General features: G+C 42.0%; 2 protein-coding genes across 5 annotated transcripts; one reads left to right on the plus strand and one right to left on the minus strand.

Moving 5' to 3' along the window:
* Positions 1–4,337: 4,337 nt before the first annotated feature.
* Positions 4,338–26,050, plus strand: LOC126067690 (defensin-5-like). 4 transcript variants are annotated; one of them, XM_049869806.1, is made up of 4 exons: positions 4,338–4,377; positions 5,158–5,235; positions 24,945–25,144; positions 25,923–26,050. In XM_049869806.1, exons 3-4 carry the CDS (start codon positions 24,973–24,975, stop codon positions 26,033–26,035), a joined length of 285 nt encoding a protein of 94 aa, XP_049725763.1. In that variant the 5' UTR covers positions 4,338–4,377; positions 5,158–5,235; positions 24,945–24,972; the 3' UTR covers positions 26,036–26,050. The 4 variants fall into 4 exon arrangements, with proteins under 4 accessions (XP_049725763.1, XP_049725764.1, XP_049725765.1 ...); XM_049869807.1 differs by lacking the exon at positions 4,338–4,377 and adding an exon at positions 4,533–4,572; XM_049869808.1 differs by lacking the exon at positions 4,338–4,377 and adding an exon at positions 4,572–4,611.
* A 24,431-nt stretch (positions 26,051–50,481) lies between these two features.
* On the minus strand, positions 50,482–51,580 carry LOC126067128 (defensin-5-like). Its single transcript, XM_049868704.1, has 2 exons — positions 51,385–51,580; positions 50,482–50,594 (listed from the first exon to the last, which is right to left on the minus strand). Exons 1-2 carry the CDS (start codon positions 51,554–51,556, stop codon positions 50,482–50,484), a joined length of 285 nt encoding a protein of 94 aa, XP_049724661.1. The 5' UTR covers positions 51,557–51,580.
* Positions 51,581–67,087: the final 15,507 nt, after the last annotated feature.

Raw genomic sequence — 67,087 nt, forward strand, 5'->3', positions numbered from 1 at the left:
GAAAAAAAAAACCAGTGCCGCAGAGTCAATTCCGACTCATAGCGACCCTATAGTGACCCTATAGGACAGAGTAGAACTGCCCATAGAGTTTCCAAGGAGCACCTGGCGGATTCGAACTACTGACCCTTTGGTTAGTTAGCAGCCATAGCACTTAACCACTACTCCACCAGGGTTTCCATACGATCTAGCAATCCCACTCCTTGGAATACATCCTAAAGAAATAAAAGCCTGCACACAAATAGATATATGCATACCCATGTTCATTGCAGCACTGTTCACAACAGCAAAAAGATGGAAACAAGCCAGGTGCCCATGAACGGAAGAATGGATAAACGAATTATGGTATATCCATACACTGGAATGTTAGGCAATGATAAAGAACAACAATGAATCCGTGAAGCATCTCATAACATGGGTGAATCTGGAAGGCATTATACTGAGTGAAATTAGTTGCAAAAGGAGAAATATTGTGTGAAACCACTATTATGAGAACTCAAGAAAAGGTTTAAACACAGAATAAACTTTCTTTTATGTTTACGAGGGTGGGGAGGGAGGGAGAGGGTATTCACGACTAGATAATACACAAGAATTATGTTATGTAAAGGGAAAGACAACACAGCACTGGGGAAATCTGCACAACTGGACTAAACCAAAGGCTAAGAAATCCTCTGAACACAAGCAAACAATTTGAGGGGCAGAGGAGCAGGGACGGGGGACTGAGGACTGAGGACTGAGGACTGAAGACTGTGTTCTTGTTATTTCTAGGTCAATTAGCATAACAAAAGTTTATTAAAATTTTCTGCATCGCACTTTGGTGAGGGGCATCTGGATTAGGGTTAGGGTTAGGAATCCGGTAAGGGTTCCAGTTACGATTAGGGCTCGGGTTCGGGTTAGGGTTTAAGGATAGGGTTAGGGTTAGAGGATAGAGGTTAGGGGTTAGGGTTAGAGTTAGGCATTAGGAGTTAGGGTTAGGGTTTAGGGTTAGGGTTTAGTGGTTAGGGTTGTTAGGAGTTAGGGTTATTAGGGGTTAGTTAAGGGTTCAGGGTTAGGGTTAGGGGTTAGGGTTTAGGGTGAGGGTTTAGGGTGAGGGTGAGGATGAGGGTGAGCGTTTTAGGGTTAGGGTGAGGGGTTAGGGTTAGGGGTTAGGGTCAAGGGTCAGGGTCAGAGTTAGCGTTTATCTTTATTTTCCAATAGACCTCATTGTCTGTGTAACTTTAGGCCTTAGGAACAATAAAATGGTAGTACCATCTACTTAGGATAGTTATGAGGGTGACATTAGAAATTAATGTTTTGTATCTTGCCCAGCATTTGCTGGCACATGCATACACAGTAATCGTTTTATATTATTATATTTCTTGTATTTATCCGATATTAACGTTCGAAAATGGATTCTGGACACAAGCTGTGAATTTAACGGAAACGGAGAGAAAAGTCACAGATAAAAATCCCACAGCTCTAAGAAGAGGGAGTCGGGGCTTTTGAACAGCCATTTCTTAGTCCCAAGGTTTCTTTCAGCGCCAACCACCTTGAGCTTCAGGCCACACACTTAACACAAACTGGGGTTTCACTTACACAAAAAAGCTTTTGGCGAAGTAACCACCTCTGAACAGGCTGAGGAATGCGAAAGACAGAGCTGTCCGTGACTGGAAGGGACGGAGAGGGTAGATATCCTTTGACACGCACCTGGGATGGGGGCCGATGACTCTGAGGATCTCGTATTGTCATAGCCCTTCCCAACCCGGGTGCTATATCGGGAGAGCTTTTTTCAACTAATACCAGCTCCTCCTCCTCCTGAGCCGGTAACGCCGAGCACCGCCTTCCTTGTCCTTGAAAAAGCGCGGCGGGGAGTTGGAGGGGGCAGTCATGTAAACAAGGAACACAGTTGACCCCGGCGCCGGGACTTGCTCCAAGGAGCCCCGCCGGGGTCCTCAAGGGCGTGTGTGTTAGAGACGGGGCACAGAGCCCTGGGGGTCTTGATGCTGGAGCTTTATGAAAGTAACCCCCTCAGCTCCCCCGGCCTAGGGTTAACCCTGCCGCGGAAGATGAGTTTGCAGGGAGCCTGGCGGAAGTGGGCGGAGGCGCCCCTTTCGGGTACTGAAAGAAACAAGTTGAAGGGCGCTAAAAAAGCGTTGCCATCTTGCTTTCTGGGAATGGTCCCCGCGCGAGACAGGGGTGTCTCCCAGCAAAGCGCTTCCTGCCCTATTTCAAACCCCGAAGCGCGAGTCATCTCCTTCAGAGCCACGGCTGATCAGTAACCTCCGTTCTACCCGTCCCCCGCCCCCAAAGCGGCAGGTCTGGAAGGACTACCACGGCCCCTCCAAGGCTGAGACCCGCCGGTTGGGAAGGAGAGGATAGCCAGAGGGGCACCCCAGTCCCGTGTCCAGCAAGTCCTGCACCCGCAGCCCTTTGCTGAGCTCAGGAAGGCTTTCTGGAGGGCAGATCTCGAATAACCTTCCTCAGTCGCGGGGGGCGGGGAGCCGGCACCGCGTGAGGACCCTGCATTCGTGGGGATCCACCAAGTAGTTGGTGGGCGTGCTTGGCAAGCGGTTCCGGGTGCTGTCGTTCATGCACAGGATTGCATGAACGACATTTGCGCCTTAGGGCGCCGGAGCGTGGGGTGTTAGTGTCGGAGAGGAGCAAGGCTGGCGCCCCAGGCCGCGAGCTGTGCCCGGACTCATGCGCGCTCTGCTCGGCCGCCAGCAGCAGGGCAGAGAAGCTCGGGAAGCCCGCGCGCATCCTCCGCGCTCTGCAGCGTCGCCAGCAGGGCGGAGAAGCCCGGGAAGCCCGCGCGCATCCTCCGCGCTCTGCAGCGTCGCCAGCAGGGCGGAGAAGCCCGGGAAGCCCGCGCGCATCCTCCGCGCTCTGCAGCGTCGCCAGCAGGGCGGAGAAGCCCGGGAAGCCCGCGCGCATCCTCCGCGCTCTGCAGCGCCGCCAGCAGGGCGGAGAAGCCCGGGAAGCCCGCGCGCATCCTCCGCACTCTGCAGCGTCGCCCGCGCCCGGTCCCTTCCCTGCGGACTGAAGGCGGCAGGTTTCTGGCCAGGGGACCTGATGATGCAGGACGAATTTCGGTCTGAGCCGCGCTGTGCGGGGTATCTGGTTCAGATTCTGCCAAATGGTCGGCAGGGGGAGGGAGGGATGGCCGCAGCGGATTTTTGTGGTGTGGAGGGAGGAAGTACAGGGCAGATTGGGCCTCAGTATGGGTGGAAGCCTTTTTCTGTGCGTTCTGTACCGTCAGTAACCGTCCCTGGGAAAGTACTAGGGTTAGGAGACAGGTTAGTCACGTGGTGGTTAAACTTCAGTGCTTCTGGGCCGTCTGGAAGGAACTCTGGTTAGCCACTGCCCCTGTGTTTCTGTGTATGGAGCTGAATTAGAATACAGGCATAGTTTGTTTTACTGTGCTTCTCTTTATTGTGCTTTGCAGGTAGTGCGTTTTTTATAAATTGAAGGTTTGTGGCAACCCAGCATCAAGCAAGTCTATTGATGCCGTTTTTCCAACAGCATGTGCTCACTTGTTCTTTGTGTCACGTTTTGGTAATTCTCGAAATATTTTGAGCTTTTTTTTTTTTTAATTATTGTAATATCTCTTTGCCAATCTGTGCCCAGTGATTCTGATGTTACTATTGTAGTTGTGTTGGGGCACCAGGAACCACACCCGCATACGACGGTGAACTTAACTGATAAATGTGTCTTCTGACTGCTCTGTTCCCTGCCTCTCTCCTTCTTCTCTGGCCTTCCTATTCCCTGAGACATGACAATGTTGAAATTAGGCCAGTTTAATAACCCTAGGATGGCCTCTAAGCGGTCAAGTGAGAGGAAGTGTTGTAGGCCTCTCACTTTAAATCGAAAGCTGGAAATGCATGATAGGAAAGGGAAACAGCGGCACTGCTGCTGAGGAGAAAGCTTCAGTGGTCTGGGGAGAGGACCAGACCAGCCACGACACTCCCTGACCCGGAAGCCTAATCCGAGGAAGGCGCTAACTCTCTTCACTTCTGCAGAGGCTGAGAGAGGTGAGGAAGCTGCTGAAAAGTCTGAAGCTGGCAAAGGTGGGTGCGTGAGGTTTAAGGAAAGAAGCCGCTTATGTAACAGAAGTGCGAGGTGAAACAGCAGGTGCTGATGTAGAGGCTGCAGCGACATCTAGCTCAGGTGACTGAGGAGGGGGCTGCGCTCAACAGCAGAGCTCAGGTGACTGAGGAGGGGCCTGCGCTGAACAGCAGAGCTCAGGTGACTGATGAGGGGGCTGCGCTCAACAGCAGAGCTCAGGTGACTGAGGAGGGGCCTGCGCTGAACAGCAGAGCTCAGGTGACTGATGAGGGGGCTGCGCTCAACAGCAGAGCTCAGGTGACTGAAGAGGCGGCTGCGCTCAACAGCAGAGCTCAGGTGACTGATGAGGGGGCTGCGCTCAACAGCAGAGCTCAGGTGACTGAGGAGGGGGCTGCGCTCAACAGCAGAGCTCAGGTGACTGAGGAGGGGGCTGCGCTGAACAGCAGAGCTCAGGTGACTGAGGAGGGGGCTGCGCTCAACAGCAGAGCTCAGGTGACTGAAGAGGCGGCTGCGCTCAACAGCAGAGCTCAGGTGACTGAAGAGGCGGCTGCGCTCAACAGCAGAGCTCAGGTGACTGAGGAGGGGGCTGCGCTCAACAGCAGAGCTCAGGTGACTGATGAGGGGGCTGCGCTCAACAGCAGAGCTCAGGTGACTGATGAGGGGGCTGCGCTCAACAGCAGAGCTCAGGTGACTGAGGAGGGGGCTGCGCTGAACAGCAGAGCTCAGGTGACTGAGGAGGGGGCTGCGCTCAACAGCAGAGCTCAGGTGACTGAAGAGGCGGCTGCGCTCAACAGCAGAGCTCAGGTGACTGAAGAGGCGGCTGCGCTCAACAGCAGAGCTCAGGTGACTGAGGAGGGGGCTGCGCTCAACAGCAGAGCTCAGGTGACTGAAGAGGGGGCTGCGCTCAACAGCAGAGCTCAGGTGACTGATGAGGGGGCTGCGCTCAACAGCAGAGCTCAGGTGACTGATGAGGGGGCTGCGCTCAACAGCAGAGCTCAGGTGACTGAGGAGGGGGCTGCGCTCAACAGCAGAGCTCAGGTGACTGAGGAGGGGGCTGCGCTCAACAGCAGAGCTCAGGTGACTGAGGAGGGGGCTGCGCTCAACAGCAGAGCTCAGGTGACTGAGGAGGGGGCTGCGCTCAACAGCAGAGCTCAGGTGACTGAGGAGGCGGCTGCGCTCAACAGCAGAGCTCAGGTGACTGAAGAGGCGGCTGCGCTCAACAGCAGAGCTCAGGTGACTGAAGAGGCGGCTGCGCTCAACAGCAGAGCTCAGGTGACTGAGGAGGGGGCTGCGCTCAACAGCAGAGCTCAGGTGACTGAGGAGGGGGCTGCGCTCAACAGCAGAGCTCAGGTGACTGAGGAGGGGGCTGCGCTCAACAGCAGAGCTCAGGTGACTGAAGAGGCGGCTGCGCTCAACAGCAGAGCTCAGGTGACTGAGGAGGGGGCTGCGCTGAACAGCAGAGCTCAGGTGACTGAGGAGGGGGCTGCGCTCAACAGCAGAGCTCAGGTGACTGAAGAGGCGGCTGCGCTCAACAGCAGAGCTCAGGTGACTGAGGAGGGGGCTGCGCTCAACAGCAGAGCTCAGGTGACTGAGGAGGGGGCTGCGCTGAACAGCAGAGCTCAGGTGACTGAGGAGGGGGCTGCGCTCAACAGCAGAGCTCAGGTGACTGAGGAGGCGGCTGCGCTCAACAGCAGAGCTCAGGTGACTGAAGAGGCGGCTGCGCTCAACAGCAGAGCTCAGGTGACTGATGAGGGGGCTGCGCTCAACAGCAGATTTCCGGTGCAAGTGAAGCGGCCTCCTGCTGGAGGAAGGTGCCTTCCGGGACTTGCAGGTTTCCGGTGCAAGTGAAGCGGCCTCCTGCTGGAGGAAGGTACCTTCCGGGACTTGCAGGTTTCCGGTGCAAGTGAAGCGGCCTCCTGCTGGAGGAAGGTGCCTTCCGGGACTTGCAGGTTTCCGGTGCAAGTGAAGCGGCCTCCTGCTGGAGGAAGGTGCCTTCCGGGACTTGCAGGTTTCCGGTGCAAGTGAAGCGGCCTCCTGCTGGAGGAAGGTGCCTTCCGGGACTTGCAGGTTTCCGGTGCAAGTGAAGCGGCCTCCTGCTGGAAGAAGATGCCTTCTAGGACTTCCACAGCTAGAGAGAAGTCAGGGCCCGGCTTCCCAGCTTTAAAGGACAGGCTGACTCTCTTGACAGGGGCTAACGCAGCTGGTGGCTTTCAACTGAAGCCAGTGCTCATTTACCGGTCTGCCGCTGAATCTACTCTGCCTGTGCTCTATAAATGGAACTACAAAGCCTGGATGACAGCACATCTGTTTATAACATGGTTCACTTAATATTTTAAACCCACTTTTGAAATCTACTTCTTAGATAAAAGATTCATTTCGGAATATTACTGCTCATTGACAATGCACCTGGTTACCCAAGAGCTCTGATGGAGATGTACAAGGAGTTTAATGTTGTTTTCATGTCTGCTAACACAGCATTCATTCTGAATCCCATAGATCAAGGGGTAATTTCGACTGTCAAGTCTTATTATTTAATAAAATACATTTTGTAAGGCTAGAGCTGTCATAGATAGTGATTCCTCTGACAGATCTAGGCAAAGTAAATTGAAAACCTTCTAGAAAGGATTCACCATTCTAGATGCCATTACAAACATTCGCGATTCATGGGAGGAGGTCAAAAAACCAACATTAACAGGAGTTTGGAAGAAGTTGATTCCAACCCTTATCGATGACTTTGAAAGGTTCAAGACTTCCGTGGAGGAAGTAACTGCGGATGTGTGGAAATAGCAAGAGAACTAGAATTACAAGTGGAGCCTGAAAATATGAATTACTACAGTCTCATGATAAAACTTGAATGGGTGAAGAGTTGCTTCTTATGGATGAACAAAGGAAGTGGTTTCTTGAGATGCAATCTACTCCTAGTGAAGATGCTGTGAACATTGTTGAAATGACAACATTTAGAATATTACATAAAATTAGTTTATAAAGCAGTGACAGGATTTGAGAGGATTGACTCCAATTTTGAAAGAAATTCTGTTGTGGGTAAAATGCTACCAAACAGCATCGCATGCTACAGAGAAACAAGTATTTTTTAATTAAGGTATTGTCATGGATTGAATTGTGTCCCCCCAAAATATCTGTCAACTTGGCTAGTATTGTGTGAATCCCAGTATTGTATGATTGTCTATCATTTTGTCATCTGATGTGATTTCCCTATGTGTTGTAAATCCTATCACTATGATGTAATGAGATGAATTAGTGGAAGTTATACTGATTTTTTTTTATACTGATATCATCTACATTAGATGGCGTCTTAAGCCAATCTCTTTTGAGATGTAAAAGAGAGAAACGAGAGCGAAGAGATAGGGGAACCTCATACTACCATGAAAGCAGCGGTGGGAGCAGAGCACATCTTTTGGACCTGAGATCCCTGCGCTGAGATGCTCCCAGACCAAGAGAAGACTGATGACAAGGACCCTCCTCCAGAGCCAACAGGGAGAGAAAGCCTTCCCCTGGAGCCAGCACCCTGAATTCAGACTTCTAGCCTATTAGACTGTGAGAGAATAAATTTCTCTTTGTTAAAACCATCTGCTTGTGGTATTGAGACAGGGAAGAGATTGGGCTGGCTGAATTAAAAAAGGGCTACGTTTCAAGGCCCTGTGTGCTCGACCAGCTGTAATTAAATCTAAACCTAAGTGCAGACCACCGTATAACTTTTACTGCTGGCACCCAAGAACTACTTGTAATTAACAAACTAGGTGCTTAGACAAGATAAGGGGCTACATTTCAAGGCCCTGTGTGCTCGACCAGCTATAAATTACTGATAATTCTCCCGAACGGTTTTTCAAGGCCTCACCAGGTGCAGAGTGTGCACAGTAAAGATCAACGTGGCCTATGAATGACCTTCCCCATGAGACAAACATGAACAGGGACCCCTCCTTGAACCAAGATCCAGAGGCATCACCTGTGTACAACATCCCAGAATAAGTCATGTTCGACGTCCCAGCAGCCTTTGTGACAGACTTTGTCTTGGTTCCAGCATCCTCTGCGAGGAAGTCCATCTTGAATTCTAACTGCTTGCGCATTTGATTTTCATAATCCCTCCCCTTCTCCTAGAAATCTCCACCCATCTAATGAATAAAGATAATGCCTTTTTCCTGCCTAAGAACTTTTATAAGCCCTGGGGAATCCTTTGTTCAGAAAGAGACTGAGGGCTAGTGTAGGTGGAAACCCCTCTGCCTCTCTCCCTGGCAAGCCTTTTACTTTCTCTCCCTTATAAACCTTTGTTTGTGTGGAACCTCTGAGCCTCTCCCGGTCGTTCTTGGTCAGAAGGAGGTAAGAACCTAGGCAGGGCTTAGTTCTGAGCTGAGAAGCCTTGCCCTGTAACACTATTTCTGTTATAGCAGCACTAGATAACTAAGACAGACGTGTATTGTTTTTTTAGATGTAATGCTATTGCACACTTCATAGACTATAGTGTAAACATAAATTTTGTATGCACTGGGAAACCTAAAAATTAGTGTGACTCACTTTATTGCAGTGGTTTGGAACTGAACTCAAAACATCTCCAAGGTATGCCTGTAGTTAATTGGCCTTTTCTAAATCTTACAATTATGTATCCAGAGAAATGAATGTCAACTGACATCTTAGTCTGCCTCTAACCCACAAATCCATCCTGGTCATTGCCCTCCCAAAATCTTTCTTCCCATGTGCTTGAGAGTTACACAAGACCCCAATGTGCACTAAGTGTAAAACCGTGCTCCTGCAGACCTTCTCTCAGAATTTTTGTTTGTTTGTTTAAGAATAAATGATATTTACACAAGTAACAACAACAAAAGTCCAGGAGCAAGTGAACCTATAAAATTCTTACTATTAGATTTATGTTTACTAAAATAAAACTATGAAGTCAGAACATATTTGATTCTTCCCTGCAGTTTTTTGTTTTTAGTAATATTTTATTGAGTTTTTGGTGAAAGCTTACATAGCAAGTTAGGTTCCCATTTGACAGTTTCCACACAAATTGTTCAGTGACGTTCATTACACCTATCACAGTGTGTCGACATTCTCTATAATTGTGTTCAGTTTGTTCCCTTTCCAGTACTCTAGCTTCCCTGCCCCATTATCTTCTCATCTTTGCTTTTGAGTAATTGTTGACTTTTGTTCTCAAACTGATGGTTTTTAACTAGGGCACAGATCTTATGGGTAGTATCTTTTGTTTTATGTGTCACTCTGCTATTTCTCTAAAAGGTGATCTCAGGGAATAGGCTTAGTTCTAGGTTTAAAGAGCGTCCCAGGAAGTCCTGTGTTCCCTACTGTTCTGGTTTGCCTGGCTTTTTTTTTTTTTTTTTTTTTTTTAAGTAAGAATTTGAGCTCTGCTCCATATTTTTCTCTCGTTCTGTCTGGGACTAACGTTGTGACGCAGGTCAAAATGATCAGTGGTGGTGGCTGGGCATCATCTAGTTTTTCTGGGCTCAGGATAGATAAGGTCGTGGCTTTGTACACTTGTTTCTTTTATACAGTTTTGGCTACCTTCTTACTATTTTGCTCTTGAAAAGTAGAAACCTGTAATTGTGTCTTAGATGGCTGCTCAAAAACTTTTAAGGCCCCAGATGCTACTCACTTCACTAGGGTGCAGAGCGTGATTTTTATGAACCGTGTTATGCCAAATGATTGAGTTGTCCCATGAGACTATGGTCCTAAGCCTTCAAACTCAGAAAACAAATATTGGAAGGTGTTTGGTTATGCCTGAGTATCCGTATTTGTGTCTTCAATGGAATGTATGTGCCTTCACCCACATATTTTTATTTACACATACCTATAGATGCTTTTTTTATATGCTTCTGGAAACCCTGCTGGCATAGTGGTTAAGTGCTATGGCTGCTAACCATAAGGGTCAGCAGTTTGAATCCACCAGGCGCTCCTTGGAAACTCTATGGGGCAATTCTACTCTATCCTATAGGGTCGCTATGAGTCGGAATCGACTCGACGACACTGAGTTTGGTTTTTTGGTTTATAGATACTTCTATCTGTTCTCACCTATATACATACCTATACCTACCCATATACCTATTTGCCTGTATCCACCTGCATGTGCTCAAACACTTGTTTTTACTTTGGTGTGCTGTGCTTACTACATCTACATTCAGTGTCAGTTTTCCCATCACCAAAAATAACAAGTCTGTACGATCTAAAGCATACTCCCCCTGCCCCACCCCATCCCCCTGGTAACCGCTAATGAGAATTGGTCTCTCTGTATACATCTGTAATTATCTCCCTATTAAAGAGGAATAATGTACTATTTGTCCTTATATGCTTGACTTATTTCACTTAGCATTATGCCCCCCAGGTCCATCCGTGTTGTAATATGTTTCACAGACTTATCATAGTTCTATATGGTTGCATAGTATTCCATTGTATGTATGTACTACAATTTGCTTATCCATTCTTCCATTGATGGGCACTTTGGTTGTTTCGATTTATTTGCTATTGGGAATAAAGCAGCCATGAACACAGTTGTGCATGTGTCTGTTCGTATCATTATTTTTAGGTCTCTAGGGTATTTCTGGGTAGAGTATATACCTAGGAGTGGGATTGCTGAATCATACCCGTTACCACTGGATCATGAGGTAATTCTATTTCTAGTTTTTTGAGAAAGCACCATACCATCTTCTATAGTGATTGTACCATTTTTACAGTCCCACCAGCAGTAGATAAGGATTCCAGTCTCCCCACATCCGCACCAACATTTAATGTTCTCTCTCTCTCTTCTTTTTTTTTTTTATTAACTTTTATTAAGCTTCAAGTGAACGTTTACAAATCCAATCAGTCTGTCACATATAAGTTTACATACATCTTACTCCGTACTCCCACCTGCTCTTCCCCTATTGAGTCAGCCCTTTCAGTCTCTCCTTTCGTGACAATTTTGCCAGCTTCCCTCTCTCTTTATCCTCCCATCCCCGCCCCCCAGGCAAGAGCTGCCAACACACTCTCAAGTGTCCACCGGATATAATTAGCTCACTCTTCATCAGCATCTCTCTCCCACCCGCTGACCAGTCCCTTTCATGTCTGATGAGTTGTCTTCGGGGATGGTTCCTGTCCTGTGCCGACAGAAGGTCTGGGGAGCATGGCCGCCGGGATTCCTCTAGTCTCAGTCACACCAGTAAGTATGGTCTTTTTATGAGAATTTGGGGTCTGCATCCCACTGATCTCCTGTTCCCTCAGGAGTTCTCTGTTGTGCTCCCTGTCAGGGCAGTCATCGATTGTGGCCGGGCACCAACTAGTTCTTCTGGTCTCAGGATGATGTAGGTCTCTGGTTCATGTGGCCCTTTCTGTCTCTTGGGCTCCTAGTTGTCGTGTGACCTTGGTGTTCTTCATTTTCCTTTGCTCCAGGTGGGTTGAGACCAATTGATGCATCTTAGATGGCCGCTTGTTAGCATTTAAGACCCCAGACGCCACATTTCAAAGTGGGATGCAGAATGTTTTCATAATAGAATTATTTTGCCAGTTGACATAGAAGTCCCCTCAAACCATTTTCCCCAGACCCCCGCCCCTGCTCCGCTGACCTTTGAAGCATTCATTTTATCCCGGAAACTTCTTTGCTTTTGGTCCAGTCCAATTGAGCTGACCTTCCATGTACTGAGTGTTGTCTTTCCCTTCACCCAAAGCAGTTCTTATCTACTGATTAATCAATAAAAAACCCTCTCCCTCCCTCCCTCCCTCCCTCCCCCCTCCTTCGTAACCACAAAAGTATGTGTTCTCAGTTTTTACTATTTCTCAAGATCTTATAATAGTGGTCTTATACAATATTTGTCCTTTTGCCTCTGACTCATTTCGCTCAGCATAATGCCTTCCAGGTTCCTCCATGTTATGAAATGTTTCAGAGATTCGTCACTGTTCTTTATCGATGCGTAGTATTCCATTGTGTGAATATACCACAATTTATTTACCCATTCATCCGTTGACGGACACCTTGGTTGCTTCCAGCTTTTTGCTATTGTAAACAGAGCTGCAATAAACATGGGTGTGCATATATCTGTTTGTGTGAAGGCTCTTGTATCTCTAGGGTATATTCCGAGGAGTGGGATTTCTGGGTTGTATGGTAGTTCTATTTCTAACTGTTTAAGATAACGCCAGATAGATTTCCAAAGTGGTTGTACCATTTTACATTCCCACCAGCAGTGTATGAGAGTTCCAATCTCTCCGCAGCCTCTCCAACATTTATTATTTTGTGTTTTTTGGATTAATGCCAGCCTTGTTGGTGTGAGATGGAATCTCATCGTAGTTTTAATTTGCATTTCTCTATTGGCTAATGATCGAGAGCATTTTCTCATGTATCTGTTGGCTGCCTGAATATCTTCTTTAGTGAAATGTGTGTTCATATCCTTTGCCCACTTCTTGATTGGATTGTTTGTCTTTTTGTGGTTGAGTTTTGACAGAATCATGTAGATTTTAGAGATCAGGCGCTGGTCTGAGATGTCATAGCTGAAAATTCTTTCCCAGTCTGTAGGTGGTCTTTTTACTCTTTTGGTGAAGTCTTTAGATGAGCATAGATGTTTGATTTTTAGGAGCTCCCAGTTATCGGGTTTCTCTTCATCATTTTTGGTAATGTTTTGTATTCTGTTTATGCCCTGTATTAGGGCTCCTAGGGTTGTCCCTATTTTTTCTTCCATGATCTTTATCGTTTTAGTCTTTATGTTTAGGTCTTTGATCCACTTGGAGTTAGTTTTTCTGCATGGTGTGAGGTATGGGTCCTGTTTCATTCTTTTGCAAATGGATATCCAGTTATGCCAGCACCATTTGTTAAAAAGACTATCTTTTCCCCAATTTACTGACACTGGTCCTTTGTCAAATATCAGCTGCTCATACGTGGATGGATTTATATCTGGGTTCTCAATTCTGTTCCACTGGTCTATGTGTCTGTTGTTGTACCAGTACCAGGCTGTTTTGACTACTGTGGCTGTATAATAGGTTCTGAAATCAGGTAGAGTGAGGCCTCCCACTTTCTTCTTCTTTTTCAGTAATGCTTTGCTTATCCGGGGGTTCTTTCCCTTCCATATGAAATTGGTGATTTGTTTCTCTATCCCCTTAAAATATGACATTGGAATTTGGATCGGAAGTGCGTTATATGTATAGATGGCTTTTGGTAGAATAGACATTTTTACTATGTTAAGTCTTCCTATCCATGAGCAAGGTATGTTTTTCCACTTAAGTATGTCCTTTTGAATTTCTCGTAGTAGAGCTTTGTAGTTTTCTTTGTATAGGTCTTTTACATCCTTGGTAAGATTTATTCCTAAGTATTTTCTCTTCTTGGGGGCTACTGTGAATGGTATTGATTTGGTTATTTCCTCTTCGGTGTTCTTTTTGTTGATGTAGAGGAATCCAAGTGATTTTTGTATGTTTATCTTATAACCTGAGACTCTTCCAAACTCTTCTATTAGTTTCAGTAGTTTTCTGGAGGATTCCTTAGAGTTTTCCGTGTATACGATCATGTCATCTGCAAATAGTGATAGCTTTACTTCCTCCTTGCCAATCCGGGTACCCTTTATTTCTTTGTCTAGCCTAATTGTCCTGGCTAGGACTTCAAGTACGATGTTGAATAAGAGCGGTGATAAAGGGCATCCTTGTCTGGTTCCTGTTCTCAAGGGAAATGCTTTCAGGTTCTCTCCATTTAGAGTGATATTGGCTGTTGGCTTTGCATAGATGCCCTTTATTATGTTGAGGAATTTTCCTTCAATTCCTATTTTGGTAAGAGTTTTTATCATAAATGCATGTTGGACTTTGTCAAATGCCTTTTCTGCATCAATTGATAAGATCATGTGGTTTTTATCTTTTTTTTTATTTATGTGATGGATTACATTAATGGTTTTTCTGATATTAAACCAGCCTTGCATACCTTGTATAAATCCCACTTGATCATGGTGAATTATTTTTTTGATGTGTTGTTGGATTCTATTGGCTAGAATTTTGTTGAGGATTTTTGCATCTATGTTCATGAGGGATATAGATCTGTAATTTTCTTTTTTTGTAATGTCTTTACCTGGTTTTGGTATCAGGGAGATGGTGGCTTCATAGAATGAGTTGGGTAGTATTCCGTCCTTTTCTATGCTTTGAAATACCTTCAGTAGTAGTGGTGTTAACTCTTCTCTGAAAGTTTGGTAGAACTCTGCAGTGAAGCCGTCCGGGCCAGGGCTTTTTTTTGTTGGCAGTTTTTTGATTACCGTTTCAATCTCTTTTTTTGTTATGGGTCTATTTAGTTGTTCTACTTCTGAATGTGTTAGTTTAGGTAGGTAGTATTTTTCCAAGAATTCATTCATTTCTTCTAGGTTTTCAAATTTGTTAGAGGACAATTTTTCGTAGTAATCTGAAATGATTCTTTTAATTTCATTTGGTTCTGTTGTGATGTGGTCCTTCTCGTTTCTTATTCGGGTTATTTGTTTCCTTTCCTGTATTTCTTTAGTCAGTCTAGCCAATGGTTTATCAATGTTGTTAATTTTTTCAAAGAACCAGCTTTTGGCTTTGTTAATTCTTTCAATTGTTTTTCTGTTCTCTAATTCATTTAGTTCAGCTCTAATTTTTATTATTTGTTTTCTTCTGGTGCCTGATGGGTTCTTTTGTTGCTCACTTTCTATTTGTTCAAGTTGTAGGGACAGTTCTCTGATTTTGGCTCTTTCTTCTTTTTGTATATGTGCATTTATCGATATAAATTGGCCTCTGAGCACTGCTTTTGCTGTGTCCCAGAGGTTTTGATAGGAAGTATTTTCATTCTCGTTGCATTCTATGAATTTCCTTATTCCCTCCTTGATGTCTTCTATAACCCAGTCTTTTTTCAGGAGGGTATTGTTCATTTTCCAAGTATTTGATTTCTTTTCCCTAGTTTTTCTGTTATTGATTTCTAGTTTTATTGCCTTGTGGTCTGAGAAGATGCTTTGTAATATTTCAATGTTTTGGACTCTGCAGAGGTTTGTTTTATGACCTAATATGTGGTCTATTCTAGAGAATGTTCCATGTGCGCTAGAAAAAAAAAAGTATACTTTGCAGCAGTTGGGTGGAGAGTTCTGTATAAGTCAATGAGGTCAAGTTCGTTGATTGTTGTAAGTAGGTCTTCCGTGTCTCTATTGAGCTTCTTACTGGATGTCCTGTCCTTCTCCAAAAGTGGTGTGTTGAAGTTTCCTACTATAATTGTGGAGGTGTCTATCTCACTTTTCAGTTCTGTTAAAATTTGATTTATGTATCTTGCAGCCCTGTCATTGGGTGCATAAATATTTAATATGGTTATGTCTTCCTGATCAATTGTCCCTTTTCTCATTATATAGTGTCCTTCTTTATCCTTTGTGGCGGATTTAAGTCTAAAGTCTATTTTGTCAGAAATTAATATTGCTACTCCTCTTCTTTTTTGCTTATTGTTTGATATACTTTTTTCCATCGTTTGAGTTTTAGTTTGTTTGTGTCTCTAAGTCTAAGGTGTGTCTCTTGTAGGCAGCATATAGATGGATGGTGTTTCTTTATCCAATCCGTGACTCTCTGTCTCTTTATTGGTGCATTTAGTCCATTTACATTCAGCGTAATTATGGATAAATAAGTTTTTAGTGTTGTCATTTTGATGCCTTTTCATGTGTGTTGTTGGCAATTTCATTTTTCCACATACTTTTTTGTGCTGAGACGTTTTTCTTAGTAAATTGTGAGATCCTCATTTTCATAGTGTTTGACTTTATGTTAGTTGAGTCGTTACGTTTTTCTTGGCTTTTATCTTGAGTTCTGGAGTTGTTATACCTTTTTGTGGTTACCTTATTATTTACCCCTATTTTTCTAAGTAAAAACCTAACTTGTATCCTTCTATATCGCCTTGTATCACTCTCCATCTGGCAGTTCAATGCCTCCTGTATTTAGTCCCTCTTTTTGATTATTGTGATCTTTTACCTATTGACTTCCATGATTCCCTGTTATGTGTATTGTTATTTTTTTTTAATTAATCTTAATTTGTTTGTTTTTGTGATTTCCCTATTTGAGTTGATATCAGGACGTTCTGTTTCGTGACCTTGTATTGTGCTGGTATCTGATATTATTGGTTTTCTGACCAAACAATATCCTTTAGTATTTCTTGTAGCTTTGGTTTGGTTTTTGCAAATTCTCTAAACTTGTGTTTATCTGTAAATATCTTAATTTCGCCTTCATATTTCAGAGAGAGTTTTGCTGGATATATGATCCTTGGCTGGCAGTTTTTCTGCTTCAGTGCTCTGTATACATCGTCCCATTCCCTTCTTGCCTGCATGGTTTCTGCTGAGTAGTCTGAACTTATTCTTATTGATTCTCCCTTGAAGGAAACTTTTCTTTTCTCCCTGGCTGCTTTTAAAATTTTCTGTTTATCTTTGGTTTTGGCGAGTTTGATGATAATATGTCTTGGTGTTTTTCTTTTTGGATCAATCTTAAATGGGGTTCGATGAGCATCTTGGATAGATATCCTTTCGTCTTTCATGATGTCAGGGAAGTTTTCTGTCAGGAGTTCTTCAACTATTTTCTCTGTGTTTTCTGTCCTCCCTCACTGTTCTGGGACTGCAATCACCCGCAAGTTATCCTTCTTGATAGAGTCCCACATGATTCTTAGGGTTTCTTCATTTTTTTAAATTCTTTTATCTGATTGTTTTTCAGCTATGTTGGTGTTGATTCCCTGGTCCTCCAGATGTCCCAGTCTGCATTCTAATTGCTCGAGTCTGCTCCTCTGACTTCCTATTGCGTTGTCTAATTCTGTAATTTTATTGTTAATCTTTTGGATTTCTACATGCTGTCTCTCTATGGATTCTTGCAACTTATTAATTTTTCCACTATGTTCTTGAATAATCTTTTTGAGTTCTTCATCAGTTTTATTGGTGTGTTCTTTGGCTCTTTCTGCAGTTTGCCTTATTTCGTTTGTGATGTCTTGAAGCATTCTGTAAATTAGTTTTTTATATTCTGTATCTGATAATTCCAGGATTGTATCTTCATTTGGGAAAGATTTTGATTGTTTTGTTTGGGGGGTTGGAGAAACTGTCATGGTCTGCTTCTTTATGTGGTTTGATATGGACTGCTGTCTCTGAGCCATCACTGGGAAACTAGTTTTTCCAGAAAATCCGCTGACTGGTACGCTGGCTCCAGGCTCTGAAAACAATTGCTGCCTCCCTGTATTTGTTCGTTCTCTGTCTCTAAATCTGTGTTTGTTGTTCAGGGTTCGTAGATTGTTATGTATGTGATCGATTCACTTGTTTTTCCGAGTCTTTGTTGCAAGAGGGATCCACGGTAGCGTCCACCTAGTCCGCCATCTTGGCCCCGCCTCTCTCTCTTCTTTTTTTATCAATACCATTTTAGCTGGGATAAGATAGTATCTTATAGTAGCTTTGATTTGCATCTCTCTTATGGCTAATAATGGTGAACATCTTTACATATGTTTGTTGGCTGCTGCGATGTCCTCTTTGGTGAAGGTTCTGTTCATGTCTTTTGCCAATTTTGTGATTGGGTTGTTTGTATTTTTGTTGTTGAGTTGTTGCAGTTTTTTATAGATTTTAGAGATTATACCCTAATTGGATAAGCCATTTCCAAAGATTATTTCCCAGTCTGTAGGCTGTTTGTTTACTCTTTTAATAAAGTCTTTTGATGAGCATAAGTTTTTAATTTTTCTGAGGTCCCATTTAAATTGTGTTTTTCTCTTGCAGCTTTCAAAATTCTCTACTTGTCTTTAGATTTCAAGAATTTTATTAGGATATGGCATGGAGTTTATCTTTTTGTGTCTCTTTTGATGGGGGTTCGTGTAGCTTCCTCTATTTGCAGGCTTGGCTCTCTGCTCAGGCCTGGGAAATTCTCTCTGATTACCTCTTGGAAAATTGTTTCCATGGTTTTATTACGGTTGTGGTGCTCAGGGATTCCATTAATTCTGTTAGATTTCTTAATTCAATCCCACATTTCTTTTTGGGTGTGTTTGTTTTTCTTTGTTCTTTTCTCTTGAGACTCGACGAGTTCCGATATTTTGTATTTTAATTCAGATATCCTGCCTTTTGCTTGTTGAACTCTATTGTTGAGTGTTTCTCTTGCTTTTTCTAACTCAGATGTTTTTTTCTTGTTGAACTCTATTGTTGAGTGTTTCTCTTGCTTTTTCTAACTCAGATGTTTTTTTCTTCAGTTCAAGTAGTTTGTTTTCTTTTTCTTTTTTATGTTTTCACAGTCCTTGTTGAATCTCTCTTTTCGTTCCTCCATTTGCTTCCTGAACTCTGCTAGCTTGTTTCTGCTTTCTTTAAACATATTTACAACCATAGTGTGAAAATCATCAGTTCCTTGCGATATTCTGGCCTCCATAGGAAAGATTTCTTCTTCATGTTTTGCTTTCAAGTTTTCCTTCTTCTCTTGAGCTTTTCTGTTTTTTACTAGTTTTTGTTGACCTTGAGCCATTTTGTAATCTTTTCTTTGATTTTTTTACCCTGTTTATTGTGAGAAAATTCAAGAGATCTGTACGGTTGATCTCAATACACATGTGTAGGAGAGGGGGTTTTCTCTGGGCAACTCTGTTGGTGTGTGTGGTGAGAATCACCTTTACTGTGGCGATGATGAGGAGTTTTTTTTAGTCTTTCCCTCATGGACACCCCTGCACTGGCACACTCGCTACCCACGGTGTCCTGCTGGAGCTGCCTCCTGCTTGCCTGTTAGTCTGGATTGTTCTCCTCACCCTATTGCCCATGCAGCTCTCCCTAGTCCTAGTTTCTGTTAGTTGTGGACTCAGCAAGCCTCAGCAGTATTCTCATGCAGTGTTAAGGTCTTCCTTTACGCCCACTCCTTGCGGGCCTGTGAACTCCCACTGCCAATTTTTGCCACCTTAAAACAAATCCAGGTACAGCTTCCTCAGATAAGCTCCCTTTGTGTTTTCCCTGCTTGGGGTGTTTGTTACCTAGTCCCATCCCAAAATGGCTGTGATGAGCTCACACTCGATGTTAGCGATGTTAGCACACGGGATCTCTCAGTTTCTGTGCTCACCCCACTCCTCCTCTTCCCCACTTCTGGTCTCCCTCCGATTTTCCAATTCCTCAGTTGCTGTCTGGAGTTCCAAGATCTCAGTTTGTGCTTGTTTTTATTCACTGTTCAGTGTGTTAGTATCTTGGGGAGTAGATGGGAGCATCCACTCACTTTGCCATCTTGGTCCACCCCCAGGATTTTTAGGTAGTTTTTAAATGCCTGTTATGATTCTGATTTTTGTGTCTTTCCTAATTAAATTTGTAAAACTATGTCTTACATGTGTTGGTGCCTTATGGCATGAAAGTAACTCCTATCTGTTTCTTCTTCACTGAGTCAGAGTTGTCCATCCCACTGGCTGCCACCCTCTCAGAGAAGGCAACACTTTCCTTGTGACTTAGAAACCCAACCCTACAAAGAGGACCTGGCTACAAAGATGTGGTTCTACCCTACTTTAGTAGCATTAAAAGATTGACACTTTTACTCTCAGAAGTAACTCCCTGTTTTTGGAAAAAGGAAAAAAAAAGTTCTGGTTCAATGAAACAGCAGATAGATGCCTTAGACAAAACTGCATTGTGGATGTCAAATATTCAGGCAGATGTAGAGCAGGGAGGGTTATCAGAATCCCTATCAGTTTGACATACGAATGGTACATACAGATGATCATCAAATAGATAGGAAACATGGCCATGGTTGGAACTGCTGGATCAGAGGAATATCATAGGCATTTGGGGGTAACAAGGAAACTCTGTGTGGTTTATCCTCTCCCCTCACCCACTCCTCTGTGCCACCATCTTTCCCCAAATATAAGCACATACACAAACATTGCAATGTAAACACAGAAGTCCATTTTTAGTGAATCGCCCCTTATCTCTGGTCTTGCACCCAACTAATTTGTACATAATAAAAAAAAATTGTACATACACAGGGATATTTCTTTTCCTTCCTCAGAGGTGTTGAGGACCCTGCTGCACTACAAGAGGTGCTGAACCCCAAGATGGGTCTCAGTTTTGAAGACTTCTTTCTTCTCACAAGACCATACATCCTGGAGACTTTGATCAACCAATCCTGTTGGCCATTGTATAATTTGATAGACCAGTCTGTGAACAGGATGATAATAGTCTCAGCTACCATTTCCTAATAATAATGATATCTATTCACCAAGAATGACTGCAAATGAGAATTTTGGATGGTGATGCCTTTTCCTCACCTACTTGAAAGGTGAAAGAAAAGAAAAAATCAGGTCCTAGGGGTTTCACATAAAATCCTAAGGCAGGGATCCAGTCAGCAAGTATCCACTAAACAATAGCAACTGAATGATTCTGAGCTCAGAATACAAATAACCCCAATCCCTTACATAGGTTCAGCACTTTAGAATTCAGAAAAATTGAGAGAGCATATGATAGTGGTTAAGTATATGGGATTTGTCATCAACTGTGTTGCTTAATCTTTTGTGACTTTGAGTAAGGTACTTAACCTCTCAATGGCTTATTTTTCCATCTGTATAAAAATGGTTAATGTCAATATCTACTTAATAGGGTCTTTCTGATAATTAATTACAATGCTAGATGAAAAGCACTTAGTAATCAATAGATGTTAACTGTTATTAGTACAGTAAATGTTTCTATCCTGAGAACACTAACTAACCTATAGTAGTTATTCAATCAATAACACTTCTCATCACACTGGGCTATATATTCATCCTAAAATAAGTTGAAATAATACATTAGTACTATTATTTTACATAAGAGAATATTGAAGATCGTAGGATTTAAATGTTGCCTCCAAGGATAAACGGCAAGCATTTATTAGAGTTAGACTTGTAACCTAGGTCTTCTGTTTTCAAATGCCACAAGTATTTGAAAATTATTTATTCTTTGTTTTACTGTGGCCTCCATAGGAGAAATTTCCTCTTCTTCATGTTTTGCTTTTGACTGGACCTTCTTCTCTCGTGATTTTTTTGTATTTTACTATTTTTTCTAGAATGTGGACCATTTTGTTATCTTTGTTTTTTTATATTAAATTTTGTATTCTAGTTTTTGTGGGAAAATTCTATGATTGGGTGCCCTGGTAGTGCAGGGGTCAAGCACGCGGCTGCCAACCAAAAGGACAGGGCTGGCACCCACTAGCGGCTTCACAGGACAAAAATGTGGCAGCCCAACTCCACAAAGACTCACAGCTCTGGGAACCCCGTGGCGCAGCTCCACTCAGGCCCACAGGATCACTGTGAGTCAGAATCGACCCAGTGGAGTGGGCTTGGTATCTTCTCCTGAAAACCACTAGACGGTACTTAAGTCCTTAGGTTTTTTTTGAGTGCTGACTCAGGAGTTCTGGATGCTTGATCTCTGGAATTCAATACACAGGCATGGAAGGGGTGGTTCAGCTGGTCACAGACACTGATGTAGGCAGTAGGGCTTGACTTCACAGTGGTGAAGGTGGGCACTTTCTATGTCTTTCCACCATGGGCACCCCTGCACAGACTGTCCCACAGTGTCCCACTGTGGATGTCCCTATGTGATACCTGCCAGTCTGAAGTATTCCCTCACCCTGCTGCCCTTGAACTTCTTATCCCACCGCCCCGTCTGTCTCAGACCTCAGCAAGATTCAATAGCACTCACTTGCAGCACCACGGTATCCCTTCGCCCCCTCATATTATGAAGCCTACGAACTCCCACAGCCAGTTTGCACAATCTTAAAAAAAAGGGGCTAAAGCTTCATCAGATTAGCTCCCTTTCTGTTCCCTGTTTGGGGTGTTGCCCAACCTAGTCCCAAAATGGCTATGATGAGCAAGTGCCCTCGGTGTGAGTGGGAAGGTTCTCCCAGCTTTTGAGACGTTCCCTTACCTCCTCTCCCCCACTTCTCTGTTTGGATACATAGATATATAAGTTTGCATAAATATGTACAGGAAGGCATATATGAATAAATGCAAGCATATGCATATACACGTTTATGTGTGTTATGTGTATTTTGAAGTATAAAATAAAGCACATGGGGTGCACAGTTATGGATACTTCCTAGGTATAGCCAAACATCTCATGGAATTGGTCTACTGGGTTTGAGACCTTCGGACCATGGTCTCATGGAGAAACTGAGTCATTTGGCATAATATAGTCCATAAAGACAATGTTCTACATCCTAGTTTAGTGAGTAGGATCTAGGGATGTAAAAGTGAGCGGCCATCTAAGATACAACCATTGATCTCTATTCCTCCAGAGTTAAAGAGAAAGAAGGAAGCCAAAGACTCAAAGAAGAAACTAGTCTACAAAACCAATAGTTTATATGAACAACGACATCCGCTACTTTGAGACCAGAACAAAATGGTGCCCAGCTACCACTACCAACGATTCTGACCAGGGACTCAATACTTGGGCCCTGGTAGAATGGAAGGAAAAAAGGGCAGACTTCCCAGATCGGCTGAGACTAGATACACCCCCGAGACTACCGCCTTGAGATACTCTTTAAAACTGGCACTCAAACACTCCCAGAGGTCACCATTCAGCCAAATGATATATCGACCCATAAAATAAATAATATCACCTGTGAGTGCTGCGCTCCTCCAAATAATCACTGTGTGAGACCAAATGGTTAACGTTCACCCTAGACCAAAGATGAGAGGGCAAGGGGGGACAGGGAAGCTAGGTTAATGGAAACAGAACAACCAAAACAGAAATAACGAAGAGTGCTGATATATTGTGAAGAACGTAACCGATGTCACTGAACAGTATGTATAGAAATTGTTAAAGGAGAATCTAATTTCCTGTGTACACTTTCACCAAAGGCAACACTATAAAATATTGTTTAAAATAAATAAATAAAAACTATGTAAAAGTCTGAAGTTTCTGAATGGCAAAAGCAGAAAAGTCAAAAGAGAGATGACAAACTGAAAAGTATTTGTGGTGCATATGACAAACAGCTAATTTCTTGAATTTATAAAAAGCTCCTACAAATCAATTAAAGCAACAACCCACAATGCCCTCTCAAAAAAGGGGGGGCGAAAAAGGAAAGGAAATTTCTGAGAAAATAAATACAAATGCGTTTTAGACATTAAAACACGAGGAACCTCTTTCATAAGACTATGCAGTCATAACTACACTGGGATACCAATGTTTACCTTTCAGACTGGCAAAGCGCAAAAATCTTCCTAAAACGTGTCAGATTGCTTTCAGCCACAAACACCATAAAACCCAACAAACAACAGCTTAAAAAAGTAAGGAGCTTGTTTTTCTCAGGGCAAAAAAATCCAGATGTGGGCAACCCAGGGCTGGGTGAAGTGTTTCAGCAGTGGCCTCAGGTAGCCAGGTAACTAGCCTCACCATCCATGTTTAGCAACTGTCTTCCTCATGGACAAAAGAGAGCTGCTGAAAATCCAACTACTTCCGTGATCTGAGCAGAAACAAGGAGGAAAAAAGAAAGCAATAACAACAAAAATTTATGTTGTTGTCATTTAAAAGGGATGCTCTCTATAAGCATTACATTTTAGTGGTCAGAGAGCTCTGTTTATTGGTCACACTGAGCTGCACGCAAGAGACTGTGCGATATCGAGTACTTTCAGTGATGCACACTGCTGACCTGAACATAGGCAGGAAGAAGGCAGGGTGGAAACTGGTTAATAACAGGACCTTTTGAAACACATGCCATTGGCAGGGGTTGAGGGGAGAGCAAGCAGGCTTCTATATTTTTGTGACTGTTATTGTACAACCTCTATGGAGGGCAATGTGGCAATATCTATAAACTGTACGTGACATGTTCTTTGACCCAGTTCACGTTCTTCTAAGAATTTATCTCAAATCTATGTATAATCACTTGTGGGTAAAATGATATATGTGAAAAACGATTCATTTCAGTCTTGCTTGTAACTACAAAAGTTTAGAAATAACCAAATTGTATTAATTTAATGGTATTTTAATAATAAGAAATATAGTTAATAAAGTCTATAGAAAATAGTTAAATTATGGCATATGCAAGCACTGGAATACTACAAAGCTCTTTTTTAAAAAATGAGACAGATCTATGTGCGTCGATATACAGTGGTATATCCAAGCTTTAGCATTAGGTGAATAAAGTAAGGTGCGAAATGATGTGTGTGATTGTTAATAGTGGTGGCTTTCTGGCGCAAAGCTGAAGAGCTGGGCACAGGTATAGAAGACAATGTTAATTTTTTTACACATTACTATTTCTACCTTTTGCATTTCATTCTATGTGCATGAATTAATTTTCATAAAAATTTCACAGGCTCAGAATGAAGCTGTGTATACATCAGTCAGGCTGATATTTCTCAAAGTGGGGAGTTGTAACTCGTAAACATTTAATGTGTGTCCATCTTTTGGCTTTAGTCTGACCATTGCATTACCTAATATCCTACTGGCCCTGAATCTGAAGTTCATTTTACCAGAAGCCTGATAGGGTCATTGTCCTTTCCACACTAGTACTGACAGAAGCCTACTCTCCTTATAACCTTGAGATCCTCCATGGCAGGATTAGTGACCCTTGAATCCTGCAGTGAATTAGCACTACTCCACTGGGGCCTGGTCTGGCCCAAGGGTCTAGAGCTCCAGCAAGGCCCACCTTCACAAAAAAATTTTTTCCCTGAGCTTATCGAATGAAAGCATTGTTTCTCTTCTTTTTTTGAATATTAAGAGGTAAAGATTCAAGCAGATGGGCAACAGGAAAATACATCAGGCCCTTATCAGCGTTGTCAACATACACTAAGTGCAGACACTAGACATACAGACCTTTGGTGCAATTACAGCAGCCAGAACAGAGTAACATCAAAGCACCTTGAGGGCAACAGGCAGCCCTCAAACACCATCCCCGGAACAAATACACACCTTCTCTAACTGGATCGCTCATCTCTGAGCCTTCTCCTAACAGACGTATAAATACTGGCTGACTCTCTTCACTCGCCAACACGCTCAGGCTCCTGCTCTGCCATACAGGACGCTGACCTCCAGGTGACTCACAGCCATGAGGACCCTCGCCCTCCTCGCTGCCATTCTCCTGCTGGCCCTCCAGGCCCAGGCTGACCCACTCAGACAAGCGGATGATGAGGCTCCAGCCCAGGACGAGCCTGAAACAGGGGACCAGGACATGGCAGTCTCCTTTGCAGGAGATGAGCGCTCAGTCCAAGAGGCTTCAGGTGAGACCCATGTGCTGTAGGGGGTTCAGCTCCAGTTGTGTCTCAAACTAACCATAAAATCATTGGAAAACAAAAGCATTGGTGTTAGAGGCTCTTCCGGGGCACCTCAGCACCAAAGGATTTGGTTCCATAACATGTATGAGTAAAACTCAGACACGTCAGCTAGAGAGGTGACCCAAGGCCTATTAGAGGAACTTGTCATACATGGAGGCTGTGCTTGAAATGAGAGGTTACCAGCCCTGAGTTTGAGATGCCTATTCTAGGGCGTGGGGGCCACATATAAATGAGAGACTGGGACTGAGGAAGCTGTGATTCTGCACGACAAACACATAGCCAGTAAGATTTCTTTTGATTTGTGACAAAAATGTAAATTCTCACCATCCTAAGAGGACCAGTATTATGTCTACTGTAAGTGGACACGTGGCTTCTGAGCGTATCTCTATTAGTCTGGCTCTGCTTCTCCTTTCCTCCTTGCCCACTCTGCCTGACACTCCTCTTCTTTCCCCAGACCTTCAGACAAGAGCCATCTTCTATTGAAGAATCAGAAGTTGTCTTTACCCTGAGCACAGCATTGCTACCTGTGATATCAGAGAAGGCCTCTAATCCTGTGTAGCCAACATTTGCTGTTTACCCTGTTGAGGTTGATCACTGCTTCGAGTCCTAATTTAGTCAACATGGCAGAACCGCTCAACCCAGTGCATAACTTCTCCAGGATTCTCTGCTTACTACCCAACCCTGACCTAGTACTCAATGCCTAATGCTTCCTCTGTTTCTCCAGGCCTAAAGAAGCCCACTACCTGCTACTGCAGAAGTGTACGGTGTTTTAGCTTTGAACGTCCTTTTGGGAGATGCACCATCCAGGGAGTTGTCTACTTATTTTGCTGCCGTTGAGCTTCAAAAACAGAGACAAAGGAGTTCATGATTTGCTTTGAAGATCTGTAAAAGGATTATTATTATTCCTTGTACCTTATCCTCAATTTCCTTTCCTTATCTCAAATAAAGTCCTTGCAGCAAGTTCTCTACCTGTGTGCTTTTTTGATATTTGATATGTATATTAATCTGAACTCGTTAGACTTCTACTTCTCAGGGAAAGATACCACCGTCTTTCCAGAGCATTGGAGTATTCCCGTTGAACAGGCCCAGGTCTACCCTTTAAGGCCTGGAGTTTTATCAGCTCCACTGAAACAACTTTAATTAAGATTGCGATGGGTTGTTAACAAAGACATAACAAGCGGAAGAACAATCATAAGGCAACCACACTATGATACACTCATTATTTTTTATATAGCCACATATAGTAAAAGTTGGATTTTATGCATAAAAAGTTGGCTTCATACAGACCAATGCACACCCACAACTTCTCAAATGCACTTTCTGCCATGCACTCTCCTGGGTTGCCCTAAAGTTGCAGAGAATCCCACATTTCCTATATAGCACAGCCTCGGATGGACAATCAGGCAAAATAAGGTGAGAGAATGTAGTTCTCCAAGCAATCTGGATGTTCTTGTTGGTGCTGCAGAGTGCCAGGGTCCTATCATACAAAGCATTATTCCCACCAATGACTAAAGGCAGGATAACTGGGTCTGGAAAAAAGGATAGCAACGGTAGTGCCCTCTTAGAATAAAGAGAGTGTGACTTGGTTGGGCATAGCTCCTCTTCTTCACCCTTGTCTCCGATTACTTTCCACCTCAACGAACACAGTGTTTGAGGACGGCATCCTTTACAAACTTGTCTTCCTCTTTCCTTCCAAGGCCCTGTACACAGAGATCATGCTGACAGCCTAAACACAGTATCTCTGTAGAGAACCGTGTCTGACACCAAGATCTCTGTCCTGTCCTGTGACACCCCTCCTTCCCCCTATTTCACACTCACACTGAACACTCATCCACAGTGTCCCTCAAACCTCATCATGAAGCCCTGGTGAAGAGTCTAACATAAGCCCCAGACTCCCTTCCATTTACTGTGGATCTAGTATTTCCAGTTTATAATTTCACGACACATGTTTGGATACAGAGTATGTAGCTCGAGCCATGGTTATTCTTAGTGGGGCCACTGGTTAGATACCCCAGGAAGCCCTAGAGTGACAGAAAGACTACAGTCAGGGAAGTTAGGAAAGAAAGGGAGAGTGTTTCAAGTGCGAGTGTTCACTCATAATGCTTGTCTTGGGGAAAACAATCTGATTGGGCCCAGACCCTGGCGTGACCACCACCACCACCAATAAATGTTGACACCCCAAGAGAATGGAACAAAGATTCTCCATTTCCACTCCACCCTGACATTGAGGCTGGTCCCAGCTGAAGAGTGTGCCTGCCTGAGGAGCCAGTACAGGGGTCCAAGAACCACACTGAGGTACCCCACGACTGGGCAAATCCCGACCTGGATCTCAGAGAGTACACCGTCGGTCCTCTGGGTCTGAAACAGAAGTGGCTCCCTACCTCTTCCCATTGTGCAAGAGTGAAGGTCAGATGAAGACTGGGGTGGGCTCAGGATGTGCAGGGCACACTCTCTGCTTTGGGTTCGGGTGACTGCTGTTGACTTGACGTTTTGTGGTTTCTGACTTAACTCCATACATTGTTTCTAAGTTATTAACCGGAGCAGGGCATTGGCACTTGCTGTTTTCTCTGCCAGGAAGGTGCTTTAACCCAGAAATCCACATGGCTCGCTCCCCCAGTTCCAGAGGATCTTTACTGAACTTCCACCTTTTCAGTGAGATATTTCATGACTCCCCTCTTTTAAGTTACGACACATTCCTCTTGCAGTTGTCATTGTCTTTATAGAACTTAACAGCATCTCATGGTCTATCCGTTTTACTCTTTTACTTTGTGTAGCGTTTTCCTCCTTAGACTAGAATGTAAGCTTCATGCTTGGTTCATGATAACTGCCTAACACATAGTAGGTGATCAATAAATTATTTTGATTAAATTAATTATTTTTCTTCAACATCATATAAACCAAAACCCAAACCCACTGCCATCTAGTCAATTCTGACTCAAAGCGACCTTATAGGACAGAGTAGAACTGCCCCACAGGGTTTCCAAAGTGCACCTGGTGGATTCGAACTGCCAACCTTTTGGTTAGCAGCTGTAGCTCTTAACCACTACACCACCAGGGTTTCCCAGCATCATATAAAAAAAAAATAGCACAGGAAAATTGGGGTGGGGAGGCTATGAATAAGTATAGTAGTGAAAGAGTGAGTCTTGCAAAGGCAGGTATTCTAGACATAACACATTTTTTTTTTTTTTGCTAAAATCACTGAGCTCTGCTAATGTACTGGTAACAGCCTAAAAAGAAAAGTGAAGGGATCATAAGAGAAAAATCGCTCCACTCTAACTCAAGTTTTAAGGTCACCTGGACGGCAGGACAGAACACAGGTACACACGGACAACATGACCATGGACACAACTGGGAGGACTCTGAGGAGAGAGAGACAGGGTCATTGCCTTCATAGAGACATGGAGCAGAATTCCCAGGGCCTGAGCCTCTCCAGCTCTCCAGCACTGAGTGGAATCCAAAAGACAATCACAATGTTGGGACTGGGGATGGGCAAGAAGGCAGACTTTCTGTGCCCTGTAACCTCAACTGACATGAATATTGCTACAAAGCATCCTATGTTCACTGAATTCTTTAAATCACTCTGTGTTCTGTGTATAAAAACCACCATCTGGGCTCAGTCATGCTCTGCTCCTGGAGTTTCGCACCTGCTTTTTCCTCTTCCTGCAACACTGCTCCGAGACTTTGGCATGATCCCTGGCTCCTTCAGATCTTTGCTCAGATGTGATATTCTCAACAAGGCCAGCACAATGATCCTATCCAAAATAGCACTCACCACATGCCTGCTCCACTTGGCGCTCCTGATCTTCCTGCAATGCTTCGTTCTTTTTTTGCAAAATGGTCATCGTCTTCATAGCCTCAGTACTCATAATATCTCCGCTTACTCACTAAAATATAACTCCAAAGTTGAGTGATTGCCACTCTCCATGGCTTGAATCCAGTAAGGCTGTTCATTTGGTAATCTTCCAGGTGCAAGTAGAGGCAGGAACTGAGAGAGCTGACAGAGTTGACACTCAGGGAGATTCTGGCACAGAGGACAAGGATGCTGCTATCTCCATGTCAGAGATTAAATCTCTGCTCAAGTGTTTCAGGTGAGAGAGAAAAAGCCCAATGCACTGTGAGGTGAAGTCAGACACTCTGAAGTTGCTCCCTACCCACTAGTACTTACAGAAATCACAACAGGAAAGGAATGCACAGAAAAAAAAGAAAAAGGAAGAAAGAAACTGTGGGAGTAGCTGTTCAAGTCCACACGGCCCTACTCATATTAGGGGAATCTGGCGATTGCTTAAGCAAAGCAGCACTAAGCACAACCACATGAGCCAGTAGTACAGGGTGCTACTGTTGGGAGAAGAGTGGAAGTAGCGATACACGCCATGGATGCACAGATTTTCTCGTGTTCTGCCTGGGGCTCTGTGCTCTGTTTCAGTGGCTGTAACACACGCACCAACACGGAGTCTCTATCAGTGGCCCCGTTTAATGCTACAATGTGTGTGTGTGTCGGGGGGTGGGCACAATGAGATTCTCCTAGGTCTCCCTTTTCATCATTCACATGCAATACCACGTAGCCAAGGGTCGTGGATAAGAACATGGACTGGCCCAGGCAGCTCAGGTTTGACCCCCAGTTTTGCCCTTACTTGTTAAGCGGCTTTGGGCAACATACTAACCACCCTGATCCTAAGTTTTAAGACCTATAAAATGGATGTTAATCAAATTATCTGCCTCACAGTGTTCCCGCATAGAGTAAATGAGTTAAGATACATAAATACCTTAGGAAAGTCCCTGGTGCATAGAAGTATTACTATTATTATGTGACTTACGATGCTTTCAGCTGAGAGTAATAGAATAACAGAATGCTCAGCTAAAGGTCACTTCGAATACAAGATTCATGGAAGTTTGGGTTTCTGTGGTTGGTTTGCTTGTTTTACTTATCAAGATGTCCAGAGGTATAAGCAGTCCAGGGTTAGTTCAGTGGCTCAGCAATGGTATCAAGGACCAGGCCCCTCCCATCCTTCCAATCCACCATTCCCAGTATCTTTGTCCTAGGCCTGCCACATCTCAGCCCCATGGTGGCTGCACAGCTTAAGAGGCATCATATAACATTTGTTCTCATATAATCGACTTATTTTACTTAGTCTTATACCCTCCAGGCCCATTCATTTTATAATACATTTCACAGACTCACTTGTTCTTTATGGTTGTGTAGTATTCCATTGTAAGCAGGTGCCAAATTTGCTTATCCATTCATCTGTTGATGGGTACTTCAGTTATTTCCATTGTTTTGCTATAGTGAATAAAGCTCAGTGAACATAAGAATGCTTATATCTGCTCGTGTCAGTAGTTTTAGGTCTCTAGGGGTATATTCCTAGAAGTGGGATTGCTGTATCCTAGGGCAGATCTCTTTCTAGTTTTTTAGGAACCACCAAAATGTTTTCCATAGTGGTTGTGCCATTTTACAATCCCATGAGCAATGAGTAAGGGGTCCAATCTCCCCACATATTCACCAACAGTAGTTGTTTTCTATTTTTTTAATCAGTGCCATTTTAGTAGGAGTGAGATAGTATCTCACTGCAGTTTTGATCTGCATCTCTGTAATGGCTAATGATCATGAGGGTCTTTTCATTTGCTCGTAGACTACCTGGATGTCTTTGTGGGTAAAGGTTTTGTTCATGTCCTTTTTATATTTGGGCTGTTTGTTTTTGTGCTGTTGAAGTTCTTTTAATGAATTTTGGAAATTAGATCCTTATCTGATATGCCTTTTCCAAAAAATTTTTCCCAGTCTGAAGATTCTCTTTTTCTTGTTATGATAATGTCTTTTGATGAGCAGAAATTTATAATTTGTATGAGATCCCAATTTTCTATTCTGTCTTCTTCGCACATTTGTTGCAATGCTTGTTATCCTGTTTTTACAGAAGATTAGGTCCAGTAGTTTTCTCCCAGGAATTTTAAGGTTTTGGTTTGACATTTAGGCCTTTGATCCATTTTGAGTTTGTTTTGTGTGTGTGTTTGGTGTGAGGCATGGGTTCTGTTTCAGTTTTCTGCAGGTGGATATCCTGTTTTGCCAGCACCATTTATTTATTAAAGGAACTGTCTCTGTCCCAGTCTCTTTGGACTTTGACCACTTGTCGATAATCAGTTGTCCATAGATGTTTGGGTTTAGTTCTGAGTTCTCAGTTCTATTCCACTGGTCTATGCGTCTGTTGTTGAACCAGTACCAGGTTGTTTTGATTACAGTGGCTAAATAGTATGTTTTGATATCAGGGAGAATGAGGTCTCCTGCTTTGTTCTTTTTCTTTAGTGTTGCTTTGGCTTTTTGGGGTTTCTTTACTTTCCATATGAAGTTGGTCATTAGTTTTTACATTGACTGGTTTCAGTATTATGGTTATGCTGACTTCATAGAAGGATTTTGGTAGAGTTCCTCCCCTTCTATGCTTTGCAAGAGATTGAGGACAATTGGTGTCAACACTTTTCTGAATGTTTGGTAGAATTCTCTAGTGTAGCCATCTGATCTTAGGTTATTTTTTTATTTTTGACATCTTTAATCTCCTTTTTGTGATGGGTCTCTTTATATTTTTTACCTCTATTTGTGATAATTTGGGTAGGTAGTGTGTTTCTAGGAATTTGTCCATTTCCTCTAGGTTTTCAAAATTGTTGGAGTACAATTTTTCATGGTAATTGATTATGATCTTCTTTGTCTCTGATGGATCGGTTGTAATGTCACCAGTTTCATTTTGTAATTTGGTTATTTGCCTCTTCTGGATTTTTTCTTTGTCAATCTGGCCAGTAGTTTGCCTATTTTGTTGATTCTTTCAAAGAACCAACTTTTGGTTTTGTTAATGTTTTCAGTTGTTTTTCTAATTCATTTATTTCTACCCTGATTTTTATTATTTCTTTTTTTCTGGTTGCTTTTGGCTTCCTTTGCTCTTCCTTTTCTATTTGTTCAAGTTGTTGGTTTAAGTTAGTGATTTTGGATCTTTCTTCTCTTTTAATGTAGTCATTTATTGCTATCAATTTCACTCGGAATACTGTTTTTGCTGTGTCCTAAAGGTTTTGATATGTTGTGTTTTCATTTTCATTTGATTCACAAATTTTTAAATTACACTTTTGATTTCTCTTATGACCCAATAATTTTTAGTAGTGTATTATTTAGTTTCCATGTAATTATTATTATTTTTTCCTCATTTGTCCTGTTGTTGATTTCTAGTTTCATACCATTATGGTCTGAGAAGATGCTTCCTATGAGTTCAGTCTTTTCCAATTTGTTAAGACTTGTTATGTGACCTAGAATATGGTCTATTCTGGAAAATGATCCATGTGTGCTGGAGAAGGATGTGTATAGTTCTGATATTGGCTGGAGTGTTCAATGTATATCTATCTGTTCAGTCCAATTGGCTTATGGTTTTATTTAAGTTCTCAACGTCCTTAGTGATTTTCTTTTGAGATGTTCTGTCTACAGTTGAAAGTGGTGTGTTGAAGTCCCCTACTATCATTACGGAGTTGTTCTATTTTTCCTTTTATATCAGTAAGAATTTGTTTCAGGAGGCGGAATAGACTGACGCTTCCGGCGAGCCCTCTTAACAACAAAGACCCGAAAAAACAAGTGAAACGAGTATATCTATGACAAGCTGGGAGCCCTGAACTTCAAAGGCAAGCTTAGAAAATGAACTGAGGGGCAGGGGAAGGAAGACACTGTTCAGAAGTGGAGAGGAGTTACCGTACCTGAATTGCAGGGAGCCCTCAGACACCATTCCCGGAGTGGCAGCAGCGATGGCTGGCTGGTACTAGTGATCAGCCGCAGTTTCCTCAGGGAGGAGCAGCCAGCCACACAACCTACTCACACCTCTGGAACCTGAGGCGAATGGCAAAGCTAAGTACTTGCGTACATTTTAATGCACCGCCCCCACCCCCCAAATGGCAAACTGGCTTCAGTGGCTGAATTCCCTGGGCCTGAGATAGGCACTGTTGAGCACCTAGAACCATCCTTCCAGCCTTGGGGAAGGAAAAAAATTGCATTTGGGGGAAATGACAATTTGCTAGCTCCACTAACTGGGGGAGCTCAGGACAGAAGCAGCTCCTGTGCAGGCATAAACTGTCTGTGGACTTTGAGCACCTTTCCCTTCTGCATGGACCTGTGTGGGCCTATTTCAGGAGAATAGGCCCTTGTTGACCGACTCCAACCATTTCAGCTGTGCAGTGGAGAGGTGGGTGTTTGATGTTCGACTTTGCTTTGCCTATTAAACAAGGTCCTCACCTACCCACATCAGGGACCTAAGGACTGGTAGCTCCACTCAGGTCACCCAGCCACCTGTGACAGGGGTCCAAAGGTAACTGGTACCTCCCAGTCCTTACAACCAAAAACTTTGAGTGCCCATATTCCGTCTGCAGAACCCACCCACCTGCACGCTCTAGGGAACAGAGACACACTTTCCTCAGAGACACTTGGGGGTTGGTTCTTAGCCCCCTGCCTTGTTCAGAGCATGACCCCCTGCTGCAATCAGATACGGGTATATACACCAATCACCCCTGCCCCTCTAAGAGTGTAGGACAGAGCCTGTACCACACTCTTGATGATCAGCTACCTGGAAACCTGAGCTGAATTCATACAAGAAAACTGAATGGACTCCTACACTGATATACCTGATAACAGCTCTAGCCATCTGGGGACAGGATGTCAGAGCTCCAAAGGTGAAAATAATCAAGCTAGCTCACTCAAGCAACCCCTAGGGGTATACCAAAACAAAACAAAGCAAGAAGCTATGACATAGTAAGCAAACATAAACTAATAAAATAATTTATTGATGGCTTGGAGACAACAGTCAATATCAAGTCACATAAAGAAACAGACCATGATCACCTCAACAGGCTCTTGAAACAAAGAATCCAGGGATCTTCTAGATGAAAGTGCATTGCTGGAATTACCAGATGCAGAATACAAAAGTTTAATATACAGAACCCTTCAAGACATCAGGAAGGAAATGAGACAATATGCAGAACAAGCCAAGGAACACACAGATAAAGTAACTGAAGAAATTAGAAAGATTATTCAGGAACATAATGAAAAGACTAATAACCTAGAAAAATCCATAGACAGGCATCAATCAGAAATTCAGAAGATTAACAATAAAATTACAGAAGTAGACAACTCAATAGAAAGTCAGAGGAGCAGAATTGAGCAAGAAGAAGCTAGAATTTCTGAACTCGAAGATAAATCACTTGGCACTAATATATTTGAAGGAAAATCAGATAAAAGGATTTAAAAAAATGAAGAAACCTTAAGAATCATGTGGGACTCTATCAAGAGAAATAACCTACGAGTGATTGGAGTACCAGAACAGGGAGGGATAACAGAAAATACAGAGAGAATTGTTGAAGATGTTTTGCCAGAAAACTTCCCTGATATCGTGAAAGATGAGAAGATATCTATCCAAGATGGTCATCAAACCCCACATAAGGTAGATCTTAAAAGAAGGTCACCAAGACATATTATAATCAAACTTGCCAAAACCAAACATAAAGAGAGAATTATAAGAGCAGCAAGGGATAAATGAAAAGTCACCTACATAGGAGAGCCAGTAAGAATAAGCTCGGACTACTCGGTAGAAACCACGCAGGCAAGAAGGCAATGGGATGACATATTTAAAAAACTGAAGGAAAAAAATTGCCTGCCAAGAATCATGTATCCAGGAAAACTGTCGCTTAAATATGAAGGTGAAATTAAGACATTTCCAGATAAACACAAGTTTAGGGAATTCCTAAAAACCAAACCAAAACTACAAGAAATACTAAAGGGAATTCTTTGGTTAGAAAATCAATAATATCAGGTATTCATCCAAGACTAGAACACTGGGCAGAGCAACCAGAAGTCAACCCAGACAGGGAAATCCAAAAAAACAAAGCAAGATTTAAAAAAAAAAAAAAAGCTCAAAAAAGGGTAACAACGATGTTATTACATAAAAGAAGACAACATTAAAATAATAAAGAGGGACTAAGAAATGTAATCATACACCTTCCATATGGAGAGGAAGATAGAGTGATAGAAAGAAATAAAAGTTAGGTTTAAATTTAGAAAAATAGGGGTAAATTATAAGGTAACCACAAAGGAGACAAACTATCCTACTCATCAAAATAAAATACAAGAAAAAAATAGAGACTCAGCAGAAACAAAATCAACGACAACAAATATGAGGAAAGGACAATACATAAAGATAATCTACTCAGCACATAAAACTAAGTGGGAAAAAGAAACTGTCAACAACACACACAAAAAGACATCAAAATGATAGCACTAAATTCATACCTATCCATAATTACCCTGAATGTAAATGGACTAAATGCACCAATAAAGAGACAGAGTGGCAGAATGGATTAAAAAACAAGATCCGTCTATATGCTGCCTACAAGAGACACACAGACTTAGAGACACAAGCAAACTAAAACTCAAAGGATGGAAAAAAATATATCAAGCAAACAACAATCGAAAAAGAGCAGGAGAGGCAATATTAATTTCTGACAAATAGACTTTAAAGTTAAATCCCTCAGAAAGGATAAGGAAGGACACTAGATAATGATTAAAGGGACAATACACCAAGAAGATATAACCATGTTAAATATTGATCCACCCAATGACAGGGCTGCAAGATACATAAAACAAACTCTGTGAGCATTGAAAAGTGAGATAGACAGCTCCACAGCAACAGTAGGAGCCTTCAACACACCACTTTCGGTGAAGGACAGGACATCCAGAAAGAAGCTCAATAAAGACACGGAAGATCTAAATGCCACAATCAACCAACTTGACCTCATAGACATGTGCAGAACACTCCACCCAATAGCAACCAACTATACTTTCTTTTCTAGTGCACATGGAACATTCTCTAGAATAGACCACGTATTAGGTCATAAAGCAAGCCTTAGGAGAATCCAAAACACTGAAATATTACAAAGCATCTTCTCTGACCATAAGGCCATGAAAGTGGAAATCAATAACAGGAAAAGCAGAGAAAAGAAATCAAATACTTGCAAACTGAGCAATACCCTGCTCAAAAAAGACTGGATTACAGAAGACACTAAGCATGGAATAAAGAAATTCATAGAATCCAATGAGAATGAAAACACTTCCTATCAGAACCTTTGGGACACAGCAAAAGCAGTGCTCAGAGACCAGTTTATATCAATAAATGCACACATACAAAAAGAAGAAAGGGCCCAAATCAAAGAATTATCCCTACAACTTGAACAAATAGAAAGAGAGCAACAAAAGAAACCCACAAGCACCAGAAGAAAACAAATGATAAAAATTAGAGCTGAACTAAATGAAATAGAAAACAGAAAAACAATTGAAAGAATCAACAAGACCAAAAGCTGGTTTTTTGAAAAAAATCAACAGAATTGATAAACCACTGGCCAAACTGACAAAAGAAAAAGACGAGAGGAAGCAAATAACCTGAATAAGAAATGAGATGGGCGATGTTACAACAGACTCAACTGAAATTAAAAGAATCATATCAGATTACTATGAAAAATTGTACTCCAACAAACTTGAAAACCTAGAAGAAATGGATGAGTTCTGAGAAACATACTACCTACCTAAACTAACACAAACAGAGGTAGAACAACTAAATAGACCCATAACAAAAGAAGAGATTGAAAAGGTAATCAAAAAAACTCCCAACAAAAAAAGCCCTGGTCCAGACGGCTTCACTGCAGAGTTCTACCAAACTTTCAGAGAAGAGTTAACACCACTACTACTAAAGGTATTTCAGAGCATAGAAAAGGACGGAATACTACCAAACTCATTTTATGAAGCCAGCATATCCTTGATACCAAAACCAGGAAAAGACACCACAAGAAAATTACAGACCTATATCCCTTACGAACGTAGATGCAAAAATCCTCAACAAAATTCTAGCCAATAGAATTCAATAACATGTCAAAAAAAAAAAATTCACCATGACCAAGTGGGATTCATACCAGGTATGCAGGGATGGTTGAACATTAGAAAAACAATTAATGTAATCCACCACATAAATAAAACAAAAGACAAGAATCACATGATTTTCTCAATTGATGCAGAAAAGGCATTTGACAAAGTTCAACACCCATTCAACATAAAATCTCTCAGCAAAGTAGGAATAGAAGGAAAATTCCTCAACATAATAAAGGGCATTTATACAAAGCCAACAGCCAACATCACCCTAAATGGAGAGAGCCTGAAAGCATTCCCACTGAGATCAGGAACCAGACAAAGATGCCCTTTATCACCGCTCTTATTCAACACTGTATTGGAGGTCCTAGCCAGAGCAGTTAGGCTAGATAAAGAAATAAGTGGCATCTAGACTGGCAAGGAAGAAGTAAAAGTACCTCTATTTGCAGATGACATGATCTTATACACAGAAAACCCTAAGGAATCCTCCAGAAAACTACTGAAACTAATAGAAGAGTACAGCAGAGTATCGGGATACAAGATAAACACACAAAAATAAGTTGGATTCTCCTACACCAACAAAAACATCGAAGAGGAAATCACCAAATCAATGCCATTTACAGTAGCCCCCTAGAAGATAAAATACTTAGGAATAAATCTTACCAGAGATGTAAAAGACTTATACAAAGAAAACTACAGTACACTTCTACAGGAAACCAAAAGAGACTTACATAAGTGGAAGAACATACCTTGCTCGTGGATAGGAAGACTTAACATAGTAAAAATGTCTATTCTACCAAAAGAGATCTATACATTTAATGCAATTCTGATCCAAATCCCAAGAGGACATTCTTTAATGAGATGGAGAAACAAATCACCAATTTCATATGGAAGGGAAAGAGGCCCTGGATAAATAAGGCATTACTGAAAAAGAAGAACAAAGTGGGAGGCCTTACTTTACCTGATTTTAGAATCTATTATACTACCACAGTACTCAAAACAGCCTGGTACTGGTACAACAACAGATACATAGACGAGTGGAACAGAATTGAGAATCCAGATATAAATCCATCCACATATGAGCAGTTGGTATTTGACAAAGACCCCAAAACAGTTAAATGGGGAAAAGACAGTTTTTTTAACAAATGGTGCGGGCATAACTGGATATCCATCTGCAAAAAAATGAAACAAGGTCCATACCTCACTCCATGCACAAAAATGAGCTCAAAATGGATCAAAGACCTAAATATAAAACCTAAAATGATAAAGATCATGGAAGAAAAAATAGGGACAACGTTAGGAACCCTAATACATGGCATAAACAGTATACAAAACATTACTAAGAATGCAGAAGAAAAACTAGATAACTGGGAGCTCCTAAAAATCAAACACCTATGCTCATCCAAAGACTTCGCCAAAAGAATAAAAAGACTACCTACAGACTGGGAAAAAGTTTTTAGCTATGACATTTCCGATCACTGTCTGATCTCTAAAATCTACATGATACTGGAAAAACTCAACTACAAAAAGACAAATAACCCTGTTAAAAAATGGGCAAAAGATATGAATAGACACTTTACTAAAGAAGACGTTCAGGTAGCTAACAGATACATGAGGAAATGTTCACGATCATTAGCCATTACAGAAATGCAGATCAAAACTACAATGAGATTTCATCTCACTCCGACAAAAAAAAAAAGGCTGGCATTAATCCAAAAAACACAAAACAATAAATGTCGGAGAGGCTGTGGAGAGATTGGAACACTTCTACACTGCTGGTGGGAATGTCAAATGGTACAATCACTTTGGAAATCGATTTGGTGCTGTCTTAAAAAGCTAGAAATAGAACTACCGTATGATCCAGCAATCCCACTCCTCAGAATATATCCTAGAGAAATAAGAGCCTTTACAAAAACAGATATATGCACACCCATGCTTATTGCAGCACTGTTTACAATAGCAAAAACATGGAAGCAACCAAGGTGCCCATCAACAGACGAATGGATAAATAAATTATGGTATATTCACACAATGGAATACTACGCATCAATAAAGAACAGTGAGGAATCTGTGAAACATATCTTAACATAGCGGAACCTGGAAGGCATTATACTGAGTGAAATTAGTCAGTTGCAAAAGGACAGATATTGTATAAGACCACTATTATGAGAACTTGAGAAATAGTTTAAACTGAGAAGAAAACATTCTTTTGTGGTTATGAGAGGAGGGAGGTAGGGAGGGTGGGAGGGGGTATTCACTAATTAGCTAGTAGGTAAGAACAACTTTAGGTGAAGGGAAAGACAACACACAATACAGGGGAGGTCAGCACAACTGGACTAAACCAAAAGCAAAGAAGTTTCCTGAATAAACTGAATGCTTCAAAGGCCAGTGTAGCAGGGGCAGGGGTTTGGAGACCATGATTTCAGGGGACATCTAAGTCAATTGGCCTAATAAAATCTATTAAGAAAACATTCTGCATTCCACTTCAAAGGGTGGCGTCTGGGGTCTTAAATGCTAGCAAGCAGCCATCTAAGATGCATCAATTGGTCTCAACCCACCTGGATCAAAGGAGAATGAAGAACACCAAGAACGCAAGGTAATTATGAACCCAAGAGACAGAAAGGGCCACATAAACCAGAGACTACATCATTCTGAGACCAGAAGAACTAGATGGTGCCCGGATACAACCGATAACTGCCCTGACAGGGAACACAACAGAGAACCCCTGAGGGAGCAGAGAACAGTGGGATGCAGACCCCAAATTCTCATAAAAAGACCAGACTTAATGATCTGACTGAGACTGGAAGGACCCTGGTGGTCATAGCCCCCAGACCTTCTGCTGGCCCAAGACAGGAACCCCCCAGACCTTCTACTGGCCCAAGACAGGAACCATTCCCAAAGCCAACTCTTCAGACATGGATTGGACTGGACAATGGGTTGGAGAGGGATGTTGGTGAGGAGTGAGCTTCTTGGATCAGGTGGACACTTGAGACTATGTTGGCATCTCCTGTCCAGGAGGTGGATGAGAGGGTGGAGGGGGTTAGAAGCTGGCGAAATGGACACGAAAAGGGAAAGTGGAGGGAGAGAGTGGGCTGTCTCATTAGGGGGAGAGTAGTTGGGAGTGTGTAGCAAGGTGTATATAAGTTTTTATGTGAGAGACTGACTTGATTTGTAAACTTTCACTTAAAGCACAATAAAAATTATTAAAAAAAAAGAATTTGTTTCTTGTTATTCTGGTGCATTGTTTTCAGATGCACAAATATTTATAATTGTTATGTCTTCTCGTTGAGTTGACCTTTTATTATTATGTAATGCTCTTTATCTCTTGTAACAGAGTTTTATTTAAAGTCCATTTTATCTGATATTACTATGGCCACTCCTGCTCTTTTTTTTTGTTTCATAGTTGCATGGAATATTTTTCTCCATCTTTTTCTTTTCAGTATATGCTTCTGTCCTTGTGTCTAAGGTGGGTGTCTTGTAGACAGCAAAAGGATGGATCGTGGTTTTTTATCCATTCTGCCACTCTCTGCCTTTTGTATGTGGTGTTTAGACCATTTACATTTAAGGTTATTACTGAAAACAGATTGTCTATTTCACTCATTTTGTTATTTGTATTTAGAGCGTTTTATATCTTGTTTTTTATTATACTAATTTTCCTGTTTTTGTTTGTATTTGGTGGTTTCTTGTGATGACTCTTTTTGTTAACTTTCTTCTTTTCTTGGGGTTTCTTCTTAGTAATTTCTTAGTGGTTACCACCTATGCTACATTACTACACCATCTAGCATAAGAATAACTGTTAACACAAAACCTTAAGATAATAAATCTATTCCTGTTATCCCTCCTCCCTCTCCCATTTCTGTTGGTGTGTCTCCATTGACATCAATATACAGCCTATATTTAATAGGTTTAGTTTGTACCTATTTCTTAATGGTCTTGCCTTTCCATTTGGAGTACTCCCTTGAGTAATACTTGCAAAGCTGGCCTGGTAGTGGCAAATTCCCAGAGCTCCTGTTTGTGAATGCCTTGATTACCTCCTCATTTTTAAGTGAAAACTTTCCTGGGTAAAGTATTCTCGGTTGGCAATTGATTTGGTTCAATATTTTATATACATTGCTCCATTGCCTTTTGGCCTGTAGAGTTTCTGGGGAGAAACCCACACTGATTCTTACGAACTACCTTGGTATGTTAAACTGCATTTTCTCTCACTGCTTTCAAAATCATCTCCTTGTCTTTGGTTTTCAAGAGTTTTATTTAGGATATGGCAGAGTTGATCTTTTGGTGTCTCTTTTGATGAAGTTTCATGTAGTTTCCCATATTTGTTGCCTTGGCTCTCTGCTCCTGTCTGGGAAATTCTCTCTTAGAATATTGTTTCTATGGCTTTATTGTGGTCATGGTGCTCTGGGATTCCAATAAGTCTAATGTTAGATTTCTTAATTGAATCCCACATTTCTTTTGGGGCTTTTTTTTGTTTTTCTTTGTTCTTTCCTCTTGTCTCTCTTGAGACTTGATAAGTCCAGATATATTTTTTTCTAATCCAGATATTCTATTTTCTGCTTGTTCAATTCTATTGTTGAGTGTTTCTCTTGGTTTTCCTAACTCAGATGTTTTATTCTTCAGTTCCAGTAGCTCTATTTTTTTGTTGTCATGTTTTCAAATTCCTTGTTGAATCTCTAATTTCTTTCCTCCATGCGCTTCCTGAACTCTGCTAACTTGTTTTCTGTGTGTTTTTTCCTTTCTTTAAGCATATTTAGCACCGTAGTGTCAAAATTATCAGTTCCTCACATTATTCTGGCCTTCATAGGAAAGATTTCCTCTTCTTCTTGTTTTTTGCTTTTGAGTGTTCCTTCTTCTTTTGCGCTTTTGTGTTTTTTACTAGTTTTTGTTGAACTTGAGCCATTTTGTTATTTTTCTTTGAATTTTTTATTGTGTTTGCTGTGGGAAAATTCAAGAGTTCTATATTCTTAGTCTCTGGGAATCGGTACACATGTGCAGGTGGGAAGGTTTTCTCTTCACAGCTTTGCTATTTGCATGGCGGGGATCAACTTTACTGTGTTAATGGTGAGGAGTATTTTTAATCTTTCCCTCACTAGTGCCTCTGCACTAGCACTCTCACTACTCACAGTGTTCTGTTGAGGGCTGGATCATTTGCCTCACCCTGTTGCCCTTGTATATCTTCCCAGTCCTAGTGTCCACTAGTCTGGGGCCTTGGCAAAGCTCACCAGTATTGTCACACAGTGTTAAGTCCTTCCTTCACCCCCTTTCACTTGCTCGGCCCATGAACTCCCGCTGTCAATTTGTACAGCCTCAAAAAAATCCAGCTAGAGCTTCCTCAGATAAGCTCCCTTTGTGTGTTCCCTGCTTGCAGTGTTACCCAGTCCCATCCCAAGATGGCTGTGATGAGCTCACACTCTCAATGTTAATGGGTAGGATATCTCTGTCTGTGCTCACCCCATTCCTCCTCTCCCCCATCTCCGGACTCCTCCTGATTCTCCAGTTCCTTAGCTGCTGTCTGGAGTTCCAAGATCGCAGTCCGTGCTTGTTTTTACTCATTGTTCAGTGTGTTAGTTTCTGGGGGAGTAGATGGGAGCATCCACGCACTTTGCCATCCTACTCCACCACCAGGATTTTATGTAGTTTTTAAATGCCTTTTGTGAGTTCTGATTTTTGTGTCTCTCCTACTTAAATTTGTAAAACTAAGTCTTCCATGTGTCAGCGCCTTATGGGATGAAAGTAATTCCTATCTGTTTCTTCTGTACTGAGTCAGAGTTGTCCATCCCACCAGCTGCCACCCTCCCAAAGCAGGCAATACTTTCCCCATGACATAGAAACCTGACCCTACAAAGGTAATCTGGCTGCAATGATGTGGTTCTACTTAAGTAGAATTAAAAAATTGATTTTTTCACTCCCAGGAGTGAGTGCCTATCTTTAGGAAAAAAAAAAAAAAAGAAGTTATAGTTCAATGAACCAGGAGATAGGTATCTTAAAGATATCTGCATTGTGAAAGTCAAATATGCAGGCAGATGTGGAACAAGGAGCATTCTCGGGATTCTTATCAGTTTGACATCTGAACGGTGCATACAAATGCCCATCAAACAGATAGGAAACTTGGCCATGGTTGGAGCTGCTAGATCAGGAGAACATCAAAGGCATTTGAGGACAACAAGGAAACTCTATGTGGTTTATTCTCCCTCTCACCTGCTCCACTGTGCCACAATCTTGTTCCACACAAAAGCACACGAACAAACACTGCAATGTAAACACAGAAGTCTACTTCCAATGAATGGCCCATTATCTCTGTTCTTGCACCCAACTAATTTGTACACACATAGGGATATTTCTTTTCCTTTCTCAGAGGTCCTGAATCCCAAGATGGGTCTGTTCTGAGGACTTCTTTCTTCTCACAAGACCATGCATCCTGGATACATCGATGGGCCAATCCTGTTGGACATAGTATACTTTAATAGATCAGCCTGTGGACAGGTTGATACTACTCCCAGCCATTGTTTCCTGTGAATAATGGTATCTATTCAAAAATTATTGCAAATGAGAATTTTGGATGGCTATTTCTATTCCTCAGCTACTTGAGAGGGAAAGGAAAATAAATCAGGTCCTAGGAGTTTCATATAAAATCCCAAGGCAGGATCCAGTCAGCAAATATCTATTGAACATTAGCACCTGAGTGATTCTGGGTTCAGAATACAAATAACCCCAGTCCTTTACATAGGTTTAGTACTTCAGAATTCAGAAAAATTAAGAGAGTTTATATGGTAGTGTTAAGTATATGGGATTTGGCATCAGCTCTGTTGCTTAATCTTTTGATTTTGAGTAAGGCACTTAACCTCTCAAAAACCAAAAAAACAATCCCGTTGCCGTAGCGTCGATTCGACTCATAGCGACCTTACAGGACAGAGTAGAACTGCCCGATAGAGTTTCCAAGGAGCGCCCGGCAGATTTGAACTGCTGACCGTTTGGTTAGCAGCGGTAGCACTGAACCACTATGCCACCAGGGTTTCCAACCTCTCAAAGGCTCATTTTTCCATTTGTATAAAAATGGTGAATGTCAATATCTACTTAATAGGGTCATTGTGATAATGAATTACAATACTAGATGAAAAGTACTTAGTAATCACTAAATGTTAACTATAATTAGTACAGTAGATATTTCTATATATCCTGAGAACACTACCTGACCTATAGTAGTTATTCAATTAATATATATCCATCCTAAAATAAATTGAAATAATACATTAGAATCAACTCGATGGCAATGGTTTTTTTTTTTTTTTTACTCTTGCTTTACTTAAAAATATATTGAAGTTCATAGGACTTAAATGTTGTCTCTAAGGGTTAATGGCAAGGATTTATTAGAGCTAGACTTGAAACCCAGGTCTTCTGTTTTCAAATACCACAAGTATTTGTAAATTATCAATTCTTTGTATTATTCTGGTCTTTATAGGAGAAATTTCCTCTGCTTCATGATTTGCTTTTGACTGGTCCTTCTCTTGTGATTTTGTGTGTTTCACTATTTTTTTGTTGAACGTGGGTGATTTTGTTACCCTTTTTTTTTTTTTTAACTTTAAATTTTATATTCTGGTTTTTGTGGGAAAATTGTCTGGTTGGACACCATGTTGCCACAGGGTCCAAGCACCCAGCTGCCAACCAAAAGGCTGGGACCCACACCCACCAACCAGTCTGTGGGACAAAGATGCAACAGCCCACTTCTGCAAGACTCACACCCCTGGGTACCCCAAGGCACAGCTCCACTCAGTGCCACAGGGTCACTATGAGTCAGAATCAACCCAGTGGCAGCAGGCTTGGTAAATTCTCCTGAGAACCACTACAGAGCACTCTTATCCTTAAGTTTATGTCAGTGCTGGTTGAGGAATCCTGGATGCTTGCTTGATCTCTGGAATTCAATATGCACACAAGGGAGGGGTGATTTAGCTGGTCGCAGATGCTGATGTGGTGGTGGTGCTCGACTTCCCTGGCGTGGAGGTGGGGGGCTTTCTTTGTTTTTCCCTCACAGGTGCCCCTGTACAGGCCGTACAACGGTGTCCTGCTGTGGGTGTCCCTTTGTGTTACCCGCTAGTCTGAATTATTCCCTCACCTGCTGCCCTTGAACTTCCTCCTGCCGGTATCCGTCCATTTCCGGCCTCAGCAAGATTCAACAGCACTTTCTCACAGCAGCACTATCTCCCTTCGCCCCCTCCCAATTGCACAGGCTGCAAACTCCCATGGCCAATTTGCACCACCTTAAAAAAAAAACCGCTACAGCTTCCTCAGTTTAGTTCCCTTTCTGTGTTCCTTGTTTGGGGTGTTGCCAGCCTCACCCCAAAATGGCTGCAATGAGAGAGCGCTGTTCATGTGAGCAGATAGGTTCTCCTACCTTCTGAGAAGTCCCAGCCCCTCCTCTCCCACACTTCTGGACTCACCCTGACTCTCCAACACCTCAGCTGCCATCTGGATTTCTGAGTTTTCAGTTCACTTGTTTTGATTTGTTGTTCAGTGGGTTAGTTTATGGGGGAGTAAATGAGAGCATCCATTCAATTCACCATCTTGCTCCTTCCTCCTCAAATACTTTTAATTATCAGAAAGATCAATTAACAGGAGTTATTTGAAAAATTCTTGTGTATGGAGTCTCCATTAGTTGAGGCCTGACTTGATGGCAACCAACAACAATCCTGAGAAGGCTGTCTCTTCCCCATCAGCCTAAAGATGCACCCTCACTTCAGCACTTCCTTTTGTATGTTACAGGTGTCCTCCCCTAGGGACTGTGTCATAGCTTAAACTGACAACCTGTCAGTTCATACATGCCCTTACGAACTGGAGATGCCTGAGTCAGATGCTCAGGCTGTAGGTGGTGCTCATGCTTTGACCAGCCTTAGAAAAGTTGTGCCTTCCCCTCAAAAAAAATTCCCAAACCCTTCTTTCTTTGGGATGAAGCCTGTCTCCCATGATAAAAGCTGAATATGGCAGATGTGTTACTGCCCAGCCTCTCTGGCATTGGGCTATGTGTCCTAATTCTGACCAATGTGCTATAAAAGGGAGTTTGCTGGGTAATTCTCACAAAGATGTACTAGAAAAGCTCTCTCTTCCTTATCTTCTTTCTTCCTGACTTCATTCCACATATATGAGGATGCATGCTCTGAAGCCATGTAGCCACCATGGGGCTGAGATGTGGCAGGCCTAGGACAAAGATACTGGGAATGGTGGATTGGAAGGATGGCATGGGCCTGGTCCTTGATACCATTGCTGAGCCACTGAACTAACCCTGGACTGCTTATACCTCTGGACATCTTGATAAGTGAAACAAGCAAACCAACCACAGAAACCCAAACTTCCATGAATCTTGTATTCAAAGTGACCTTTAGCTGAGCATTCTGTTATTCTATTACTCTCAGCTGAAAGCATCGTAAGTCACATAATAATAGTAATACTTCTATGCACCAGGGACTTGCCTAAGTTATTTACGTATCTTAACTCATTTACTCTATGCGGTAACACTATGAGGCAGATAATTTGATTAACATCCATTTTATAGGTCTTAAAACTTAGGATCAGGGTGGTTAGTATGTTGCCCAAGGTCGCTTAACAAGTAAGGGCAAAACTGGGAGTCAAACCTGAGCTGCCTGGGCCAGTCCATGTTCTTATCCACTACCCTTTGCTACGTGGTATTGCATGTGAACGATGAAAAGGGAGACCTAGGAGAATCTCATTGTGCCCACTCCCCGACACACACACATTGTAGCATTAAATGGGGCCACTGATAGAGACTCCGTGTTGGTGCGTGTGTTACAGCCACTGAAACAGAGCTCAGAGCCCCAGGCAGAACACGAGAAAATCTGTGCATCCATGGCGTGCATCGCTACTTCCACTCTTCTCCCAACAGTAGCACCCTGTACTACTGGCTCATGTGGTTGTGCTTAGTGCTGCTTTGCTTAGTGAGCACCAGATTCCCCTAATATGAGTAGGGCCGTGTGGACTTGAACAGCTACTCCCACAGTTTCTTTCTTCTTTTTTTCTGTGCGTTCCTTTCCTGTTGTGATTTCTGTAAGTACTGGTGGGTAGGGAGCAACTTCAGAATGTCTGACTTCACCTCACAGTGCATTGGGCTTTTTCTCTCTCACCTGAAACACTTGAGCAGAGATTTAATCTCTGACATGGAGATAGCAGCATCCTTGTCCTCTGCCCCAGAATCTCCCTGAGTGTCGACCCTGTCAGCTCTCTCAGTTCCTGCCTCTACTTGCACCTGGAAGATTACCAAATGAACAGCCTTACTGGATTCAAGCCATGGAGAGTGGCAATCACTCAACTTTGGAGTTATATTTTAGTGAGTAAGCAGAGATTTTATGAGTACTGAGGCTATGAAGACGATGACCATTTTGCAAAAAAAGAACGAAGCATTGAAGGGAGATCTGGAGTGCCAAGTGGAGCGGGCATGTGGTGAGTGCTATTTCGGATAGGATCATTGTGCTGGCCTTGTTGAGAATATCACATCTGAGCAAAGATCTGAAGGAGCCAGGGATCATGCCAAAGTCTCGGAGCAGTGTTGCAGGAAGAGGAAAAAGCAGGTGCGAAACTCCAGGAGCAGAGCATGACTGAGCCCAGATGGTGGTTTTTATACACAGAACACAGAGTGATTTAAAGAATTCAGTGAACACAGGATGCTTTGTAGCAATATTCATGTCAGTTGAGGTTACAGGGCACAGAAAGTCTGCCTCCTTGCCCATCCCTGGTCCCAACATTGTGATTGCCTTTTGGATTCCACTCAGTGCTGGAGAGTTGGAGAGGCTCAGGCCCTGGAGAATTCTGCTCCATGTCTCTATGAAGGCAATGACCCTGTCTCTCTCTCCTCAGAGTCCTCCCAGTGGCGTTCGTGGTCATGTTGTCCGTGTGTGCCTGTGTTCTGTCTTGCCCGCCAGGTGACCTTAAAACTTGAGTTAGAGTGGAGCAATTTTTCTCTTATGATCCCTTTCACTTTTCTTCTTAGGCTTTTACCAGTACATTAGCAGAGCTCAGTGATTTTAGCAAAAAAAAAAAAGTGTTATGTCTAAAATACCTGCCTTTGCAAGACTCACTCTTGCACTACCATACTTATTCATAGCCTCCCCACCCCGATTTTCCTGTGGTATATGATGTTGGGAAACCCTGGTGGCGTAGTAGTTAAGAGCTACAGCTGCTAACCAAAAGGGTGGCAGTTTGAATAGACCAGGTGCTCTTTGGAAACCCTGTGGGGCAGTTCTACTCTGTCCTATAAGGTCGCTTTGAGTCAGAATTGACTAGATGGCAGTGGGTTTGGGTTTTTGGTTTATATGATGTTGAAGAAAAATAATTAATTAATCAAAATACTTTATTGATCACCTACTATGTGTTAGGCAGTTATCATGAACCAAGCATGAAGCTTACATTCTAGTCTAAGGAGGAAAATGTCACGCAAAGTAAAAGAGTAAAACGGATAGACCATGAGATGGTGTTAAGTTCTATAAAGACAATGACAACTGCAAGAGGAATGTGTCGTAACTTAAAAGAGGGGAGTCATGAAATATCTCACTGAAAAGGTGGAAGTTCAGTAAAGATCCTCTGGAACTGGGGGAGCGAGCCATGTGGATTTCTGGGTTAAAGCACCTTCCTGGCAGAGAAAACAGCAAGTGCCAATGCCCTGCTCCGGTTAATAACTTAGAAACAATGTATGGAGTTAATTCAGAAACCACAGAACGTCAAGTCAATAGCAGTTACTGGAACCCAAAGGAGAGAGTGTGCCCTGCACATCCTGAGCCCACCCCAGTCTTCATCTGACCTTCACTCTTGCACAATGGGAAGAGGTAGGGAGCCACTTCTGTTTCAGACCCAGAGGACCGACTGTGTGCTCTCTGAGATCCAGGTCGGGATTTGCCCAGTCGTGGGGTACCTCAGTGTGGTTCTTGGACCCCTGTACTGGCTCCTCAGGCAGGCACACTCTTCAGCTGGGACCAGCCTCAATGTCAGGGTGGAGTGGAAATGGAGACTCTTTGTTCCCTTCTCTTGGGGTGTCAACATTTATTGGTGGTGGTGGTGGTCACGCCAGGGTCTGGGCCCAATCAGATTGTTTTCCCCAAGACAAGCATTATGAGTGAACACTCGCACTTGAAACACTCTCCCTTTCTTTCCTAACTTCCCTGACTGTAGTCTTTCTGTCACTCTAGGGCTTCCTGGGGTATCTAACCAGTGGCCCCACTAGGAATAACCATGGCTTGAGCTACATATTCTGTTTCCAAACATGTGTCGTGAAATTATAAACTGGAAATACTAGATCCACAGTAAATGGAAGGGAGTCTGGGGCTTATGTTAGACTCTTCACCAGGGCTTCATGATGAGGTTTGAGGGACACTGTGGATGAGTGTTCAGTGTGAGTGTGAAATTGGGGGAAGGAGGGGTGTCACAGGACAGGACAGAGATCTTGGTGTCAGACACGGTTCTCTACAGAGATACTGTGTTTAGGCTGTCAACATGATCCCTGTGTACAGGGGCTTGGAAGGAAAGAGGAAGACAAGTTTGTAAAGGATGCCGTCCTCAAACGCTGTGTTTGTTGAGGTGGAAAGTAATCGGAGACAAGGGTGAAGAAGAGGAGCTACGCCCAACCAAGTCATACTCTCTTTATTCTAAGAGGGCACTACTGTTGCTATCCTTTTCTCCAGACCCAGTTATCCTGCCTTTAGTCATTGGTGGGAATAATGCTTTGTATAATAGGACGTTGGCACTCTGCAGCACCAACAAGGACATCCAGATTGCTTGGAGAACTACATTCTCTCACCTTATTTTGCCTGGCTGTCCATCCGAGGCTGTGCTATATAGGAAATGTGGGATTCTCTGCAACTTTAGGGCAACCCAGGAGAGTGCATGGCAGAAAGTGCATTTCAGAAGTTGTGCGTGTTCATTGGTCTGTATGAAGCCAACTTTTTATACATAAAATCCAACTTTTACTATATGTGGCTATATAAAAAATAATGAGTGTATCATAGTGTGGTTGCCTTATGATTGTTCTTCCGCTTGTTATGTCTTTGTTAACAACCCATCGCAATCTTAATTAAAGTTGTTTCAGTGGAGCTGATAAAACTCCAGGCCTTAAAGGGTAGACCTGGGCCTGTTCAACGGGAATACTCCAACGCTCTGGAAAGACGGTGGTGCCTTTCCCTGAGAAGTAGAAGTCTAACGAGTTCAGATTAATATACATATCAAACATCAAAAAAGCACACAGGTAGAGAACTTGCTGCAAGGACTTTATCTGGGATAAGGAAAGGAAATTGAGGACAAGGTACAAGGAATAATAACAATCCTCTTACAGATCTTCAAAGCAAATCATGAACTCCTTTGTCTCTGTTTTTGAAGCTCAACGGCAGCAAAATAAGTAGGCAATACCCTTGGTTTTGCAGAATCCAGAAAGACGTTCTGAGCTAAGACACCGTACACTTCTGCAGTAGCAGATAATGGTCTTCTTTAGGCCTGGAGAAACAGAGGAAGCATTAGGCATTGAATACTAAGTCAGGGATGGGTAGTAAGCAGAGAATCCTGGGGAAGTTATGCACTGGGTTGAGCGGTTGTGCCGTGTTGACTAAATTAGGACTCGAAGCAGTGATCAACCTCAACAGGGTAAACAGGAATAACTATAAATAGCAAACGTTGGCCACACAGGATTAGAGGCCTTCTCTGATATCACAGGTAGCAATGCTGTGCTCAGGGTAAAGACAACTTCTGATTCTTCAATAGAAGATGGCTCTTGTCTGAAGGTCTGGGGAAAGAAGAGGAGTGTCAGGCAGAGTGGGCAAGGAGGAAAGGAGCAGCAGAGCCAGACTAATAGAGATACGCTCAGAAGCCACATGTCCACTTACAGTAGACATAGTACTGGTCCTCTTAGGATGGTGCGAATTTACATTTTTGTCATAAATCAAAAGAAATCTTACTATGTGTTTGTCATGCAGAGTCATAGCTTCCCCAGTCCCAGTCTATCATTTACTTGTGGCCCCCACTCCCTAGAACAGGCGTCTCAAACTCAGGGCTGGTAACCTCTCATTTCAAGCACAGCCTCCATGTATGACAAGTTCCTCTAATAGGCCTTGGGTCACCTCTCTAGCTGACGTGTCTGAGTTTTACTCATACATGTTATGGAACCAAATCCTTTGGTGCTGAGGTGCCCCGGAAGAGCCTCTAACACCAATGCTTTTGTTTTCCAATGATTTTATGGTTAGTTTGAGACACAACTGGAGCTGAACCCCCTACAGCACATGGGTCTCACCTGAAGCCTCTTGGACTGAGCGCTCATCTCCTGCAAAGGAGACTGCCATGTCCTGGTCCCCTGTTTCAGGCTCGTCCTGGGCTGGAGCCTCATCATCCGCTTGTCTGAGTGGGTCAGCCTGGGCCTGGAGGGCCAGCAGGAGAATGGCAGCGAGGAGGGCGAGGGTCCTCATGGCTGTGAGTCACCTGGAGGTCAGCGTCCTGTATGGCAGAGCAGGAGCCTGAGCGTGTTGGCGAGTGAAGAGAGTCAGCCAGTATTTATACGTCTGTTAGGAGAAGGCTCAGAGATGAGCGATCCAGTTAGAGAAGGTGTGTATTTGTTCCGGGGATGGTGTTTGAGGGCTGCCTGTTGCCCTCAAGGTGCTTTGATGTTACTCTGTTCTGGCTGCTGTAATTGCACCAAAGGTCTGTATGTCTAGTGTCTGCACTTAGTGTATGTTGACAACGCTGATAAGGGCCTGATGTATTTTCCTGTTGCCCATCTGCTTGAATCTTTACCTCTTAATATTGAAAAAAAGAAGAGAAACAATGCTTTCGTTCGATAAGCTCAGGGAAAAAAATTTTTTGTGAAGGTGGGCCTTGCTGGAGCTCTAGACCCTTGGGCCAGACCAGGCCCCAATGGAGTAGAGTGTTAATTCACTGCAGGATTCAAGGGTCACTAATCCTGCCACGGAGGAGGATTTCAAGGTTATAAGGAGAGTAGGCTTCTGTCAGTACTAGTGTGGAAAGGACAATGACCCTGTCAGGCTTCTGGTAAAACGAACTTCACATTCAGGGCCAGTAGGATATTAGGTAATGCAATGGTCAGACTAAAGCCAAAAGATGGACACACATTAAATGTTTACGAGTTACAACTCCCCACTTTGAGAAATATCAGCCTGATTGATGTATACACAGCTTCATTCTGAGCCTGTGAAATTTTTATGAAAATTAATTCATGCACATAGAATGAAATGCAAAAGGTAGAAATAGTAATGTGTAAAAAAATTAACATTGTCTTCTATACCTGTGCCCAGCTCTTCAGCTTTGCGCCAGAAAGCCACCACTATTAACAATCACACACATCATTTCGCACCTTACTTTATTCACCTAATGCTAAAGCTTGGATATACCACTGTATATCGACGCACATAGATCTGTCTCATTTTTTAAAAAAGAGCTTTGTAGTATTCCAGTGCTTGCATATGCCATAATTTAACTATTTTCTATAGACTTTATTAACTATATTTCTTATTATTAAAATACCATTAAATTAATACAATTTGGTTATTTCTAAACTTTTGTAGTTACAAGCAAGACTGAAATGAATCGTTTTTCACATATATCATTTTACCCACAAGTGATTATACATAGATTTGAGATAAATTCTTAGAAGAACGTGAACTGGGTCAAAGAACATGTCACGTACAGTTTATAGATGTTGCCACATTGCCCTCCATAGAGGTTGTACAATAACAGTCACAAAAATATAGAAGCCTGCTTGCTCTCCCCTCAACCCCTGCCAATGGCATGTGTTTCAAAAGGTCCTGTTATTAACCAGTTTCCACCCTGCCTTCTTCCTGCCTATGTTCAGGTCAGCAGTGTGCATCACTGAAAGTACTCGATATCGCACAGTCTCTTGCGTGCAGCTCAGTGTGACCAATAAACAGAGCTCTCTGACCACTAAAATGTAATGCTTATAGAGAGCATCCCTTTTAAATGACAACAACATAAATTTTTGTTGTTATTGCTTTCTTTTTTCCTCCTTGTTTCTGCTCAGATCACGGAAGTAGTTGGATTTTCAGCAGCTCTCTTTTGTCCATGAGGAAGACAGTTGCTAAACATGGATGGTGAGGCTAGTTACCTGGCTACCTGAGGCCACTGCTGAAACACTTCACCCAGCCCTGGGTTGCCCACATCTGGATTTTTTTGCCCTGAGAAAAACAAGCTCCTTACTTTTTTAAGCTGTTGTTTGTTGGGTTTTATAGTGTTTGTGGCTGAAAACAATCTGACACGTTTTAGGAAGTTTTTTGCCCTTTGCCAGTCTGAAAGGTAAACATTGGTATCCCAGTGTAGTCATGACTGCATAGTCTTATGAAAGAGGTTCCTCGTGTTTTAATGTCTAAAACGCATTTGAATTTATTTTCTCAGAAATTTCCTTTCCTTTTTCGCCCCCCTTTTTTTGAAAGGGCATTGTGGGTTGTTGTTTTAATTGATTTGTAGGAGCTTTTTATAAATTCAAGAAATTAGCTGTTTGTCATATGCACCACAAATACTTTTCAGAGTTTGTCATCTCTCTTCTGAGTTTTCTGCTTTTGCCATTCAGAAACTTCAGATTTTTACATAGTTTTTATTTATTTATTTTAAACAATATTTTATAGTGTTGCCTTTGGTGAAAGTGTACACAGGAAATTAGGTTCTCCTTTAACAATTTCTATAATACTGTTCAGTGACATTGGTTACATTCTTCACAATATATCGGCACTCTCGTTATTTCCGTTTTGGTTATTCTGTTTCCATTAACCTAGCTTTCCTGTCCCCCCTTGCCCTCTCATCTTTGGTCTAGGGTAAATGTTAACCATTTGGTTTCACACAGTGATTATTTTGAGGAGCGCAGCACTCACAGGTGATATTATTTTATGGGTCGATATATCATTTGGCTGAATGGTGACCTCTGGGAGTGTTTGAGTGCCAGTTTTAAAGAGTATCTCGAGGCAGTAGTCTCAGGGGTTCATCTAGTCTCAGCTGATCTGGGAAGTCTGTCCTTTTTTCCTTCCATTCTACCAGGGCCCAAGTGTTGAGTCCCTGGTCAGAATTGTTGGTAGTGGTAGCTGGGCACCATTTTGTTCTAGTCTCAAAGTAGCGGATGTCATTGTTCATGTAAACTATTGGTTTTGTAGGCTAGTTTCTTCTTTGAGTCTTTGGCTTCCTTCTTTCTCTTTAACTCTGGAGGAATAGAGATCAATGGTTTTATCTTAGGTGGCCGCTCGCTTTTATGTCCCCAGATCCTACTCACCAAACTAGGATGCAGAACATTGTCTTTATGGAGTATATTATGCCAAATGACTCAGTTTCTCCATGAGACCATGGTCCGAAGGTCTCAAACCCAGTAGACCAATCCCATGAGGTGTTTGGCTATACCTAGGAAGTATCCATAACTGTGCTCCCCATGTGCTTTATTTTATACTTCAAAATACACATAACACACATAAACGTGTATATGCATATGCTTGCATTTATTCATATATGCCTTCCTGTACTTATTTATGCAAACTTATATAACTGTGTCCCAATAACAGTCCATTTCAGCTCACTAATGCCTGAAGTATATCGACAGGGAAGTGCCAGAAATTCAGGCTGGTTTTAGAAGAGGACATGGAACCAGGTATATCATTGCTGATGTCAGATGGATCCTGGCTGAAAGCAGAGAGTACCAGAAGGATGTTTACCTGTGTTTTATTGACTATGCAAAGGTGTATCATAACAAATTTTGTGGATCATAACATTTTGGATAACACTGAGAGGAACGGGAATTCCAGAATACTGAATTGTGGTCATGTGGAATTTTTACATAGATCAATAGGCAGTTGTTCGGAGTGAACGAGGGGATACCGATTGGTTTAAAGTTAGGAAAAGTATGTACCAGGGTTGTATCCTTTCACCATACCATTCAATCTGTGTGCTGAGCAAATAACCCAAGAGCTGGACTATACAAAGATGAATGGGGCACCAGGATTGCAGGAAGACTCATTAAAAAAAAAAAATTACCTGTGTTATGCAGATGACACAACCTTGCTTGCTGAAAGTGAAGAGTACTTGAAGCACTTACTAATGAAGATCAAAGACCACAGCCTTCAGTATGCACTGCACCTCAACATAAAGAAAACAAAAATCCTCACAACTGGACCAATAAGCAACATCATGATAAACGGAGATAAGATTGAAGTTGTCAAGGATTTCATTTTACTTGGATTCACAATCAACAGCCATGGAAGCAGCAGTCCAGAAATCAAAAGGCACATTGCATTGGGTAAATCTGTTGTAAAGGACCTCTTTAAAGTGCTGAAAAGCAAAGATGTCACCTTGAAGACTAAGATGCGCCTGACTCAAGCCATGGTATTTTCAATCGCAACACATGCATGTGAAAGCTGGACAAGGAATGAGGAAGACCGAAGAAGAATTGATGCCTTTGAATTGTGGTGTTGGCGAAGAATATTGACTATACCATGGACTGCGAAAAGAACGAACACATCTGTCTTGGAAGAAGTACAACCAGAATGCTCCTTAGAAGCAAAGATGGCGAGGCTATGTCTTACATACTTTGGACATATTGTCAGGAGGGATCAGTCCTTGGAGAAGGACATCACGCTTGGCAAAGTACAGGGTCAGCAGAAAAGAAGAAGACCCTCGACGAGGTGAACTGACACAGCGGCTGCAACAATGAGCTCAAGCATAGCAAGGATTGTAGGGACAGCGCAGGACCAGGCAGTGTTTCGTTGTGTTGTGCATAGGGTCGCTCTGAGTCGGAACCGACTCTATGACACCTAACAACAATAACATATATCTGTATAACCAAACACATATTTTTACTTATTATTACTGTTGTTGCAAATTTGATTATCCCTCCAATGATTTTTTCTTTAACAAATTTTCACATAAATTGCTCATTGGCATTAGTTACAATTATCACAATTTGTCGGTGTTCTCTTTAATCGTGTCTATACCCTTCAGTTAGTGCTCAAGCATTTGTTTTCCTGTGGTGCTGGTGTACTCCCTACTTCCACACTTGGAGCTACATTTTTCATCACGAAAAGTGACAAGTCTCTAAGTTCTAAAACGTATTTACCCCTCCTCCCCTTTCTCCCTGGCAACCACCCATGAATATTGGTCTCTCAATATTTATCTTTCTTATAAAAGAGGCGTCATACAATATTTGTCCTTATATGATTGGCTTATTTTACTTAGCCTTATGCCCTCCAGGTCCATCCATGGTATAATACATTTCGCAGACTCATCATTGTTCTTCATGGTTGTGTAGTATTCCATTGTGTGTATTACCAAATTTCCTTATCCATCATCTGTTGATGGACACTTTGGTTGTTTCCATTGTCTTGTCATTGTGAATAAAACTCATGAACATAAGAGTGCTTATATCTGGTCATGTCAGTAGTTTTAGGTCTCTGGGGGTATAGTCCTAGTGGTGGGATTGCTGGATCATAGGCTAGCTGTATTTCTAGTTTTTTGATGAAGCACATAACATTTTCCATAGAGATCGTACCACTGTACAGTCCTGTGAGCAATGAATAAGGGTTCCAATCTCCCCACATCCTCTCCAATGTTTGTTGTGTTCTGTTTCTTTAATTAGTGCCGTTTTAGTAGGAGTCAGATGGTATCTCATTGTAGTTTTGATTTGTATCTCTGTAACGGTTAACGATCTTGAACATCTTTTCATGTGTTTGTAGACTGCTTGGATGTCTTTGTGGGCGAAGGTTGTATTCATGTCCTTTGCCATTTTATATTTGGGTTGTTTGCTTTTGTGTTGTTGAAGTTTCTTTTTTTTGAATAAACTTTGTAGATTAGACCCTTATCTGATATGCCTTTTCCAAAAAAATATTTCCCAGTCTGTAGATTCTCTTTTCATTGCTTTGATCATGTCTTTTGATGAGCAGAAGTTTATAATTTTTATAAGATCTCATTTATCTATTTTTTTCTTTGTACATTTGTTGTAATGCTTGTTATTCTATTTTTATAGAAGATTAGGTCCTACAGTTTTCTCCCAGGAATTTTAAGATTTTAGGCTTGACATTTATGTCTTTGATCTATTCTGAGTTTGTTTTGTGTGTGTGTTTGGTGTGAGGTATGGGTTCTGTTTCAATTTTCCACAGGTGAATATCCTGTTTTGCCAGCACCATTTATTAAAGAGGCTGTCTCTGCTCCAGTCTCTTTGAACTTTGACCCCTGTGTAGATAATCAGTTGTCCATAGATGTTTGGGTTTAGTTCTGAGTTCTCAGTTCTATTCCACTGGTCTATGTGTCTATTGTTGAACCAGTACTAGGCTGTTTTAATTACAGTGGCTGTTTAGTATGTTCTGATATCAGGGAGCATGAGGCCTCCTGCATTGTTCTTTGTCTTCGATATTGCTTTGGCTATTCAGGGTTTCTTTCCTTCCATATGAAGCTGATCATTAGGTTTTCCGTTTCCATAAAGAATGTTGTTGGGATTTGTACCAGGATTGCATTGAATCTGTAGGTCATTTTAGGTAATATTGACATTTTCACTATGTTAACCCTTACTGTCCGTGAGCACAGGATGTCTTCCCATTTTTGTAGGCCTCTTTTAGTCTCTCGTAGCAGTGTTTTGTAATTCTCATTGTATGAGGCTTTTATGTCCCTGGTTAGGTTAATCCCTAGGTTAGGAAAACAAATGTTTGAGCACTAACTGAAGAGTATAGACACAATTAAAGAGAACACCGACAAATTGTGATAAATGTAACTAATGTCAATGAGCAATTTATGTGAAAATTTGTTTAAAAAAATCATTGGAGGGATAAACAAATTTGCAACAACAGTAATAATAAGTAAAAATATGTGTTTGGTTACACAGATACATGTTGTTGTTGTTAGGTGTCATAGAGTCGGTTCCGACTCAGAGCGACCCTATGCACAACATAACGAAACACTGCCTGGTCCTGCTATTGTAAATGGTGTTTGTTGTGGACTGAACTGTGTCCCCCTAAAATGTGTATCAATTTCGCTAGGCCGTGATGCCCAGTATTGTGTGATTGTCCATCATTTTGCCATCTGATGTAATTTTCCTGTGTGTTGTATATCCTACTTTTCTGATGTGAATGAGGCAGGATTAGAGGTAGTTACGTTAATGATGCAGGGCTCAATCTGCAAGATTAGGTTTTGTCTAAATTCAATCCCTTTTCAGATATAGACTAGTGGAGAGACAGAGGGACCTCATCATCGCCAAGGAAGGAGGGCCAAGAGAGTGCCCGTGCTTTGGACCCAGGGCTCCTGTGCTGAGAAGCTCCTATACCAGGAGAAGATTGATGACAAGAACCTTCCTCCAGAATCGACAGAGAGAGAAGGCCTTCTTCTAGAGCTGGTACCCTGAATTTGGACTTCTAGCCTCCTAGACTGTGAGAGAATAAATTTCTTTGTTAAAGCCATCCACCTGTGGTATTTCTATTATAGCAGCACTAGATAACTAAAACAGTGTTATTTTCTTGATTTCTTCTTCAGAGTAGTCTTTGTTGATGTAGAGGAACCCAACTGATTTCTGTGTGTTGATCTTGTATCCTGCAATGTTGCTAAATTCTTCTATCACGTTCAGCAGTTTTCTTATGGAATCTTTGGGGTCTGCTATATGTGAATCATGTCATCTGCAAATAGTTATAATTTTATTTCATCTTTTCCAATTTGGATACCTTTTTTTCTCTTTCTTGTCTTATTGCTTTGGCTAGGACTTCCAGTACAATGTTGAGTAAGAGTGGTGATAATGGGCATCCTTGTCTCATTCCTGTTCTCAGAGGGAAGGTTCTCAGCCTTTTTCCATTGAGTATGATGTTAGCTGCTGGTTTTTCATATACACCCTTAATTATGTTGAGAAATTTTCCTTCTATTCCTATTTTGCTGAGACTTTTTATCAGGAAAATGTGTTGAATTTTTTCAGGTGCCTTTTATGCATCAGTTGATAGGATCATGTGTTTCTTTTCCTTTATTTATGCAGTGGATTACATCTATTGATTTTCTGGTGTGGAACCACCTGTGCAAACCTGGTATGAATCCCACTTGATCATTGTGTAGGATTTTCTTAATATGTTGCTGTAGTCTGTTGGATAGAATTATGTTGAAAATTTTTACATCTATGTTCATAAAGAATATTGGTCTGTAGTTTTCTTTCTTTGTGATGTCTTTGTCTGGTTTCAGTTCTGCTGGCTTCAGAGAAGGAATTTGGTAGTATTCCTTCCTCTTCTACGTTTTTGAAGAGATTGAGGACAATTGGTGTCAACACTGCTCTGAATGTTTGGTAGAATTCTCCAGTGTAGCCATCTGATCTTAGGTTATTTTATTTATTTATTTTTGATGATATCTTCAATCTCATTTTCCTGACAGGTCTCTTTAAATTTTCTACCTCTATTTGTGATAATTTGGGTAGGTAGTGTGTTTCTAGGAATTTGTCCATTTCCTCTAGGTTTTCAAAATCATTGGAGTATAATTTTTCATGGTAATTGATTATGATCTTCTTTGTCTCTGATGGATCGGTTGTAATGTCACCAATTTCATTTTGTAATTTGGTTATTTGCCTCTTCTGGATTTTTTCTTTGTCAATCTGGCCAGTAGTTTGCCTATTTTGTTGATTCTTTCAGAGAACCAACTTCTGGTTTTGTTAATGTTTTCAATCGTTTTCCTATTTTCTAATTCATTTATTTCTACCCTGATTTTTATTATTTCTTTTTTTCTGGTTGCTTTTGTCTTCCTTTGCTCTTCCTTTTCTATTTGTTCAAGCTGTCGGTTTAAGTTAGTGATTTTGGATCTTCTGTCTTTTTTAATGCAGGCATTTATTGCTATCAACTTCACTTGGAGTACTGTTTTTGCTGTGTCCCAAAGGTTTCAATATGTTGTGTTTTCATTTTCATTTGATTCTATGAATTTTTAATTACAATCTTGATTTCCCTTATGACCCAATAATTTTTTAGTAGCATATTATTTGGTTTCCACATTATTATTATTACGATTATTTTCCTCATTTGTCTTGTTGTTGACTTGTAGTTTCATACCATTATGGTCCAAGAAGATGTTTTGTATGAGTTCAGTCTTTTCCAGTTTGTTGACGTTGTTTCATGACTTAGCATATGGTCTATTCTGGAAAGTGATCAATGTCCACTGTGTATAGTTCTGATGTTGGACAAAGTGTTCAGTGTCTATCCATTCAGTCCAATTGGCTTATGGTTTCATTTAAGTTCTCAGTGTCTTTAGTGCTTTTCTTCTGAGATGTTCTGTCTACAACTGAAAGTGGTGTGTTGAAGTTCCCTACTATTATTGTGAAGTTGTCTATTTCTCCTTTCCTATCAGTCAGAATTTGTTTCATGCATTTTGCTGCATTGCTGTTAGGTTCATATATATTTATAATTGTTACGTATTTTTGTTGAATTGACTCTCTCATTATTATGTAATGTCCTTCTTTACCACTCATAACAGATTTTAATTTAAGCCCACATTATCTGTTATCAGTTTGGCCACCCCTGTTCTTTTTTTGTTTACTTTTTGCATGGAATATTTTTCTCCATTCTTTTCTTTTTGGTCCCTTTGTGTCCTTGTGTCTAAGTTGGGTGCCTTGTAGATAGCAAAACAATGGATCATAGTTTTTTATCCATTCTGGCACTCTCTGCCTTTTGTAAGGAGTGTTTAGACCATTTACATTTAAGGTTATTACTGAAAACAAATTGTCTATTTCACTCATTTTGTTATTTGTATTGAGAGTGTTTTGTATCTTGTTCGTTTACTAAATTAATTTTTTTGTTTGTTTGTAGTTGGTGGTTTCTTGTGATGACACTTTTGGTTAACTTTCTTCTTTTCTCCAGAGGGTCTCTTCTTAGTAATTTTTTAGTGGTTACCACATATGTTACTTTATGTGACTTATAATTACTACAGCATGTAGCATAACTGTTAACATAAAACCTTAAGATAATAAATCTATTCCTGTTATCCCTCCTCCCTCTCCCATTTCTGTTGGTGTGTCTCCATTGACATCAATATACAGCCTATATTTAATAGGTTTAGTTTGTACCTATTTCTTAGTGTTGTTGCCTTTCCATTTGGAGTACTCCCTTGAGTAATACTTGCAAAGCTGGCCTGGTAGTGGCAAATTCCCAGAGCTCCTGTTTGTTTGTGAATGCCTTGATTACCCCCTCATTTTTAAGTGAAAACTTTCCTGGGTAAAGTATTCTTGGTTGGTAATTGTTTTGGTTCAATATTTTATATATATCGCTCCATTGTCTTTTGGCCTCCAGAGTTTCTGGGGAGAAATCCACACTAATTCTTATGAACTACCTTGGTATGTTAAACTGCATTTTCTCTTGCTGCTTTCAAAATCATCTCCTTGGCTTTGGTTTTCAAGAATTTTATTTAGGATATGGCACGAAGTTGATCTTTTTGTCTCTTTTGATGAGGGTTTGTGTGACTTCCTGTATTTGCTTCCTTGGCTCTCCACCCAGGTCAGGAAATTCTCTCTTATTATCTCTTGGAATATTGTTTCTATGGCTTTGTTGTGCTTGTGGTGTTCTGATTCCAATAAGTCTAATGTTAGATTTCTTAATTGAATCCCACATTTCTCTTTGGGTTTGTTGGCTTTTCTTTGTTCTTTTCTCTTGCCTCTCTTGAGACATAATAAGTCCAGATGTATTTTTTCTAATCCAGATATTCTATTTTCTGCTTGTTCAATTCTATGGTTGAATGTTTCTCTTGCTTTTTCTAATTCAAATGTTTTATTCTTCAGGTCCACCAGTTCTCTTTGGTTTTTTATGTTTTCAAATTTCATGTTGAATCTCTCATTTTATTCCTCTGTTTGCTTCCTGAACTCTGCTAACTTTTCTCTTTTTTTTTTTTTTTTTTGCTGTCTTTAAACATTTAGCAGTATAGTGTGAAAATTATCAGTTCTTTGCATTATTCTGGCCTCCGTAGGAAAGATTTCCTCTTCTTCTTGTTTTGCTTTTGAGTGTTCCTTTTTTTTTGCTCTTTTTTGTTTTTTACTAGTCTTTGTTGAACTTGAGGAATTTTTGTTATTTTTCTTTAAATTTTCTATTCTGTTTATTATGGGAAAATTCAAGAGATACATATGCTTGGTCTTTGGGATTTGATACGCATGCGCTTGGGGGGGTTTCTCTGGATGGCTCTGCTGCTGCGCGAGGTGGGAATCAATCTTACTGTGGTGATGGTGAGTTTTTCTAGTCTTTTCCTCATGGACACCCCTGCACTGGCACACCCACTACCCACAGTGTCCTGCTGGGGCTGCCTCGTGATTGCCTGTCAGTCTGGATTGTTCTCCTCACCGTGTTGCCCTTGCAGCTCTCCTGGTCCTAGTGCCTGTTCGTTTGGACTCAGCAAGGGTCAAGAATATTCTCCCACTTTCACGGCCCCTCAACTCCTACTGCCAATTTGTGGCACCTTAAACAGATCCAGCTAGAGCTTCCGCAGATAAGCTCCTTTTCTGTGTTCCCCGCTTGCGGTGTCCCAAAATGGCTGCAATGAGTTCTCACTCCCATGTTAGCAGGCAGGATATCTCAATTCTGTGCTTACCTCACTCCTTCTCTCCATGCTCCTAGACAACCCCCAATTCTCCAATTCCTCAGCTGCAGTCTGGAATTCCAAGATCTAAGTCTGTGCTTGTTTTTATTCATTGTTCAGTGTCTTAGTTATCTGGGGGAGTAGATGAGACCATCCACTCGCTTCCCCTTCTTGCTGCCCCCCCCAGAATTATTAATGTAGTTTTTAAAAGGGAATTTAAATTTTATTGTTTCTTAGTGTCTTGTTTCTGAAATTTCTAAAAAAAAATTTTATTGTGCTTTAAGTGAAATTTACAAATCAACTCAGTCTTTCATACAAAAATTTATATATACCTTGCTATATACTCCTAGTTGCTCTCCCCCTAAAAACACAGCACACTCCTTCTCTCCACCCTCTATTTCTGTGTCCATTCAGCCAGCTCTGTCCCCCTCTGCTTTCTCATCTCCCCTCCAGACAGGAGCTGTCCACATAGTCTCACGTGTCTACTTGATCCAAGAAGCTCATTCCTCACCAGTATCATCTTCTATCTTATAGTCCAGTCCAATCCCTGTCTGAAGAGTTGGGTTTGGGAATGACCCCTGTCTTGGGCTAACAGAAGGTCTGGAGACCATGACCTCCGAGGTCCTCCTAGTCTCAGTGGGACCATTAAGTCTGGTCTTTTTATGAGAATTTGAGGTCTTCATCCCATTGCTCTCTTGCTCCCTCAGCGGTTCTCTGTTGCGTTTTCTGTCAGAGCAGTTATCGGTTGTAGCCAGGCACCATGTAGTTCTTCTGGTCTCAGGCTGATGTAGTCTGTGATTTATGTGGCCCTTTCTGTCTCTGGGGCTCATAATTACCTTGTGTCTTTGGTGTTCTTCATTCTCCTTTGCTCCAGGTGGGTTGAGACCGATTGATGCATCTTAGATGGCTGCTTGCTAGCGTTTAAGACCCCAGATGCCACTCTCCAAAGTGGGATGAAGAATGCTTTCTTAATAGATCTTATTATGCCAGTTGACCCAGATGTCCGCTGAAACCATGGTCCCCAAACCCTGCCCCTGCTATGCTGGCCTTTGAAGTGTTCAGCTTATTCAGGAGACTTCTTTGCTTTTGGTTTAGTCCAGTTGTGCTGACGTCACCTGTATTGTGTGCTGTCTTTCCCTTCAACTAAAATAGTTCTTGCCTACTATGTAATTAGTGAATACCTGTCTCCCTTCCTCCCTCCCCACTTTCATAACCATCAAAGAATATTTTCTTCTCTGTTTAAACTATTTCTTGAGTTCTTATAATAGTGGCCTCATACAATATTTGTCTTTTTGCAACTAATTTCACTCAGCATAATGCCTTCCAGGCTTCTCCATGTTATGAAATGTTTCATGGATTCATCATTGTTCTTTATCGATGTGTAGTATTCTATTGTGTGAGTATGCCATAATTTATTTATCCATTCTTCCATTGTTGGGTGTCTTGGTTGCTTCTATCTTTTTGCTATTGTAAACAGTGCTGCAAGGAACATGGGTGTGCATATATCTGTTCGTGTAAAGGCTCTTATTTCTCTAAGATATATTTCAAGGAGTGGGATTGCTGGATTGTATGGTAGTTGTATTTCTAGCTTTTTAAGGAAACGTCAAATTGATTTCCAAAGTGGTTGTACCATTTTTCATTCCCACCAGCAGTGTATAAATGTTCCAGTCTCTCCACAGCCTCTCCAACATTTATTATTTTGTGTTTTTTTTTTGATTCATGCCAGGCTTGTTGGAGTGAGATGGAATCTTGTAGTTTTGATTTGCATTTCTGTAATGGCTAATGATCGTGAGCATTTCCTCATGTATCTGTTAGCTACCTGAATGTCTTCTTTGGTGAAGTGTTTGTTCATATCCTTTGCCCATTTTTTAATTGGGCTATTTGTCTTTTTGTAGTTGAGTTTTTGCAGTATCATGTAGGTTTTAGAGCTCAGATGCTGATCAGAGGTGTCATAGCTAAAAACTTTTTCCCAGTCTTTTTACTCTTTTGGTGAAGTCTTTGGATAAGCATAGGTGTTTGATTTTTAGGAGCTACCAGTTATCTAGTTTCTCTTCTGGTGTTTGTGCATTGTTAGTAATGTTCTGTATACTGTTTATTCCATGTATTAGGGCTCCTAGTATTGTCTCTATGCCACACAGAACTCACAGACCATACTCATAGCTAAGGGGTTTATTAGAGAAGTAACAGGTTGCAATTTAGGATCAGGAAGGATTTAGGATATAGTTCTTTGATCAGGACAGCCTCTTCTCAGCTATGCCTGCGGGCAGGCCTCTCTCTGGCCCTCAGCCCCTTGTCCTGGACTCTGCCCTCCTCCAGCAAGTGTTGCAAAGTCCTTTATCTCTGCCAATAAGTGTCCGGGGAACCCCACTCTTCATTCTGTGGATTGGCAAGCCTATCTCCATCAACAAGTTGTTGGAGGCACCCCACCCCTCCAGCAAGCCTCCTGCACCTGCCTGAAGGCACTCAGCTTGCTTACTGTTTGGGCCAGGAATCCCAATGTGCCATCCCCTGCCAGTCTTCTGCTTCTGCTGCCCCTGCTGCTGCCATTTCTCTGTGGCTGTCTCTTGCCATCTTTTGCAGTCTCTGGTGTTGCAGCTCTCTCTTTCTACCTCCTGGGTCTGGGAAGTTGTCAGTGCCGGGATCCTAGGTATAAAGGTTGTGCTTTGCTCCTGCCTTTTCATTTTGGTAGGGAGAACACCCTGTCTGCCTCTGGGATGGCTCATTTTACACCTAGTGTGATGGCATAATTGACCAATCACCTCATTAGTGTTCTATACACCTTATTTGCATGGTTCCACCCCCGCAAGCGTGCTGTCTTAGTATGTAGTACTGCTATACCAGAAGTACCACAGTGGATGGCTTTAACAGACAAAGTTTATTCTCTCACAGTCTAGTAGGCTAGAAGTCCAAAATTAGGGTGCCAGCTTGAGGGGAAGGCTTTTTCTCTCTGTTTGCTCTGGAAGAAGGCCCTCCTCATCAATATTCCCCAGTCTGGGAGCTTCTCAGCGCTAAGACCCCAGGTTCAAAGGACGCGCTGTGCTCCTGGCACTACTTTCTTGGTTGTGTGATGTCTCCCTGTCTCTCTGCTTGCTACTCTCTTTTATATCTCAAAAGATATTGACTTCAGACAGAACCTAATCTTGTAGATTGTGCCCTGCCTTATTGACATAACTTCCTCAAATCCTGCCTCATTAACATTATAGAAGTAGGATTTACAACTCTGGAAAATCACATCAGATGTCAAAATGGTGGATAATCACACAATACTGGGAATCATGGCCTAGCCAAGTTGACACTCTTTTTTGAAGGACACGATTCAACCCATAACAGGTGCCACGAACATTACTTGCATTACCAGCAAACTATCCATCTTCCTTGGTGGGCCACAAGCACCTCATTCACCTAGTTCCATCGAACCATTTGGTAGGAGTTACAAGAGCATGTCTAGGAAGGCCATATAAAAGCAATCCACCGTACCACATTTACCTGTGGTGCCATGGATCACTTTTGTGTGGGCTGTCTAGCCATGGTCTTGTAGCTCCCACCCAAGCGATTGAGTGGGACTGAGTGATAGGGTAATCGTGGCCCACCAAAGGGATGGGTCATTTTTGCCATCCCACTGGGCTTGAAATGAGCCACCCCAGAAACAGGAAAGAGGATCCCACCACCACCAAAGAAAAAGAGCCAGGAACAGAGAGCAGTTTCTTTGGATCCGGGCTCCCTGTGCTGAGAAGCTCCCATAACCAGGAGACAGCTCGCTGAGGAGGGGGCAGAGAAACGACGGTAGGAGACTGTGTGGGGGGCTTCCTGGCCCACGGAGTGAGAAGCTGAGGGTCCTTGGACAGGAAGCTTGCTGATGGAGTAGAATGCCTCAGCACTTATTGGCAAAGCTAAGAAGGCTTTGTAACACTTGCCGGAGAAGGGCAGAGGCTGAGGGTCAGAGAGGCACGCCTCTGAGCACGGCTGAGAAGAGGCTGTTCTCATGTAAGAACTGTGTCCTGAGTGTTCCTGCACCTGAACTGTAACCTGTTACTTCCCTAATAAGCTGTGAGTTCGGCGCAGCCATTGCAATGAACTCACGAACCCAGCTGAGAAGTGGAGTGCTGTGTGAGGTACTGTTGGTGTCAGAATTTGTAAAGATGGTGGAGAGAGGAGGCACGTGTGGCTTCTGCCTCATAGGAATCAGCCTTGGGCTGTTGACCTTGATTCTCTTATCCCCTTGTGAAGAGAGAGGAGGTCAGACACCACCCCAGGCCATTTTTACAACACCCATACCTAAGTAGCCTTAAAAATTCTTTGCAGCTGTTTTAACCTGTAGCATAAGAATATATATTCAAGGTACTGTATTTTAATTTACTTGGGCTGTTTCTTTTTTGCTCATTCTTCTGTATGATTATGGGATTCATTTTATATACAGTTAAGTCCATATCTTT

The sequence above is a fragment of the Elephas maximus genome, chromosome 25, assembly GCF_024166365.1.
Source record: "Elephas maximus indicus isolate mEleMax1 chromosome 25, mEleMax1 primary haplotype, whole genome shotgun sequence".
Classification (NCBI taxonomy): Eukaryota; Metazoa; Chordata; class Mammalia; order Proboscidea; family Elephantidae; genus Elephas; species Elephas maximus.

Excerpts from the sequence above, each read along its gene's own strand:
- LOC126067690 (XM_049869806.1), top strand. The coding sequence starts at position 24,973 with ATGAGGACCCTCGCCCTCCTCGCTGCCATTCTCCTGCTGGCCCTCCAG. Across the intron at positions 25,145-25,922 it reads CTCAGTCCAAGAGGCTTCAG|GCCTAAAGAAGCCCACTACC; the intron begins GTGAGACCCATG and ends CTGTTTCTCCAG.
- LOC126067128 (XM_049868704.1), bottom strand. The coding sequence starts at position 51,556 with ATGAGGACCCTCGCCCTCCTCGCTGCCATTCTCCTGCTGGCCCTCCAG. Across the intron at positions 50,595-51,384 it reads CTCAGTCCAAGAGGCTTCAG|GCCTAAAGAAGACCATTATC; the intron begins GTGAGACCCATG and ends CTGTTTCTCCAG.